We start from the raw sequence: 72,089 nt of genomic DNA on the forward strand, positions 1-72,089 counted from the left end.
GGCAGTTGCTAATGCCACACCCTGGAACGGTTTCAAAGAACTGATTAGAGAAGAGTACTGCAGTCGTGACGACATCCATAAGCTGGAGGTAGAATTTTTCAATCTGAAGATGACTGGGTCTGAAATCGAGGCATACACGAAGAGGTCAAACGAGCTGGCCATCCTGTGCCCCACTATGGTGGACCCTCCCTACAAACGCATTGAGCTGTACCTTAAGAGCTTGGTGCCAGAAATTCAAAGCCACGTAACCTCAGCTAACCTTGGCACTATACAACAAATCGTCAAGTTGGCTCATCGTCTCACTGATCAGGCAGTTGAGCAGAACAAACTGCCCAAATGTATTAGCGCCACTACTTCTGATGCTCCCAACGACAATAAGCGCAAGTGGGATGGAAATCTGGGCAAGGGTTCTACTTCAGCTCAATCTCAGCAGCGAAAGACAGATGAGTACAGGAGCCCCAGTCAGCAGTCATCTGGAAATCAAGGTCAGGGTGGGTACAAGGGAAATCACCCTAAGTGCAATCGATGTAATCTGCACCACAGCGGCCAGTGCAACAAGGGTCGTTGTCAGAGGTGTCACAAGCTGGGCCATGAAGCTAAGGATTGCAGGAGCCCACGTCCTGTGAATCAGAATCGCCAACAACAGCAACAAGCTCCGCAGAACCACCAGCAGCAGCATCAGCAGGGCAATAAAGGATGCTTTCAGTGTGGCGCCGAAGGCCACTTTAAAAGAAACTGTCCCCAGCTGAACCAAAATCAGAATAACAACCAAAGAAACGGGAACCACAATGGAAACAACAACGGAGGCAACAACGGAGGTAACAATAATGGCAACGGCGCCCAAGGTCGAGTGTTCGTGATTGGTTAGGGAGAAGCAAGGAACGACCCCAACGTTGTGGTGGGTAAGTTTCTTCTAGATGATTTCTTTGTTACTGCTTTATTTGATTCGGGTGCCGATACTAGCTACGTGTCCTTAAAAGTTAGCCAAATGCTTAAGCGCACTCCAACACTTTTGAACACCAAGCACACGGTAGAAATAGCAAACGGTAAAAGTCTTGAAGCCACACACATAGTTAAGGGCTGTGACCTCGTCCAAGCTGGTCAGACCTTCTCCATCGATCTTATTCCTATCGTTCTGGGTAGTTTCGACGTTGTCATTGGAATGGATTGGTTATCTCAACATCAAGCGGAGATTGTTTGCAAGGAGAAAATCGTCCGCATTCCTCGTTCTGGTGAAAAACCTCTGGTGATTCGTGGCGACAAGAGTGGTGCTGTTGTAGGCATCATCTCTTTCCTTAAAGCCAAGAAGTGTTTACGAAGGGCCACACCGCTATCCTAGCCCTCGTTACTGATGCATCCGCGGAAGAAAAGAAGATTGAAGATATTCCTATTGTACGTGACTTTCCCGAGGTATTTCCTGAGGAATTACCTGGCCTTCCGCCTCATCGACAAGTCGAGTTTCAAATCGAGCTAGCCCCTGGAGCAGCACCAATAGCTCGTGCGCCTTATCGACTTGCTCCATCAGAACTCGAAGAACTGTCTACGCAACTACAAGAGCTCTTAGAAAAGGGTTTTATACGTCCTAGCTCTTCGCCCTGGGGAGCTCCCGTCTTGTTCGTAAAGAAGAAAGACGGTACCTTCAGGATGTGTATTGACTACCGCGAACTCAACAAGGTGACCGTGAAGAATCGTTATCCTCTTCCACGCATTGATGACTTGTTCGACCAGTTGCAAGGGTCGAGCTTCTATTCTAAGATTGACCTAAGGTCAGGCTACCATCAGCTGAGAGTCCGAGAGGAGGACGTCTCCAAAACAGCATTCAGGACTCGTTACGGCCATTACGAGTTTCTGGTTATGCCATTCGGGCTGACGAATGCACCAGCGGTCTTCATGGACCTCATGAATCGAGTGTGCAAGCCTTACTTGGATAAATTTGTCATAGTCTTCATTGACGACATCCTAATCTATTCTAAGAGTCAGGAGGAACACGAGCAACACCTGAGGCTTATTCTGGAACTACTTCGTAAAGAGCAGCTGTATGCCAAGTTTTCGAAATGTGACTTCTGGCTTCGCGAAGTCCATTTTCTGGGTCATGTGGTAAACAAGGATGGGATTCATGTTGATCCATCCAAGGTTGACTCGATCAAGAACTGGCCTGCACCCCGTACACCAACAGAAATCCGCTAATTCTTGGGTTTGGCAGGATATTACAGAAGGTTTATCAAAGATTTCTCAAAGATTGCGCAACCTCTCACTTCACTGACTCAGAAAGGTGTCACTTATCGTTGGGGTGATGCACAGGAGTCCGCATTCCAGCACTTGAAGGATAGACTTTGTAGCGCACCTATTCTCTCACTGCCCGAAGGCACATATGATTTTGTGGTTTATTGCGACGCTTCCATCCAAGGCCTTGGTTGTGTGTTGATGCAACGTGACAAGGTCATTGCCTACGCATCACGCCAACTTAAAGTTCACGAAAGGAACTACACTACTCACGATCTGGAACTGGGAGCAGTTGTTTTCGCGCTTAAGATATGGAGACATTACCTGTACGGTACCAAGTGCACCATTTACACCGATCATATGAGTCTCAAGCATATCTTCAAGCAAAAGGAGTTGAACATGCGTCAACGCCGATGGGTTGAACTCTTGAATGACTACGAATGCTCGATCAAGTATCATCCGGGCAAGGCCAATGTGGTGGCTGACGCCCTCAGCCGGAAGGATACTATACCTAGGCGTGTACGTGCGTTACAGCTTACCATCCAATCCAACCTTCCAGCTCAGATTCGTGATGCTCAGGTTGAAGCATTGAAAGCAGAGAACATCAGGGCTAAGTCCCTACGAGGATCGAGGCAACGGCTAGAACAAAAGGAAAACGGCGCCTACTATGTTAACGAACGCATCTGGGTTCCGCTGTATGGAGACTTACGCGAGCTTGTGATGGATGAAGCACATAAGTCTCGTTATTCAGTACATCCTGGTTCGGATAAGATGTACCACGATCTAAAGACTACATACTGGTGGCCTGGTATGAAAGCTAGCATAGCGACCTACGTCAGTAAATGCTTGACTTGTGCTAGAGTCAAGGTCGAATACCAGAAACCATCAGGCCTACTCCAACAACCAGAGATACCTAAATGGAAATGGGAGCAAATTTCCATGGATTTCGTTACCGGCCTGCCCAGATCTCAACGCGGAAACGATACCATTTGGGTGATCGTAGATCGACTGACCAAGTCTGCACATTTTCTGCCTATCAAAGAAACGAATAAGTTTTCTACTCTAGCAGACATCTACTTAAAAGAAGTGGTATCAAGGCACGGAGTGCCAACCTCCATCATTTCTGATCGTGACGCTCGTTTTACCTCTGAACTGTGGCAAGCTATGCATAAGTCTTTTGGCTCACGTTTAGATATGAGCACCGCTTATCACCCACAGACGGATGGGCAATCTGAACGCACCATCCCAACCCTTGAAGACATGCTTAGGGCATGTGTAATCGATTTTGGTAACGGCTGGGAAAAGCATCTCCCGTTAGTGGAGTTTTCATACAACAACAGTTACCACAGCAGCATCCAGGCCGCTCCGTTTGAGGCATTGTATGGACGAAAGTGCCGATCAACTCTTTGTTGGGCAGAAGTTGGTGACAGTCAGATCACTGGTCCAGAACCTGTAGTAGATACAACCGAGAAGATTGCTCAGATACGACAGCGAATGGCGGCAGCTCGTGACCGTCAGAAAAGCTATGCCGATAAGCGAAGAAAACCACTCGAGTTCCAGGTTGGGGATCGAGTGCTGCTCAAAGTCTCACCTTGGAAAGGTGTAGTCCGATTTGGCAAACGGGGCAAGCTCAACCCGCGTTATGTCGGACCGTTCGAGATCATTGAGAGAATTGGCAAAGTCGCTTACAGGCTGAACCTACCTGAAGAACTCAGTGGAGTTCACAACGTATTCCATGTGTCGAATCTGAAGAAGTGTCTGTCAGATGAGACCCTCATAGTTCCTCTCAAAGAGCTCACAATCGACGACAAGCTGCGATTCGTTGAGGAACCAGTAGAGATTACGGATCAAGACGTTAAGATTCTCAAGCACACCAGAATACCTCTCGTCCGAGTTCGTTGGAATTCACGTCGTGGCCCAGAGTATACCTGGGAACGAGAAGACCAATTGAAACTCAAGTATCCCCAGCTGTTTAAGAAAAGTGCAAACACTACTGAGACTGAAGCTACTGCAGAATTTCGGGACGAAATTCCAAATCAACAGGGGAATGATGTGACACCCCAGGAAAACCAGGAAACCAACGCAACTTAACTAGCTTCCTCAGTAACCACGTGCTAAATTTCGGGACGAAATTTTCTTAACAAGGGGAGAATGTGACAACCCTCAGATTTACATGTAACCGTACAGTGTATTAATGAAAATTAAAGTGCTTGACGAGGGTGTGGAATTATTTAAATGCTCTCTGATTACTGTGTTATACTTACATGTGCGTATTAGCATACTAGTAGTATGCAGAAAACTTGACTAAATGGTCCTGAATATTTTCCTATGTGTTAGGAATTAAATGTGTTACAAAATATATGTATAAGACGCCTTATGGAACAATTTAACAACTTAACGGAACAGTATCCGACCGAACAATTTACACCTATATGCCTAAACGGGTGTTGTATCGTATCTTATAATATTGTATCGTATAATGTATAATCTAAGTCTTGTATAGGTCCCCTATACGTCTTTTATATGCCTATAGGCCTATACGGGACCTATACTACACCTACAGGTCTATATGAGTGTTGTATCATATCCTATTGTATTGTATCGTATTGTATTGTATAGTGTAGTATAAGTCTCGTATAGGTGATCTTGTATAGGGCGGCTATAAGTCCACCTATTGTCATATACGGGACCTATACTACACATATAGGCCTATACGGGTGTTGTATCGTATCCTATAGTATCGTATCATATTATATAATGTATCATATAAGTATCGTATAGGCCTATGCGTGTGTTGTAACATATCCTATAATTATTATCTTTATTATTTAAAATAGCAAACTTATTTTTTTATAAAAGTTTGCTAAAACGATTAATATTGTATAAAATGTTTGTAAAAAAAACCCTTATATACGCCCCATATTGGCCTATACATGGCATATATGTGGCGTGAGTCATGTATGAGACCTATACGAGGGGTCCTATACGTCACGTATAGGCCTGTACGCGACGTATAGGAGCAGCCAAACCAGAACTGACATGAGTGAGACACTGAATTTGATGTAACCCTATACGCTCCGCATAGACCTATACGAGACATATATAAAACAGAGGGTGTGCAAATAGGCAGATGGGGTATGTGGATGGTTTGAGCCTTTTTTATTTCGCTAGTCATAGTTCTTATGTTTTTTTAGTTGAACTGTATGTATGTTTTGATTTGTTTTAATAAATTTTTTGTCTAATATTTGAATTATTTTTATTTAAAATGTTTAATATATTTTATATTATGGGTTGAGTTATAATACAAAGGATTTAAAAATAAGAAGTGTAAGAAGCCACTAGAGAGTGACAAGTGTTCTAGGAGAAATCAAGTGGGAAGGATAATTTTGTCTACAAGAGAAAAAAAATATGCACATGTAAGTCACATGTTTTTTCCCCCTATTTTTTAGACATCCATAATTTTTATACATAATTTGTTTTATAAAAAAATCATACCATAAAATCGAGCGTTTTTTATTTTTAATATGAGTACCATATTGTTATATTTTTTCAAAAAAAAAATCAAAAACCCAGTTGCGTATTACACGATGTACATGACGTAAAACACAATGAGAAAACCCAGTTGGTATTACACAATGGACATAACATAAAACATAATGGGAATCAAACTAAAAACATAATGGAAAGTAGACTAAAAACACAATCGATAACAACAGATAAAAGACACAATAGACATAACGTAAAACACAATGAATATTAAACTAAAAATACAATGGAAAGTAGACCAAAAACACAATGAATGACAACAGATAAAAGACACAATGGACATAACGTAAAACACAATGAGTATCAAACCCTCAAACTAAAAACAGCCCTCAAACTAAAAACACAATGGAAAGTAGACTAAAAACACAATTGATGACGACAGATAAAAGACACAATTAGTGAGAGCAAATAAAAGACACAATGGACAACAAACTAAAACACAATAGACAATATACTAATACACAATGAACAACACTTAAAACACAATGGATAGCAAAATAAACACAATGACCAAAACCTATAACACAATATATAGAGTACCCAAATATAACACGATCTTTATTGCGTTATAAATTGTGTTATAAGTTTTGATGAAAACGCAGTGGCCTGAACCCAAATTAACATTGTGTTATAAGTTTTGATAATAACACAATGTATAGAAGTTCTAGTAAAAACGTAATCAACAAAACCCAGGTAAAAGACACAATAATCTGAACCTTTAACACAATACAAAAAAAAAACCAGTAAAAATGATTTTTTTTGTTTTATTTATATATAGCAATATCATACTCATATTAAAGATAAAAAATGCTCGTTATTGTGGTGAACTTTTTTTTAAAATATATTGTACGAAAAAGTTATGAACGTTTTAAATTGATGTGAGAAATTGACATGTGTCTTGCAGGTGGAAAGAGAAAGTAAATAAATATAGAATTCTTTTATACCTTTCCATTATCTTCTTTTAATTAAAATTAATCTCAAATCTCCAAATCTTAGATTAATGAATCAAAATCCTTCTTATTTATTTTTACTTTGTATTTGATCATAACCCTTTATATTAAAATGCTTAATTTTTTTATAAGAACAAAAAAGAAGAAAGTAGTTTAGGTGGTGCCATCACATTGAGTGATTGGAGGAGGTTATGGCACTTTAGGGTTTGGAGTCACCCCTAACTTAATTTTACTTTCCTATATACCACCCAGAATAGGTATTTAAACGTATTTCTTCTACTACATATATATGTAAATTTTGAAAAGTATGTATCCATCACATGTAAATTTGAATAGTATCAACACAACACATCACATGAGAACACCATTCTTTAATATATATATTTTGCACAAGGAGACTCCAACGTCTTCTACCATCTATTATTTTAATTATCTTCCGTAGTTGGGATCCCTTCCTCCCATAAGAGGGTGAGAGAAACATGCTAATGCTTAGCGGAAAAGCACACCTCTTATTCTGTCTTATATTCATATACCTAATTAATTTTCTCATCAAAGCCCAACCGCCATACCCATTCATAAAGTGTCAAAACGATACAACCTATGCCCCCAACAGCAACTACAGTAGAAATCTTGATGCCGTTTTGGTGTCTCTCCAGCCCACCAACTCAGACTACGGTTTTTTGAACTCTTCAGCCGGTGAAGGAAGCCATATAGCCAACGCGATTTTCCTTTGCCGTGGCGACGTTGAGCTAAACATGTGTATAGGTTGTTTGAGGGAGTCTAAGTTGGTGTTAAGATTACTTTGTCCTAACCAAACAGAAGCTGTGATATATTATGAATTTTGTTTGTTGAAGTACTCTAGTGCCCCTATACTGGGGAATAATGATATGATGAAAGATCTTTCCTACACGAACAACTTTAATAACGCCGCTAATAAGGAGCAATTCGATGGGATTCTCCTACCCTTTATGAACAAGTTGCAAGGCGAAGCGGCTGCTGGGGGTTCATCGCTCAAGTTTGCAATGGAGGACACAAATGCGCCTAATTCTACAAGACTTTACGGCCTTGCGCAGTGTATTCCAAGTTTATCGCAGTCGCAGTGCAATGATTGTTTGCAATTCGCGATTGATCAATTCCCATCCTGCTGTAACGGGAAACTTGGTGGAGTAGTTCTTATGGCACGTTGTAATGTCAGGTATGAGACTTACGAATTTTACATCAACCCAAGAATTCCCTCGCCACCATCTCCGCCTGTTCCATCACCACCAGGTACATTACATGCCTATGTTATCAGCTTTAAGTCAGTTGTGAAATAAAAGCTTCCACGTAACGGTCCCTAACATGAGTGATGTCTTCGTCTTCCAGCCTTTGGATAATCCGACCTTATCGGGGGCAACATTTTAGTGTAGTCACATCTGAAATGTCGCCCCTGGTAGGGTTTTCCTAAAGATGACAGATATCGCTCATAAAAGGGACGGTTCTCAGTGGCGGATCCTGTAGGTCCCTTTTCGCGGAGGATTACGAACCTAAACCTTGTTATACTAACCCACTAGCAAGTGCGGAATCCAAGCTAGTAGGCAAACCGAGATGAAGCAAGTATAGAAACAAACACACAAGATTCACCGATTAACACCACTGTATTAATACGTATGAAGGTTCCGGTTACAAGCACAATGTTTACAATCAGTTTGCAAACTCTCAAAGTGTGTGTGTGTGTGAGTTTCGGACAGAATGCTCTCTGTTCTTGTCTGTGTGTATCTTAACTTTCACACTACACTGCATGGGTATATATATACCCAGCTCATGATGTCTCATCGAAGGATCCGATAGATGGTCCGAAGGATCATCTATCGAGGACAAGGTAATCGAAGGATCAGCATTGACCTCGAAAGATCACCTTTCGAGGTCTATCATTCGAAGCCTATCTTTCGAGCATCTCGAAGGATCAACAATATCCTTCGAGGCTATCCTTCGATGCAGACAAACATATCAAACATATGTTAACTGTTGGCCAAGTCAATCCGGAGGATGGTTGACTTGGTCAACTTACAGACTACTAAGGACATCGTTCATATAGACCGAATACAGACAAAGTACAGACACAAGTGCACCAACAAACTCCCCCTTGGCTGTAGCTTTGTCTTTATCTCTATAGTTGTAGACTCGTCTCGAACTTCGACGGTCTTTGGTCTTCGAGTTACCAAACTCTGATGTCCTTTCATGTCTTCAATGTCGGAGGATCTTCAAAGTCTTCACGTCTTGAAAGCAGAGAGTGTATCAACAAACTACCCGTATCATGTAAGCAGTGTGTTGAAAAACTCCCCCTTAACATAAGCTCCCCCTTGAGTTATGCTCGTGAATGACTTGATCTTTATGAAGTGAGATCCTTGTGGTGTTGATGATGGTCAGCGGCTACTCGATCATCTTCATCTTTTGAGCGCCTTCTCGTCGTGTCTTCATTCCAAAGCTTGTCATCGACCATGTTCTCCTTGCCTTTAGAATCTGCACATGCAAGAAATCTAAACGCGTAATGAGAACAACTGCTTGGAATATAGAATAAACAAATGACACACGAATGACCATGTCACAATCAAACACCGTCCGACAGTTTGAAAGTTTAATAAATTTGTCAATTTTAGTCTTTAACTTTCAAAACTTGCAAATTTCGACCGTTTATGAAGATTTAGTCAGTTCAGTTTTCGTTCAGGTTTCAGGTAACGAAGACTTGAGCTCCAACATCGTACGATCGAAAATAAAGCAGAAATAAAATCTTTTTGGCTTTTATAAAGTTTATATTAAAACACACCTAAAATCTTTTTGGTATTTTTGAAAGTAAAAGACAACAATTTAAAATCCTTTGAGTGTTATCAAACGACATCACCGCTAATGTCGTGCTGATATGCACCAAACGACGAAACTGTTTAAAAGAAAACAATAAAAGTTAAGCAGAAAATAAATAAATATATACAAACATTCTTTTTGCGAGTTTCGAGGGTAAGAGAATCATATCAGTGTACGGTCATGCCAAAACACTCTTGTTGTTCAGTTAGTTAATATTAAGATAAGCATCCTATAACAATTATCGGTATTGTTGTCCACTTAAACTCAACTTATCAGATGTAATCATGGCGAGGGGATACGTTAAGGTATGATTTATACTTACCGACCGGTGTTCATCCACATCACGACACATTCCCGTATCAAGGTATGCACGAGAGTTCATCTTACCGGTGAGTATACCGATTATCATCTGTTTGACCGTATAAATTGTGAGATACTCACTTATTTTGAATTGAAAACAAGTCCTTTGTGATATAATCACTTATTGAAGAGGAACTTGATTTTCGTATGCATGAGGGCACAGGTGCAAGTCCGTGAACAGGTCAGTACTTCCGTACAGCAGAGAGACGAACTTGACACCCGGATAAATGTGATATTTTATCACTTATTTGATTTGGACATGTGATTGTTTATCACTTATTGAGGTCGAATGCAGTATGTAATATGTACACGTATGTATAGTATCATGGAAGATCTTAGACTTAGTCTATTTATAGAAGCAACCATGATACCCAGATGATAAGCAGCATAAAGACCGAATATCTCAGAACCTCGGCAATCTATCAAACGAAATTTCGGTACTAAGACCATATGCCAATGAATGGTTCCCACCTGGTCTTCAGTCGATTAAGATTTATATCACCCTGCACACTTTAAAATGATTGTGAGCCTACCGATACATCTTATATAGAGCTGCTTATCGTTTTTCATTTAAGGTTTAAAGAGGTTAGGATAGACCACTGATGTACTATCATTTTCTCTTTTGCTCGCCAGGAAACTCATTTTTGTTTTTCTATTGTTTTTGTGTTTTTGAAATTTTTCGATGTTTTTGTATTTTCCGATTTTTGGATTTACTCCCCCTAAAATCAACAAACTAAGATAAATTTAAAAACACACAAAGATATTTACGAAAATGATTTTCCGATGTTGGTTTACTCTTGCTTGACCTTAATGCCATTTACCAATAATAAGAAGTCAAATCTAGATTTGTCAAAAGCTTTGGTAAATAAGTCGGCACGTTGGTCATCGGTGTGGATCTTAACAACATCGATTAGCCTTTTCTCAAAGCAATCACGTATGAAGTGATATTTGATTTCGATGTGTTTGGTCTTTGAATGCTGCACAGGATTTCTAGTGATATCTAAAGCAGCGGAATTATCAACATATATAGGAGTAGTTAGGAATTCAAAACCGTAGTCCCGCAATTGTTGTTGGATCCAAAGAACTTGTGAACAACAACTTGAGGCAGCAATGTATTCAGCTTCGCATGTTGATGTAGCGACACACGTCTGCTTCTTGCACTGCCATGTGACTAGGCGATTTCCTAAAAACTGACATCCAGCCGTTGTGGATTTGCCGTCGATTTTACATCCGCCAAAATCAGAATCACTGAATGCGACTAAGTCAAAGTTATTATCCCTAGGATACCACAGACCGGTGTCGGGGTAAGCCTTCAAATAACGAAAAATCCTTTTGACAGCAGCAAGATGTGAGGCCTTCGGGTTAACTTGATATCTGGCAAGCAGGCACGTTGGGTACATTATATCTGGCCTTGATGTTGTGAGGTACATAAGGGATCTGATCATCGCGCGATAGTATGAAGGGCTAACAGGTTCACCCTTCAAGTCTGGTGTAATTCCGTGATTAGTTGGCAGTGGGGTACCAATGGGCGTTGCATCGGACATCTGGAACCGGCTCAAGATGTCTCCAACATATTTAGTCTGATGGATGAATATCCCAGACTCCGTTTGTTGCACTTGTAGGCCCAAAAAGAAATTCATTTCCCCCATAGCACTCATCTCGAACTTATCCTGCATGATGCGCTCGAAATTCCTACACAAAACATCATTAGTAGAACCAAAAATAATATCATCAACATATACCTGTACCAGAAGAAGATCTCCATCTTGTTCTTTGATGAAGAGAGTACAATCGATAAGACCTCTTCGAAAACCGTTCTCCAGCAGATATGTAGATAAGGTTGCATACCAAGCTCGTGGCGCTTGATGAAGACCATAGAGAGCTTTGTTGAGCAACCAAACCCGATCGGGATGAACAGGATCTTCAAAACCTGGAGGCTGTTCGACATATACCTCTTCTTCAACCACACCATGTAGAAATGCACTTTTGACGTCCATCTGGTAAACCTTGAATCCTTTGAATGAGGCATAAGCCAGAAAGATCCGAATAGCTTCCAGACGTGCAACTGGTGCATAGACTTCGTTGTAGTCGATCCCTTCTATCTGACGAAAACCTTGAACGACCAAACGAGCTTTGTTCCGAATAACCACTCCACGGTCGTCTTTCTTGCATTTGAAGACCCATCGAGTGCCAATCTTCTTGTAGTTCTCAGGCTTTTCAACAAGCTTCCAAACACCCAGCTTGTGAAATTGCTGTAATTCTTCTTGCATGGCCTCAACCCAGGCATTATCTTTCAAAGCGTCTTTCCACGATTTTGGTTCTTCTTGTGACACGTAACACGCGAAGGACCAGTCATTCTGTTGGCCAGATTCTCTTATAGCTGAATACAACCCAGCATTCCGGTTGTTTCTCAGCTGATTACGCGTCTGCACACCGCGATGGACATCTCCTATGATATTCTGCTGGGGATGGGTATCGTGAATCCTCATTTCAGGATTATCTGGCACACGAGCATTGATACCCAAATTATTCAGATTAAGATCAACAACCAACTCTACACCAGGAATGTGGGTAGAGGTGGATGCATTCCCTTCAGCAGTATCTACATTCTGCGTATGAGGTGTATCTCCAGAAGCACCTTGAACAGGAGCAGCTGGAGCTGAAGATCCTTCAGCTGCATCATGATATTCATCATCTTCAGAAGAGTCATTATAGTCAGCAGCATCTTCATAAACCTCATTTTGAACCATATTGTTGACAGACGAAGAAACTTGAGGATCAACAATAATAGGTCTAACCAATGGCGAGACAGTAGCGTTGTCACTTTCCAACAACATCCGAGCCGCTGCTGATTCTTCGTCAAAGGTTGGCAGATTGAAGGAGTCAAATAGCCCATCATAATCGAACATCCACGGATCACCCGGAGCCCTAACAGGACTCGTGTACCTTTGAACCCTAACTTCACTCCATAGCTCTATCTTTTTGGTAGCTAGATTCCAAACGCGAAAATTCGGAGTAGCATATCCAAGGAAGAAACCCTCGATAGCTCTTGCACCAAACTTTCCATCCGGCTCAATCATAGTACAAGGAGCACCAAACGGTTCAACGTAAGAAAGATCCGGTTTCCTTCTCTGAAGGAGTTCGAAACAAGTCTTGCCATGTCTCTTAACTGTAAGAACTCTGTTTAACGTGTAGCATGCAGCCGATACAGCCTCCCCCCAGAATTGAATAGGGAGTTCCGACTCTACTAACATTGTTCTTGCAGTTTCAATAATAGTTCGTGTCACACCCCCAAAATCCCACCTGCGGAGTACTACCGCTTGGAGGCGTGACTGACCAGGATCCAGCCACCAATCATACTGAACAAGCACATAAGTAATTATAAAAGTTTAACCAATACGATTGGTGTTCCAAAACAAATAAGTTTAAGTTGCAAGCGGAAGCATAAGTTTAAAGTTATAACATAAGTTCAAAAGTTTCCAAGTTTAACATAGCACGCAGCAATCCGTGTCCCACAACGATCCTCCTCCATGCAAGCTCCAGTTGAGTACCTATGGTCCTGCAAAGCATGCAGTAACGAGTCAACAACTAGTTGAGTGAGTTCACGGGTGGGCGTTCGTTTTAGTTGTTTCGAAAACAGTTTACTTTAACTGGCATCCTGCCGTGGGGGTTACCCCATAGTTTAAAAACGTGACATGTTCGTTCCCAGTTACTCCGGCACTCCGGCCGTGGGGGCTACCCCATGATAGTTATCAGGCATTTCGGCCGTGGGGGCTACCCCATGCGTACACTAGACTCGTTACCATATCGACTGCTGACTGTAGTCATGTTTATGTGCCCTGAAAACATCAATGTCTATCATCATTGACGTGCCCCAGATCCATTAGTTCACGCCCGTCCTCTGCGGCACGGTGTGAGGCTTGTCAGACCTAAATAGCGCTATCTAACTAATGACCCGCTCGCCATTGGCCAGGCGATTAGTCGATACAAAAAGGAGGGACTTCGTGATAGAGTTTTAGTCTAGTACGTTTATCCGTCCATCCGGACGAGGAATCACATTCCTGAACCACAGACGTCCTACCCAAGGAGGACGAGGAATCCACGTTCCTTAACCCCGTTCCCAACCCAGGGAATCCCATGCTTTGTAGAGGGTGTGAACTCACCTTGGTTTGCTCGGCAGTTAATCACAGAAAGTCAATCAAGTCGCAAGTAGTCAGTTACGTCCTAACACGGATATCACTTATAATCAGATTCGAACCAAGTAGTGCACAAATGTTCAACACGTTTGGCAAGCACGTTTAGCAGTAACAGTTCACAGTGTTCCTAATCAACAGTAGCACATACGGTTCACAAGTTCAGTCCAACTACTTAGGCCCAAACACGTAAAAGCAGTTAACACAGAAGCCCATCAGTCTGGCCCATTAACTAAGGCCCAAAAGTGTGGTCTCGAGTCGCAACCGGACTCGCAAGCATGGTCTCGAGTCATGCTGTGTGTGCTGATCTCAGGTGGTTGCGAGTCGCAACCGGTGTCGCAACCGTAGTCTCGGTTCATCATGCTAAGGTCTCGAGTCGCAACGGGACTCGTAACCTGTGGTCTCGGCTTGTCCTGTTATGGTTGCGAGTCGCAACCGCGTGGTCTCGAGTCATCACGCTGTGGTTGCGAGTCGCAACTAGGTGATTGCGAGTCGTAAGCTGTCGTTTTCAAGTTCACGTGTTGATGCAGATGTGGTCAGCCAAATGGTACAATATAATCAGGCCCTAAATCAGGAAATAACCAATAGGATTCCACTAACATATTTCCTAATCAGGCTATTAGTCAAAGATAGATCAAAATCACAAGGGTTTTTAATCTTCAACTATCATTCAAAGTGTTCTTCATATATTCAAACCCATATTCATCAAGTATTCATCCTTTATTCAAACAAAACTATGAACAACCATCAAGATACAATTTACTAGCATGCATCCTAACATGACAAACATACTCCTTAGCCGATTTCATGACATATGTAAACCGATTTCATGAATCATCAAGTCTAGTAGTTTAAACTTTATTTAACACATGAACACATTCCAACACTAACTTTTTAACACACATAAAACATCATCTCATTCATACATCTATTTAAGCACAATCATAGCATGAACATACTATCACTAAGCATTCAACAATAATCATCAAGAAACACTAACAATAAACATCATCTCATGCATTTTATCATTTAGCATGACTAACATAAATCCATAAACATTAAAAGCACTAACCGGTTAATGGGTTTCGAGGGTGTGTGTGTAAAGCTTCCAACCGGGTGTGTGTGTGAGCCGATCCAAGTCAAAATCCGAGAATGATGAAGTGTTTGTGTTCTAGAGTTTAGGTGAGAGAGAAGTAGGAGAGTGTGTGTGTTGTAATGTTCAACAAAGTGGTAACAAATAACTAAGGGTGGTATATATAGGCTAGTTCAAGTGTGTGCACCCTTAGTGGGTTTCGAGTGGGGGGGGGGGGTTACGGCCCAAAGGCCCAACCGGCCAAAAGGTTCTCGGCCCAAAGGCCCATTCGGTCACTATTCACTCGAGACCTCATGGTCTCGAGTCGGGTTCTTTGTTGTTTCGTGTTGGGTTCTCGGCTCGCATATAACGCATACATAAATATACCAACGCACACATAATAAAGCACATATCACATAAAGGTTCACGTTATCATTAAGTTTAATCATTCAACTAATCACATAACGAAAGGTTCTAAATTTCGAGTTGTCACATCATCCCCAAGTTGAAAGAAATTTCGTCCCGAAATTTGATGGCACTCACTGAGGAAGCTAGTCAAGTTGCATGGTTTTCCCGGTTTTCCTGGGGTGTCACATCCACCCCCCGTTGATCTGGAATTTCGTCCCGAAATTCCGTAGCTTCAGCCTCAGTAGCGTTTGTACTGTTCTCAAACAGTTGGGGATACTTTTGTTTCATCCGATCTTCGCGCTCCCAGGTGAACTCTGGGCCGCGACGTGAGTTCCAACGAACTCGAACGAGAGGTATTCTAGTGCTCTTGAGGACCTTAACATCCCGGTCCGTGATTTCGACAGGTTCTTCGACGAATTTCAACTGTTCGTCGATCGTGAGTTCCCTCAGAGGAACTACGTGCGTCTCATCTGACAGACACTTCTTCAGATTCGACACATGGAAAACGTTGTGAACTGCCCCGAGTTCTGCTGGTAATTTCAGTCTGTAGGCCACCTTGCCTATTTTCTCGATGATTTCAAAAGGTCCAACGTACCGTGGGTTGAGTTTGCCGCGTTTACCAAAGCGAACCACACCCTTCCAGGGTGAAACTTTGAGTAATACCCGCTCCCCAACCTGGAGCTCAAGTGGTTTCCTGCCCTTATCGGCGTAGGCCTTCTGACGGTCACGAGCGGCCGCCATGCGTTGTCGTATTTGAGCGATCCGCTCAGTAGTGTCTACCACATGTTCTGGACCAGTGATCTGACTATCCCCCACCTCTGCCCAACAGAGAGGTGACCGGCATTTACGTCCGTACAATGCCTCAAACGGAGCAGCTTTAATGCTGGTGTGGTAGCTGTTATTGTATGAAAATTCCACAAGTGGCAGATGTCTTTCCCAGCTGTTGCCAAAGTCGATTACACATGCACGGAGCATGTCTTCTAAGGTTTGAATAGTTCGCTCGGACTGCCCGTCCGTCTGTGGGTGATACGCTGTGCTCATATCTAGACGTGAGCCAAAAGACTTGTGCATTGCCTGCCACAGTTCCGAAGTAAAACGTGCATCTCGATCAGAGATGATAGAGGTGGGCACCCCGTGCCTCGAAACAACTTCCTTGAGGTATATCTCCGCCAGAGTGGAGAATTTGTCTGTTTCCTTGATTGCCAAGAAGTGTGCGGATTTCGTGAGTCGATCCACGATCACCCAGATAGTATCGTTTCCGCGCTGTGATCTAGGTAGGCCAGTAACAAAATCCATGGAAATTTGCTCCCATTTCCATTGTGGTATCTCTGGTTGTTGGAGTAGGCCTGAGGGTTTCTGATATTCCGTCTTGACTCGCGCACAAGTCAAACACTTGCTGACATAAGTTGCTATGTGGGCCTTCATGCTAGGCCACCAATACGTAGTCTTAATATCGTGGTACATCTTGTCCGAACCAGGGTGTACCGAGTAGCGGGATTTGTGCGCTTCATCCATCACAAGTTCTCGTAAGTCGCCATAGTGTGGGACCCAGATACGTCCTGTCACATAATAAGCACCGTCTTCCTTCTGTTCTAAGCGTTGCCTTGACCCGCGTAGAGCTTCAGCTCTAACGTTTTCTGGTTTCAGTGCTTCTATCTGAGCAGCTCGTATTTGCGAAGGTAGACTAGAATGGATCGTGAGTTGTAAAGCTCTTACGCGCTTAGGCGTAGTGTCCTTTCGACTGAGGGCGTCTGCCACAACATTGGCCTTGCCCGGGTGATATCTGATAGAGCACTCATAGTCATTCAGCAGTTCGACCCATCGTCGCTGCCGCATATTCAGTTCCTTCTGCTTGAATATGTGTTCTAAACTTCTGTGGTCGGTGTAGATGGCGCACTTGGTTCCGTACAGGTAATGCCGCCATAGTTTAAGTGCGAAGACAACAGCTCCCAGCTCTAAATCATGCGTCGTGTAGTTCTTCTCGTGAACTTTGAGTTGTCGTGAGGCGTAGGCTATGACTTTATCTCGTTGCATCAATACACAACCAAGACCTTGAATTGATGCATCACAGTAAACCACAAAATCATCTGTGCCCTCTGGCAGTGAAAGAATAGGTGCACTACAAAGTCTATCCTTTAGATGCTGAAAAGCTAACTCTTGTGCATTTCCCCAATAATAGACAACGCCCTTCTGTGTTAACAATGTGAGAGGCTGCGCGATCTTAGAAAAATCCTTGATGAATCTCCTGTAGTAACCTGCCAATCCCAAAAATTGGCGAATTTCCTTTGGTGTGCGAGGCGCAGGCCAGTTCTTAATAGATTCCACTTTGGATGGATCAACGTGAATCCCATCCTTGTTCACCACATGCCCTAGGAAATGGACCTCTCGAAGCCAGAAGTCGCATTTCGAGAATTTCGCGTAAAGCTGTTCCTTCCGAAGGAGTTCCAGAATAAGTCGTGCGTTCGTCAGCCCAAACGGCATGACCAGAAACTCATAGTGCCCATAACGAGTTCTAAAGGCCGTCTTAGAGACATCCTCTTCTCGAACTCTCAACTGGTGATATCCCGATCTCAGATCGATCTTTGAATAGTAGCTCGACCCCTGCAACTGGTCGAACAAGTCGTCAATGCGCGGTAGAGGATAACGATTCTTCACAGTCACCTTGTTGAGTTCACGATAGTCGATACACATTCTGAAGGTACCATCCTTCTTCTTCACAAAAAGTACTGGAGCTCCCCAAGGCGATGAGCTAGGACGAATAAAACCCTTATCCAAGAGTTCTTGTAGTTGCGTGGAGAGTTCTTCCAACTCTGATGGCGCTAATCGATAAGGTGCACGGGCTACAGGCGCGGCTCCAGGAGCTAAATCAATCTGAAACTCGACTTGGCGATGGGGCGGAAGACCAGGCAATTCCTCAGGGAATACCTCAGGATAGTCGCGTACAACGGGAAAATCTTCTAATTTCTTCTCCTTCTCTGTGGTATCAGTAACTAGAGTCAAAATCGCAGTGTGGCCCTTTCGTAAGCATTTCTGAGCCTTAAGAAGAGAGATGATGTTCTCAACAGCACTTCTCTTGTCGCCACGAATCATGAGAGGTTCACTACCTAAACCAGGAATACGAACGATCTTCTCGTTGCAAAGAATCTCTGCTCGATGTTGGGATAACCAATCCATCCCAATGACAACGTCGAAACTACCCAAGACAATAGGAATAAGATCGATAGCGAAGGTCTGATTAGCGAGAATAAGCTGGCAACCCTTGACTACGTGTGAGGCTTCCAAACTCTTACCATTAGCTAGCTCTACGGTGTGTTTGTCGCTCAGGGGTGTAGGAATACGCTTAAGCATCTTACTAACTTCTAGTGACACATAGCTAGTATCGGCACCCGAATCAAATAAGACTGTAACGTAAAAGTCGTCGAGAAGGAACTTACCCGTCACCACGTTGGGATCATTCCTTGCTTCACCTTGACCAATCACGAACACTCGTCCCCTAGCACCATTGTTGTTGTTCCCATTGTTACCATTCCCTTGATTGTTGTTGTGGTTCTGGTTCAGTTGGGGACAATCTTTCTTGAAGTGGCCTTCAGCTCCACATTGAAAGCACCCTTTGTTGTTACCCTGTTGCTGTCGCTGGTTCTGCTGAGGTTGCTGATGATTCTGATTGGCGGGGTATGCGCTCCTGCAATCCTTGGCAACATGGCCAGGCTTGTTGCACCGATGACAGTTGCCCCTGGCGCATGGCCCACTGTGGTGTAGGTTGCAACGATTGCACTTGGGGTGATTCCCCTTGTACCCACCGTGACTTTGACCACCGGACGATTGCTGACTGGGGCTCTTGTGATCGTCCGTCTTTCTCTGCTGAGACTGAGTTTGCACCGAAGTTGAACCCCTACTTGAAGTTCCATCCCATTTCCGTTTATCCCCACTAGAAGTACCAGAAGTAGTTGCAGCACCTATACGCTTTGGTAACTTGTTCTGCTCCACCGCTTGGTCAGTGAGACGGTGAGCCAACTGTACAACCTGCTGGATAGTAGTCAAGTTTGCTGAAGTCACATGACTTTGGATCTCTGGCACCAAGCCCTTGAGATAGAGTTCAATTCGTTTATACGGAGGATCCACCATAGTAGGACACAACAAGGCAAGCTCATGCGATCTCTTAGTGTATGCTTCAATCTCTGACCCCGACATCTTAAGATTGTAGAACTCATCTTCCAGTTTGTGAATGTCGTCACGACTGCAGTATTCCTCCCTGATCATTTCCTTGAAAGTTTCCCATGGGGTGGCGTTGGCAGCAACCAACCCTAACATCTGCACTTGAGCATTCCACCACGTGAGGGCCAAACCCTCGAGAGTACCAGTAGCATACTTCACCCTGCGCGCTTCAGGGCATTCACACATTTCGAACACAGACTCCAGTTTCTCAAACCAGTGTAGGAGACCTACTGCTCCTTCAGTGCCGCTAAAAGTAGTGGGTCGACAGTCCATAAAGGTCTTAAAAGTGCACACCGGTGCCTGAGCATACTGACCTAAGGTAGGTGAAAGAAAAGACAGAGTTTAACACAAAGGTTGGTTCACGAGAGTAGGATCCAAATGATCCTAGAACAATTTCGGACTGCAGGATATACCTCCTGCGTGTGCAGCTGCGAGCGCTGCGGCAACTCGTTCGTTGATCAAAGCCGTCAACTGGGCTTGTGTCATGTTAACGCGTCCAGACATGGTTCTTCATAATAAGAGTAACACGTGTGAGAGAGGTTCGCGAAAGTACGATAGTAGGACAGAGTAAGCACACACGTGTTCAAACAACAGTAGCTATACTAATCAAGCATACCATGAGCAATGTACTACGTAACTAACAAGTAGGCAATATACATACATCATATTACCTAGAACGTCGAGCCTTGCATGAGGAGCGAAGTGTCGTTGTGGACCGTTGAGCACTGTTCCGGTTATAGTCTGGTTTTAACAAAAACGTTTCTCCTTTATTAAAACCAAGTTCACTATAACCAATGGCTCTGATACCAATCTGTCACACCCCCAAAATCCCACCTGCGGAGTACTACCGCTTGGAGGCGTGACTGACCAGGATCCAGCCACCAATCATACTGAACAAGCACATAAGTAATTATAAAAGTTTAACCAATACGATTGGTGTTCCAAAACAAATAAGTTTAAGTTGCAAGCGGAAGCATAAGTTTAAAGTTATAACATAAGTTCAAAAGTTTCCAAGTTTAACATAGCACGCAGCAATCCGTGTCCCACAACGATCCTCCTCCATGCAAGCTCCAGTTGAGTACCTATGGTCCTGCAAAGCATGCAGTAACGAGTCAACAACTAGTTGAGTGAGTTCACGGGTGGGCGTTCGTTTTAGTTGTTTCGAAAACAGTTTACTTTAACTGGCATCCTGCCGTGGGGGTTACCCCATAGTTTAAAAACGTGACATGTTCGTTCCCAGTTACTCCGGCACTCCGGCCGTGGGGGCTACCCCATGATAGTTATCAGGCATTTCGGCCGTGGGGGCTACCCCATGCGTACACTAGACTCGTTACCATATCGACTGCTGACTGTAGTCATGTTTATGTGCCCTGAAAACATCAATGTCTATCATCATTGACGTGCCCCAGATCCATTAGTTCACGCCCGTCCTCTGCGGCACGGTGTGAGGCTTGTCAGACCTAAATAGCGCTATCTAACTAATGACCCGCTCGCCATTGGCCAGGCGATTAGTCGATACAAAAAGGAGGGACTTCGTGATAGAGTTTTAGTCTAGTACGTTTATCCGTCCATCCGGACGAGGAATCACATTCCTGAACCACAGACGTCCTACCCAAGGAGGACGAGGAATCCACGTTCCTTAACCCCGTTCCCAACCCAGGGAATCCCATGCTTTGTAGAGGGTGTGAACTCACCTTGGTTTGCTCGGCAGTTAATCACAGAAAGTCAATCAAGTCGCAAGTAGTCAGTTACGTCCTAACACGGATATCACTTATAATCAGATTCGAACCAAGTAGTGCACAAATGTTCAACACGTTTGGCAAGCACGTTTAGCAGTAACAGTTCACAGTGTTCCTAATCAACAGTAGCACATACGGTTCACAAGTTCAGTCCAACTACTTAGGCCTAAACACGTAAAAGCAGTTAACACAGAAGCCCATCAGTCTGGCCCATTAACTAAGGCCCAAAAGTGTGGTCTCGAGTCGCAACCGGACTCGCAAGCATGGTCTCGAGTCATGCTGTGTGTGCTGATCTCAGGTGGTTGCGAGTCGCAACCGGTGTCGCAACCGTAGTCTCGGTTCATCATGCTAAGGTCTCGAGTCGCAACGGGACTCGTAACCTGTGGTCTCGGCTTGTCCTGTTATGGTTGCGAGTCGCAACCGCGTGGTCTCGAGTCATCACGCTGTGGTTGCGAGTCGCAACTAGGTGATTGCGAGTCGTAAGCTGTCGTTTTCAAGTTCACGTGTTGATGCAGATGTGGTCAGCCAAATGGTACAATATAATCAGGCCCTAAATCAGGAAATAACCAATAGGATTCCACTAACATATTTCCTAATCAGGCTATTAGTCAAAGATGGATCAAAATCACAAGGGTTTTTAATCTTCAACTATCATTCAAAGTGTTCTTCATATATTCAAACCCATATTCATCAAGTATTCATCCTTTATTCAAACAAAACTATGAACAACCATCAAGATACAATTTACTAGCATGCATCCTAACATGACAAACATACTCCTTAGCCGATTTCATGACATATGTAAACCGATTTCATGAATCATCAAGTCTAGTAGTTTAAACTTTATTTAACACATGAACACATTCCAACACTAACTTTTTAACACACATAAAACATCATCTCATTCATACATCTATTTAAGCACAATCATAGCATGAACATACTATCACTAAGCATTCAACAATAATCATCAAGAAACACTAACAATAAACATCATCTCATGCATTTTATCATTTAGCATGACTAACATAAATCCATAAACATTAAAAGCACTAACCGGTTAATGGGTTTCGAGGGTGTGTGTGTAAAGCTTCCAACCGGGTGTGTGTGTGAGCCGATCCAAGTCAAAATCCGAGAATGATGAAGTGTTTGTGTTCTAGAGTTTAGGTGAGAGAGAAGTAGGAGAGTGTGTGTGTTGTAATGTTCAACAAAGTGGTAACAAATAACTAAGGGTGGTATATATAGGCTAGTTCAAGTGTGTGCACCCTTAGTGGGTTTCGAGTGGGGGGGGGGGTTACGGCCCAAAGGCCCAACCGGCCAAAAGGTTTTCGGCCCAAAGGCCCATTCGGTCACTATTCACTCGAGACCTCATGGTCTCGAGTCGGGTTCTTTGTTGTTTCATGTTGGGTTCTCGGCTCGCATATAACGCATACATAAATATACCAACGCACACATAATAAAGCACATATCACATAAAGGTTCACGTTATCATTAAGTTTAATCATTCAACTAATCACATAACGAAAGGTTCTAAATTTCGAGTTGTCACAGTTCGATTCTTCCTCTCAGCGACACCATTTTGTTGTGGAGTATATCGAGAACTGTACTCATGAAGAATGCCTTTAGAAGTACAAAACTCATCCATAACTTGATTCTTGAATTCAGTTCCATTGTCGCTTCGGATCCTTTTCACTTTCAACGTATAGAGATTTTCTAACATTGTAAGAAGATCCTTGAGGATGCCAGGAGTTTCACTCTTGTGTGCCATAAAAGATACCCAAGAAAATCTAGAGTAGTCATCAGTAACTACTAAACAATAAGCATCACCAAACGTTGTCTTGTGCTTCATAGGTCCAAAAAGGTCCATATGAAGACGTTCGAGAGGCATGCTGACAGTGTTGATTTTCTTCAAAGGGTGAGACTTCTTCGTTTGCTTCCCCTTTTGGCACGAGACACAGATATCTTGCAAATGAAAACTTCTCACAGGCACACCATTCACAAGATTATTTTTCACCAAATGGTTCATCTTTCTCAAGTGAATGTGTCCCATTCTTCTGTGCCAAGAGATAGACTCCTTTCCTGTGGCTTTTGAGACAAAGCAAGTGACTTGTGCAGATGTAGTAATCGCCTGGCTCATATCGAGAATATAAAGATCATTAACTCTCGGAGCCGATAAGAGAATCCATTCTTGTGGAATTTTGAAACCAGGTTTCAGCACATAGCAGCCAGCATCATCAAAAATCACTGAGAACTTTTTATCGCAGATTTGCGACACACTCAGAAGATTGTGATCAATTTGTTTCACATAATTGATCTTATCAAAGCACACGATGCCATTGGAGATACTTCCTTCTCCAGTGATGTACCCACCTTTATCACCCGCAAAAGCAACATACCCTCCTCTAATATTTCTCACATCGTATAGGAGCCGTAAGTCGCCAGTCATGTGCCTGGATGCTCCACTATCAACAATCCAATGACTATTAATAGTTCCTCCTAGAACATCCTGCACATGTCAATTAAACACATCAGTTGAGAATGGGGACCCAAGCCTTAGTGGTCTTGGGTCGTCCCTTGGCATCACGATACGTAAGCTCTATCTCTTGATGGTTTTCAAGAACAACTGCTCCCCCTGAATTGTCACCCGACTTAGGTAACCAAGTTTGTCTATGCCTACCAGTTTTTGAAGATTCTGGTTTTACAGGTTGTGACACACTTGGTTCCTTTTGCACTGTTTTAACTTCAGATTTTAAAGCTTTTTCAACAGTTTTTATGTTCTTACGTCGTTGTTTAGATTCTTGTTCTTTTACCGTTCGTTTATCTTGTTTAGGTGAAACTGACCGACGTTGAGGGTGAACTGTTTCAGGTGGAGTTTTCTCAACAAATTTCTTCTTTGGAGCATTTGGGCAATTTCTGATAATGTGCCCAATTTCTCCACATTTGAAACAAGTTCTCCTTTCAACAGACTTAGGAGAACTTGATCGACTACCAGATGTTGAGCCTGTAGAACCTGAGGTACTTGCTCTTTCATCACACCCGTTTGTGTGTTGGGTGTAATTGTTATCACTGTTACGTTTCAAAATCTTGACTTGTTGTACAAAATCAGTGTTTGATTTGTTTTCAAAAGTCTCAATTTTATCTGTACCTTTTGATGCTACAAACTTAACATCTTTTCCTTTCTTCATGTAACGAGCTCCTTTTGATTCAATCTTAGCCTTTGGCTTTGGAGCTCGTTGTTGTTGTTTACCCTTAGAAGCAGTAGGTTGTTGAGTGGTTGGAGATTTTTGATTACCAAACTGTTTCCTGATCTCAGCCTTAGGAATTGGATCACATTGTGTTACCACAATTCCCGGAAGTGTTTTTCCCAAAAATTTGTTTGTATTGTCTTCAAAGACTTTATCAATCAAAGATTTATTTACATTTTTAATTGGAAAAACATGATCTGAGTAGATTTTATTATCTCCAACCAAAGTGTACAACACATTACTGCTTTTAACAGTAGACACACCTGTCTTATCAACCTTGACAGGATCAATCACTTGCTTCTCAACAGATGGAACCTCAGGAGTATCAGGATCACAAAGGATGTGATTCTCTCGTGGAATATCTACTCCTTTCATCTTGCTAAGTGATTTATCCTGATCACTTACAGCCACTTCTGATTCATCATCCGATGTCTCATAGTCCTCGATAATTGGAGGACTTTGCTTCATGGATGGTGAAGTTTCTTGTTCTTCAGAGGTTGTGTTTGAGGAATTGTCCGGTTTGAACCCAAGGCCAGTAGTAAACTCCTCAACATCAAGAGGCACACTGGGTTCATATCGAGGCATTTCTTCCTCATCAGGCATCTTGGTATAGTTGTTCATCAAGGGGGGCGGACATTTGTTATACCCTATACCTTTCTGATTTCCCTTTAGTTGTTGAACGTCGATGATGTGATCAAGCACAAATTGGGAGTTAGAATAACTATCCAATTTCTGTTTGATCGCATCATGTTCGCATTGGGCAATGGCTAATTGCTTTTTAGTTTCTTCCACAATGTTAATATATTCATTTATACTCACTTGCTTGTGGTAAACTACTTTGTTAACCTCGGACACATTTTTCTTTAAAGTTTCTATTACAGATTTAAATTCTTTTTCATTCCGGGTTAAAGCCATGTTTGCCTCTTTGCATTTCGACAGTTCAACAACCAAATTCTGGTTATGACTATGAAGCTTTTCTGATTCAAGCTTCATCTCTGCACATGATTTACAAATACTAGGAGCAGGTGGTTCAGAAGTTACCTGACTGGTAGAGGCTGAGCCGTTTGCCATAAAGGCAGTTTGAAAAGAAAAAGCTCCATCTTCAGAAAATAGCTTTTCCATTTCCGTTGATGTAGCAGCAGCCTTCCTAATCAGAATTGATTTCTGACATTTAAGCTCATCAGCTTCATTCAGTAGCTCCTGAATATCATCATCTCCTTCTTCATTCACATCAGGCTCTGAGTGATTATCCCCAGAAACAGAGCCTTCTTCATCCGAACTGCCAGAATAACCAGAACTGTCATCGCTTCCAGAAAATTCTTCTTTTTGAACCTGCTCGATGACCTTAGCATACAATGCAGTTCCACTTCCCTGATCTCCTTCACCAAACTGCACTGACCAGTCACATCCTTCATCAGCTTGAACAGCTAAAGCCCGATTGTGATTGGTAGTTCCAGGCTGTCCCTGATTGTTATTCACTGCCACCATCCTCCTTTCACGGTTTTCTTGTTGGGCATTCACATTCGTCTGGTTTCTGAAAGGGTTGTGATTGCCGTGTTTTGTTGGTCGAGTGCACTCACGTTTAAAGTGCCCTTTCTCGCCACAATTAAAGCACGTGACGGCATTAATATCAAACCCATACTTCGTGTTTTTCTTTCCTTCCAACGAAGTTCTTCCAGTTCGTGCCATGAAATCTTTCGCCCTTCTAACCGCACTAGCAAAAGCCCATTTAATATCCATCAACTCCATTTCTTCCTTGTCGATCTGATCATAATCTTCATTGGTCATGTTGATGTTTCCAAGCTGACCTGCTACCAAACCACAGTATGCACTGACCATGGTGTTGATAATCTCCATATGTTCCTTAGCGACTTCAATGCTAAGGTGTGAAAGATTTGAGTTGTCGACTCGGATTGTGTGATGACTTTGGGGTTGAGGTTGAGGATTGCTTGTATAGTGAGCCTGCTGTTGTTGTTGTTGAGGTTGTGGTTGTGGCTGTGTTGGAACAGGAATGTAGGACCTCGGATCGAATTGAGGTTGTGGTGGGGCAGCTGTTGACTGAGAAAACGGAAAGGAACTTGAACTTGTATTGGACACAAATGCAGTCTGCAGCTTAGGTTGCTGTTGCTGAGCTGCAGCAGATCTTGCCAATACATCGAATCCTGGAAGATACATTTCGGTATTCTGAGGAGCTGGAGCACGCCTCGCTTTCCTAATTTCTTCATCATTTTTATGTTCCAGCTTTTGAATGAACTCATAGATGTTGACTTGATCTAGAGTTCCAGTATGTTTCAACAGTTCAATGAAAGAACTCCACTTTGGAGGTAAGGCGTCAGCAAATCTACTCACCATTTCTTGTTGAGTAGCGACAACTCCATAAGCACACATCTCACTAATCAAATGATAGAAACGTGTGATCATATCATTCAGAGTCTCGTTTTCCAAAAACTGAAAGGATTCAAACTCTTTCTTCAACAAATCATGCCGAGATTTTCGAGCAGCTGCATTGCCTTCTCCTCTAGCAACTAAGGCATCCCACAAAGCTTTCGTGGTCTTGCAATATGAGAACTGATGGTAGATGTCTTTGTTTAGTGCTTGAGTAAGTGTGGCAAAGGCCTTTTTCTCCAATTCATAAGCCTTCTTGTCATTTTCAAGCATATTTGCATAACCCTCTGAAGTTGACGCAGCAGTTTCAAGATTAGTATTGAACGCATTGATGAAACACGTCCAAAGATCAGTGCTTTGTCCTTGGACATATGTGTGAAAGCGGTTTTTCCATGATGGAAAATCGTTCATATGGTTCAACTTGGGTGGACGATTGTTGCTGCCAGTTTCACTCTCACTAATCAGAAGGTTCTGAAGACTTTGACTTTGATTGGATACCAAAGCCCATTGACTTGGACTGATTGATGGCTGTGGAACCATACTCTTTGCCCAATCTGCAGCAGTCACTAACTCTTGATTGTTTCGTGAGTCCAAACTCCAATCCCATGGACTTGTACAGCTCATTTTGATCAAATATTAACTACCAAACCTACACACCACAAACTGTTAAAAACACAAACAACTAAGAATCGAAAGATACTGACTTGTTCGAAAGATCAATGCTTGTTCGAATGATCAACAAGGTTCGAAAGATCCCTGTTGAGTTTCGAACAAAGACTTCGAAGGATTGATTTCGAAAGATTGATCACACGAAGGATCCTTATCTTTCGAAAGATGATTTCGAAAGATTCTCCTTATGTTTCGAACACAGGTCTCGAAAGATTCACAATGAAAGATCCTTATCTTTCGAACACTAATCTCGAAAGATTCACCAACACGAACGATCCTTATCTTTCGAGAAGATTCCAGAAACGAAAGATAATGCCTAGACTCCGAAAGACTAAACGAAAGATGCTTATCTTTCGAGCTGCCTTTGATCGAAAGATGTCGAAGGATATCTTTCGATGTCGAAGGATATCTTTCGAATGCTCTGACACACTGACGAAAAGTACGACAGGTTGGTGAAAAGTTGATGTGGTTGGTGAGCCAACTTTCGGCAGAAAGGATGTTCTGCCACCAACTTTTCCACCAACTATTTGACTTTCAAAAAGTTTACCCAAAATGGCAACCTTATCAACAAGATCTGGTCACCGGAAACACACCGGAGATATGGCCGGAAAAATCAAAGTCACTTAAAAACAAGTTTTTAAGTTACCCAACCCAACCTTGAACACTCCCGAAGGTTTAGAAACCGTTTTTCAGTTTAGAAAAGCAAGAAAAACCACCAAAAACGGGTGCTAAACCTAGTGTCCAAACACACCAAAGAACTCGAACAACCCGGTTTTAAACAAGGTAAAGAGCCAAGCTCTGATACCACTTGTAGGTCCCTTTTCGCGGAGGATTACGAACCTAAACCTTGTTATACTAACCCACTAGCAAGTGCGGAATCCAAGCTAGTAGGCAAACCGAGATGAAGCAAGTATAGAAACAAACACACAAGATTCACCGATTAACACCACTGTATTAATACGTATGAAGGTTCCGGTTACAAGCACAATGTTTACAATCAGTTTGCAAACTCTCAAAGTGTGTGTGTGTGTGAGTTTCGGACAGAATGCTCTCTGTTCTTGTCTGTGTGTATCTTAACTTTCACACTACACTGCATGGGTATATATATACCCAGCTCATGATGTCTCATCGAAGGATCCGATAGATGGTCCGAAGGATCATCTATCGAGGACAAGGTAATCGAAGGATCAGCATTGACCTCGAAAGATCACCTTTCGAGGTCTATCATTCGAAGCCTATCTTTCGAGCATCTCGAAGGATCAACAATATCCTTCGAGGCTATCCTTCGATGCAGACAAACATATCAAACATATGTTAACTGTTGGCCAAGTCAATCCGGAGGATGGTTGACTTGGTCAACTTACAGACTACCAAGGACATCGTTCATATAGACCGAATACAGACAAAGTACAGACACAAGTGCACCAACAGATCCAGCCCTGTTTTGTGGGTTCACATGAACCCACTCAGGATGGAAAAAAAATAGAAAAAATTAGTAAGAATCTTGTATGATATGGAAAATTTAGTGAGAGTCTACCAAAACGAACCCACTGAAAAAAGTTTCTGAATCCGCCACTGACGGTTCTGCCGTTTGTAAGGGCAGCAACCCTTTATTTTTGAAAACGTGACACACTCACAACCCTTTATTTTCAAAATCAATGGCTAACTTCTAATCCTATTCTTCCTATAACTTTTTTCTTTTAAATGCTACAAAGGTTTGTACGTGTATTTATGATGAATATATACCCGCATATTGGCCATGCTCTTAGATTTTGTAGCTGACCTTCTAATCATTTGTATATATACCTGAAGTTCGTAATAGTTAATATATGAAACTATTTTTAAGATAACACACATTTATATATTGTGTATATGTTTTCATTTGAAGCAATAAATTGTTTAGATCCGTAAAACTGATCTAGGTCCTCAGATAAAAAAAGCAAATGAATGATCAATCGATCTTCAAATTTTGACATCAATTTGAGCTCAAAGTGAATGTTGTTTCGACTTAATTAAGTTGACTTCCATATACATGCTAGTCGTTCCCTAGATTTGTTGACTATTTAAATTGCACAAGGCCACAATATTCAATGGATGTACATGTTTGCGCACCAAAATACCTATTTGCACACTAAACCCTAGCTTTAAATACACCGTGTATAGATTTATACGCGGTGTATAGCCATCTTTTTCAATTTACAAGAAAATTTCTGATATGATGTGGAAATTTGTCCATTTATATACGCCGCGTATAGGCCTATACGCATCATATATAAAATAAAGGGTGGTTTTTTTATTTTTTTTAAAAAACATTGTTATACAGTATTTATCGTTTTAGCAAACTTTTATAATAAGTAATTTTTAAAAATAGATAAATAAAAAACATTGTTAAGTATTCTATCGTATATTATAATATAGGTCTCGTATAGGCCTATGGATGTAATATTGTGACATATAGTGTAGTATAAATCTCGTATTGGCCTATACATGTAATGTAATATTGTATCCTATCGGATCATATTGTATCGTATAGTGTAGTAAAAAAAACATTGTTAAGTATTCTTTCATATAGTATAATATAGGTCTCGTATAGGCCTATACGTGTAATATAACATTGTATCTTATCGTATCGTATAGTGTGGTATAAGTCATGTATATATGTGTAGTATCGTCTCGTATAGGCCTATATGTGTAGTATCGTATCATATGGTGTAGTATAAGGCTTGTATAGGTCCCGTATAGGTTTATAGGTCTCATATAGGCCTATGGATGTAGCATAGGTTCCACGTAGGCCTGTAGGTGTAGTATAAGTCTCGTATAGGGCTATATGTGTAGTTTAGGACCTGTATAGGTCTATACTATACTATACTATACTATACTATACTATACTATACTATACTACACTATACGTGACTTTGGTTATACTATGCTATACGATACTACACCTATACAACTATACGGGGCCTATACTACACTATACGATACGATATCACACTTATAGGAACCTATACGAGACTTATATTATACACTATACGATATGATACTATACTATACGATAAGATTCAATACGATATGATAAGATACTATAGGATAGCATACAACACCCGTATAGGCCCATAGGCATATACAAGACCTATAGGAGACCTATACGATACTTATACTATATTATTCGATACGATAAGATATGATACTATACTACACATATAGGCCTATACGAGACTTATACAACACTATACGATACGATACTACATCCATGGGCGTATACGAGGTCTATACGAGACTGATACTATACAACACGATACTTAAAAATGTTTTTTTTAAGTACTTATTATAGAACTTTTCTAAAACGATAAATAATGCCTACGATACTACATCTATAGTTCTATACGAAGCTTATACTATACGATACTACACCTATACGGGACTACTACACTACACTATATGATAAGATATCACACTTATAGACTTATACGAGGTCAATGCGTGACCTATACTACACCTATACGATACGATTTATCGTATAAAAATAATTAATGTTGTATAAAAAAGTTTGTAAGAAATACTTACTTTTTTATTTATTTAAAATAGAAAACTTATGTTTTTATAAAACTTTGCTAAAACGATTAATATTGTATAATGTTTCTAAAAAACCACCCTTTATATGCGCTGCGTATAGGCCTATACGCGGCGTATATAAAGGGTCAAAAAGACAATTTTACACCTGGTTTGGGCTATGTATAGCCCCCAATCCAGGGGTAAAATGGTCTTTTTTACCAAACATGCCCCATAGATACGCCACATAGAGGGCTATACGCGGCGTATAGTAAAAAAAAACAATTTTACCCCTGGATTAGGGGTTATACGCAACCAAATCAGGGGTAAAATTGTCTTTTTGACCCTTTATATACGTCGCGTATAGGCCTATACGCATCATATATAAAGGGTGGTTTTTTTTTACCCCAAACCTAAGGTAAAATTGTCTTTTTGACCCTTTATATACGCCGCGTATAGACCTATACGTACCGTATATAAAGGGTGGTTTTTTTATACATTAATTATCGTTTTAGCAAAGTTCTATAATAAGTACTTTAAAAAAAAACATTTTTAAGTAACGTATCGTATAGTATAAGTCTTGTATTAGGCTCGTGTAGGTCTATGGATGTAGTATCGTATCGTATAGTGTATAATATAAGTCTTGTGTACGCCTATAGGACTATACGGGACCTATACTATATCTATAGGCCTATACGGGTGTTGTATGGTATCCTATAGTATGTGTATCATATCGTATTGTATCAGATCATATAGTGTATAGTATATGTCTCGTATAGGTTCCCTACATGTTTTGTATGTGCCTATAGATCTATACATGACCTAAACAACACCTATAGGCCTATATGGGACCTATACTACACCTATGGGCTTATACGGTGTTGTACGGTATATCCTATAGTATCGTATCATCGTATCGTATAGTGTATAGTATAAGTCACGTATAGGTTCCCTATAGGTCTCGTATATGCCCATAGGCCTACACGGGACCTAAACTACACTTATAGGCTTATACGAACTCAATACATGACCTATACTACACCTATACAATGTGATATTTATCGTATAAAAATGATTAATGTTGTATAAAGAAGTTTGTAAGGAATACTTACTTTTTTATTTATTTAAAATAGAAAATTTATTTTTTATTAAAACTTTGCTAAAAAGATTAATATTGTATAAATGTTTCTAAAAAACACTTATATACGCCGCATATAGGCTTATACGCAGCGTATAGGAGTAGCAGACCAGAACTGAAATCAGTCACACACTGATTTTTATGCAAACCTATAAACTGCGTATGGACTTATACGCAACGTATATAAACCTTAAAGTATGTAAATAAACACCTTGGGTGTGCCAACATTTTTAGCCTATTCAATATGTTGTTTATCGCAATCTTTTATGAGTTTTCTTAATCTTCTTCTTTAATTATTTTACTTTTCCTAATAAAATTGCTTTTTCTTTTCATGGCTATTTTTACAGGAAAAAAGACTAACCAAAGTCGGACTGCAATCTTTGTCATTATTCCAACTGTTATAGCAATACTCATTGCTTCCATCTGCATTTTCATTATATTGAGGAGGAAGAAAACTCTGGCCAAAAAAGGTGAGATTATGTTCTTAAGAAGTGCCTTAATAAGTTAATATCATAGGGTTGGGCTATATAGAAAACCCTATCTATATAAAAAACCCTAGAAAACCCAACCTCCCGACATTTTTTTTTGGAAAAAAATAACACATGTAATATACATGTTTTTAAGACTTTTGGGCCAAAAAAAATCAAAAAAGCGCCGAAGGGATAATTTAAAAAAAAAAATTCAGCAATTTCTGACTTTTTTGCCTAACACATGTTAGGCACTGAAATTTGTTTATTTTTTTTTTTTAAATCCCTTCGGCGCTTTTTTGTTTTTTTTGGCCCAAAACACTCTAAAAGATGTATATTACATGTGTTATTTTTTTCAAAAAAAAAAATGTCGGGAGGTTGGGTAAAAATGGGTGTAGATTTGGGTTTCCAGAGTTTTCTACCTAAATGAGGGTTTTCTGTCTAGCATTGTCCTAATATCATATATCCTATCTTCACAAACTTTGGTGGTAAAATTAAAAAGCATGATTCCTATATAAAACTGACTATAAAATCCATTTGCTTTCCTGGGCTACAATTCGATTCTCTCTCAATCCAGGCATCAAAAGATTTGATCATGTTTAGTTGTGCCAAGACATCAAATTCTTTTATTAGTTTTTCTTATCTCTTAGGTTTTCTTTAAAACTAATGCACATGTATGATTGAAATAAAAAACTGACCAGTACCCTCAAGCTATATATATATTTTTAAGGACAATGCTGATATGTGCTCTTAAATTACACCAAAAAATCCTAATGTACTCTTTTATTGAGATTGAACCCAACACATCTCACTAAAAGGCAAGAGTATCAATCAAATGAGGTAGTCACACATTGACAAAGTGGGGGGGGGGGGGGGGGGGGGTAAAAACGGTTATAACATCATAGGTCTAGATCAACTAACAAACAGACAAACGGTTATAACAACAGTGTAGCTTACATGGAAAGCAAGTGGTACCAAGGGTTCTATGACCGTACACACAATCGGTTAACACAAACCCTAAAGGAAAGATCTTCCGAAACAAGCAATAGTGTACATGACTTGCCACTAACCTTTTTTTTTTCCACTTACGTCATCACCAGCACACCTCACATCACACCTCACATGTTTCAAGGTTTTATCCATCGGATATACCATATCCACATTCCTTTGACAAACCAACCAACCAAAACCCAAAACCGTTGAACATCTTGATTACAACCATCTGTCTTCAGACCGGTTGCAAAATTCGTTAGGCGCTCGCTGGTCGGTCGACTGGGGAATTGAGAGTATTCGGCCTATGTGGACACTACTAGAAAACTAAGTATTTGCGACCGCATTTCCGGTCGCAAAACAGTCACAATTGCCTTGTTTCGACTGTTTTGCGACCGAGAATGCAGTCGAAAAAATACACGTCGCAATTGCCCTATTGCGACCTAGTTGCGACTGCAGCTACATTGCGACATGTTTTGTGACCATAAGAGCGGTCGCAAATTTTTCGACCGTCTTGACATTTCAACATCTTTTGTCTTGTTGCGATCGTTTTGCAACCGCCTGATCTTTTGTTTTTTTGCGATGGTTTTGCGACCGCTTGTCATTTACAAACTAGCAACCGCCATTTTGCGGTCGCAAAATTTTATGTTATTTTTTTTCCATTTTCAGCTAGTTTCTCTTTTAAACCTGCTAATAATGTTCATATTTTCAAAAGTTAAGCATTTATCAAATTTTCAAAATTATATAATAACATTCCACTTAGAGTTACAAATTCAAACATCAAATACTCGAGTTATCCTAACATAATTCAATCATTTCTCGGGCTTTACTCTCAGTATCATTTATATAACCAAAACATAACTCCATCAAAGTGACCCTCATGTTTAAATGGATCAAAGAAGAGGTTGTAGTGCACATGAGAACTCCCCCCGAAGCACGCATATCATCTAAATACATCCACAAGCATCAACACGCGTCTAATACCCCATATTGTTCTCTTTCCTTCGCACTGAAATTTAACATACACAAAATAGGGTTAATAATTGTTGGTAGTAGCCAGAATATAGTTAGGACTTAGGGTAGGCTCCTAACACGAAATAAATGGGTTAGGGCTGAGGCTAAGCAAAATGGCTTTTTGATAAATGGGTCATGCTTTGGTTGACCTAACCAGACCCGTCTCCAGTGGTATGGATCGATTAGGTGGATCTAATTTTGTTAAAAGCAATTAGGGTGCAAAATATAATTACAAAATCATATTACTTCAGGAATAATAAAAAAATTTAAATAAAAAAACATATGATGCAAGATGTTATATATAAACATCAGACGACAGACGACTAATGACCCATTTGACAAATTCGGCAAGTTTGATCTCCTTCCTTTTTAGCTATTTTTTATTTTGCCCGTTCGATATAAAATGTAACCGGAATTGATCTATTCTTGCAAACAATTGAGTCTGTGTGCGAGAGAGGGATAGAGGTACCTTAAACGAGCTGAGACTAGGGTTTGGATCTGGATCTACGTTTTTGCTGAAAAAGAAACAGAGAATACGAAAATATATCTATTCTACTTTACTCTTCTGTCTTCTCTCTCCCACACACACACGCACAAAGAACCAAACAGCGAGTGTTGCATTTGATAACCAAACAGCATGAAACCAACCCCACGGAATAATGCATGATATGTGGAATGTTAGTATTGTTGAATGTTGATACAAAACTAAAGCGGCATGCTCTTTTTAAGTGGTAGCTTTATCCCCAAAGTGGTAGATTTGTTTAAAAGATTTGACAAATAGTCCTTTTGTTTATTTAAAAAAAAAAGAAGTAAAAAAATTGTTTATATAATTGTGTAGAAAGATGACGATTTTGTGAGCATTTACCTGTAGTTACAATGAGCACCAGCCTCAGTGAGCACCAGCCCCGTTCGAGTCGCCATGTTCAAGATTTTATCTTTAATACGCGATAGATACATAGTTAACATGATTAAAACTAGAAAAATTAAAACATAACTGACCGGGATAAGCTTGAGGTCACATGAAACCACCACTCCAGCAACTTAGGTAATCCTCAAAACAAAACAAAAGCTCAATGTTAAAATTTCAAGATTCTTAACCACATTATGTATTGAGAAAACAAAAACAAACAGTTCATCGCCTGCAAATACCATAAGAATGTAACAAGCCACCCATAGTTCATCACATACGAAGATGCCTACAGGCTATAATAGGGCCCAACTTGAAATTTCCACTGTGAGGATTGGCTCACTAGCTAAGCATCACAATCACCTGAAACACAATCATTTTATGAAATATGGTTAGAAAGCTGCAAGTACACACTATTAGTTATTTTTTGCCATATTTAATGCTAGCAGTGTTCCCAAAATAGATAAAATAATGCTGGCAACCCACCAAACAAACATATAATTACTAATACGTTTTTAGAATTTACAAGAAACATATCGCAAAGGTCAAACAAGGTTAAAACTTAGAAGTCACCTACGAAAACAGATGATGATACTTGGAGACCAGCCTGTAGAATCTACGTTTATAACTTTTACTTTTACAGAAGAGAAAAGGCTTGTGAGATTTCTAAGCCTTGGCAAGCCAGTAATCTCCACTCTTTCACAAACCACATGAGATCCAATTATACAACACTAAATCATTGTTAACCAAATTTCTAAATCGTTATCAAAACAGCATAAACAACATTTCTGCTCTAAGTCGTTATTAACCAAATTTCTACAAAACTGAGCTCAAGGCTATGTCTTCAAGCAAGTCTTGCCAAGAAATTAAACTGAGCTCAATCTCAACTCGTATCTAGCTCTCTAGGCATCAGATTGCAATTAACCCCAACAAAATAACAAGTTAGCTAGCTAAGTAACTATTAACAATGCTAGTATGCTACTATCCGTCATGTTTTCAAATGTTAACGCTAAACAACAAAACCATACCCTAATCTTTTCAGCCATTGCCAGAAACTCCTGCAAAGGCACCATAATCCATTGTTGACTACTAATTAGATCATATTGTAATAGGTTTTCAATGTATCTAAACATGCTATTCATAATCAGCTTATTGATTTCTACAAATCAAGTGAACAATCAACTTATTAGTTCTAGAAAAGTAACACAGAGTTTACAAAATATTCCAGCCTATAAAAGGAAGATAAATGAATTGACAGTGAAATTCAACTATTCAAACGGTGAGAATGAAACCCTAGATGAAATCAACTGAACATATCATTAGAAAAAATAACCTAATAATATGTGAACATATCGTTCTAGATTTAATTTCCAGTCAAATCACAATATCACAAATGAAAATGTATCAATCAAACAATAACCAAAAAAAACTTATTCAGTTCACTATGATCTAACCTCAACAACGCCAAATCCGTTGTTCGATTTTAGTCAAATCACAAATTCTGAAACGAAACTGATTCAATCACATAGTTAACAAAAGAAACCTAATCAATCAAACTCAAATCAATGAATAACAATCGAAGACTACTGTGAGACAGAAGTTAGAAACTGACGTAACCGTAGCCTAAAGATTTATGCGAGGAATGATCTCTGCATACACGAGGAATCTAAATCTAACACATGCGGCCGAAATATATAGGTCAAAACAAACTTACAAATCAAAGTTCAACTATTAAACTTAAAACCGAACTCAAAACCATAATTAAATAGTACAAAATCAAGTACGAGCTCGTATGTTATAGAATTCGGTCATTTAAACTCAAAAACAGAGAAAACGTGGATCAAAGAGGAAGAAATTGGCACACATGAATCGTCTTGAAGAGAGAGAAAGAGGAGAGAGACAGAGATGCGTCTCGCTGGTGTGTGTTCTAAGAAAAGTTGAAGGAGATGCCATTAAATCCAGCGGTGGTGGAGCGGCTGTTAGAGATGCTGATAAAGGAGTTGGGGTGGGGTTGTTTTTATTTGTCCCCAAGACAAAAAATTCCCATATTGCCCCTGAGACCCCCTCTTACTTGTGATGAAATCCAAAATTAACATATTAAATACAAAATTAATTTTCATATTTGCCACCGCTTTATACGGTCGGAACTTTTGATATATTTCTCGCATTTGGGATCGTCTAAAGCGGTCGCAACTTTTTTATATTTCTCGTATCTGCGACCGCTTTAATAGGTCGCAACTTTTGTTTCTTTTTTATTTTCTCTATTTGCGACTGCTTTAGAAGGTCGCAACTTTTGTCTTTTTATATATTTCTCCTATTTGCAATCGCTTTAAACGGTTGGAACTTTTGCGTTTTTTATTTTCTTGCAAAATTTGCGATCGTTTTGCGACCGAATCTGAGTTGGTCTTTAATTTTGCGATTGTTTTGATTTTGATCGCAAACCGGTCGCTAATTTTGCGACCACTTTATGTAGGTCACAAATTTTGGTCGCAATTGCCTAGTTTTCTAGTAGTGTCCGAGTACTCGGGGAGTACTCAAACTTGTTAAATTATAAAGAAATTAGCTTTCAAGAAATTATATATTTGTCAAATATCATAACTTTACCAATATTTACAACAAAATACGTGAATATCAATATAAATAAAAAATTACCATGTTCAAATAGTAAAGTATTTCAAAAATTAATATCAATTTCTTTAAAAATGATATTCATTCTTTAATACCATAGACATAAGAATTATGTTTTATGTTTTTAAATTCAAACTCGTCCCAAGTTATCCAACTGTATCCAATTAGTGTTTTTAAAGTCAAACTCGGTTGACTACGTTTGATTGATTCTGAGTAATTAGGCGGAGTAGAAGAAAGTCGTTTCGTCAGCCTACCTTGTAGCAATTACTCAGGGAGTACTCGGCCTTCGAGGCCTTGTTTTACAACCTAGGTTATAATAATAACAAACATAAACAAATCGGAAACAGTGAACAAACACAACAATTGCATGGGCCTGAACTTGGCGGTGGTTCCATTGAACATTGTCAATCAAACTGATTCGCTCATACAATAAGTGATAAATTAAGTAATTTCAAAGAGTTTCCTCAGATTATCTTTTGTAGACAAATCCTCACCCTAATGTTGAACTTCATGAAACCTAGTATAATAGATGTCAAAAATCCCACTTAAATCAAAATCTTACTTACAAACCAATTATGCTCCTTGGTCACAGAACCGCCCACCTTGCATGGCCATAAATTCGATTATCCAGCGACTCCAAGGAAGTTTCTCAACCACACTTGAAATTCGACACCCGATAAAAAACCTCAATGCAATCAAACAATAGACCCCGTTGATCCCGACGATTCAAACTGAAATGCATCCTTCGATCAAACCCGGTGATCTTCAATAGTTTACTCCACTCCAATCCACTAAAAAAAGACCACCACAAACTCTAGATCACCACTTGATCTCCTTGCAACTTGAAAGAGTTTAACTTGGTACTACCTCAATGTGAAATAGAATTTAACAAGAGTCTCTCCCTTTTCAATTTTCTGCAAATTTACCACAACATGTGGTATACTTTGTACACTTACGAAGGAAAGCAAAACCAAAAATGGTCAAACGTATACATACTACTCACTAAACGGCCAAACTAAAGAGTGAATAGTCAAACGCCAACTATAAAGTAACAATAGATAAGCATATACATTCCAAGATGTTTGAGGAGTGATATGAAGTCATCCTATCTTCGCAATGAGCTATTTCAGTTGCCTCCAATGGCAAACAAAGCCAGAAAAATATGGCAGGTAAAAGATCATTTTGAAGATAAACAATAATGCGTATGTCATTGATTTCTCTCACACTATCCCGTATCCAGAACAGTCAATGTGGCAAATATCTACAAAATTACTCATCAGACAATGCCATTTATCCTAATAACTCAAGTCTAGTTATTCTTAAGTAAAAGGGTATGATAAGGAATGGATCCAAGAGCTAGCAGATTCATACGTGGAAAAGCTAAGTATAGGCGAGTGGGCTAGAAAAGTCCCTAACTTAAAAATAGCATAACTTTCGCTAGATTTAATGTTATGAAACCCATAAGTAATGAACAAAACGTATGAAGGGGCCAAGTCATGTGACAGTCCGATCCTAACTCCATCTCGTATATCTCCAATTTTGAATTTAACTGTTTTTTTTTTCCTTTTGGTAGTGAAAAAGCATGAATCGTCGATTTGGGTAATTTATTTGTTTATTTAGTTGGAAAATACAATTTTAGATTTGTCACTTTTAGTTTCTTAAAACTTGGCTCCATGTGCAAATTTATATTTACCATATAAAAGAGTTTATTTAGCTCTCAAGTTATTTTTTTCTATATATTGTGCCTCCTTGGCCCATTAGATGCTCTTAAAACGTATTTTTTTTTACATTTGTGTTCTTCTTTGATGATTCATAACAAATACATTAATGGGATTATGGATGAAGAAGTACTCTGGCGAAATGTACACATAAATCATTCAAAAAGTTCTTACAAGTTATGAGAAGCTTTTGATCATTTTTGCAGGAAATAGGAAACTACTATTGTTTTTGTATTTTGTCATCTTACAAATTGGTAACAAGCTTATTAAAATGAAACTCACTTATTTAAGATGTTGAGAACAAATTGGTTAGAATTACACTTTTACTGTAATTACTGATCATTGTATCTTCAATATGACAAAGGAAAAAAAATTACATCTCCAACTTATTGTTCATTGTCTTTCTTATCTCACTAGATGATAGAATGGATATAAGCACTATCGAATCACTTCAATACCACTTTGGAACAATAAAAGAAGCTACCAATGACTTTTCTGAGAGAAATAAGCTTGGAGAAGGTGGATTTGGGTCAGTGTATAAGGTAATAAAGAAAATACAATTGTTTTAAACTACTTTGATTTATAAAATGCGAATCTTAAAATTACATAAAATTTGAAACAACAGGGTCTTCTTCAAAGTGGACAAGATATAGCAGTGAAGAGGTTGTCAAAGGATTCAGGACAAGGTGAAACTGAATTCAAGAATGAGGTCATGCTTGTTGCAAAGTTGCAACATCGTAATTTGGTTAGGCTCCTTGGTTTTAGCTTAGAAGGAACCGAAAGGCTTCTTGTATACGAGTTCATGCCAAATGCAAGCCTTGATCATTTTATATTTGGTAATGTCTTTTAACATGAGAGTAAACTTCATGCCACCAAAATCCAAATATAACATGACCATACATGTTATGTATACTTGCTTAATATGATTATCTATATATATAATAATAATGTTCTTGGTGTAGAAATTATCTTAGATATCTTTGATATTTTAAACTTCTTGTTTACTATCTTCTGTATATAACAGAACTATTGTTACTAATATGTTTACTAATATGTTTATCATGATTCTTCTAGATCCAACTAAGTGTGCACTCATTGATTGGAATAGACGTAATAAAATTATAAAAGGAGTTGCCCGTGGTCTTGTTTACCTTCATGAAGACTCACGCTTGAAGATAATCCATCGTGATATGAAAGCGAGTAATGTTTTGTTAGATGAAGAAATGAACCCAAAAATTGCAGATTTTGGTATGGCAAGGTTGTTTAACCTCCAAGAAACTCATGGATGCACAAATCGAATTGTTGGGACTTAGTAAGTACTTCACCTTTAAAAGAATACATAAAAAAATTTTGTGCGTTGTAATTTTTTTCTAAAGACTCACATGTTCCTAACTCTCCTTTTCTTAATACCACACAATAGTGGTTATATGCCTCCAGAGTATGTCATGCATGGACAATTTTCAGTGAAGTCAGATGTTTTCAGCTTTGGAGTGTTAGTGCTTGAAATAATAACGGGTCAAAAGAATCAACACTTTATGATTAAGGATAAAACAGAACTCCTTCTTAGCTATGTAAGTTCCGACTAACTAACAATATAGGTCAAAATTGCGTAATGGTATTAATAATTTGACTACTCATTTTATAGGCATGGAAAAGTTGGCGATATGGCACTACCTCAGATATGATAGATCCTGCATTGTTGGTCGACTCCAGTTCATTACAAGAAATAATTAGAACCATCCATATTGGTTTGCTATGTGTTCAAAGTAATGCTGTTGAAAGGCCAACCATGGCTTCAGTTGTTCTTATGCTTAATAGCTCATCTTTTACTCTCCAAATACCATCTGAGCCAGCATTTTTCATGAATAGTTTTGCAGCAACAACAAGTGGCTCAGAAAACTACAATCAAATATCTTCTCACTCTTCAAGAAAAGATGATTCAATATCTAATATTGTTGCACGATAGTCTTGTTACCTATTTAGTCTTGTAACGAGCCATCATTCTCAAGTGTTACTTTCATGATGAATTAGAATATTTTATATGTAATACACGTACACATATTCTTGTCATATGTATTAAACGATATATGATGATATTTATGAAATTAAAGAGTCATATAAGTCAAGTCGATGAAATCATTGTGGCTTTAGGGCAAATTACCGCTCCTCTGAAACTCTTATTTAAAGTGAAATCCATTAGCACCCATTAATAGAAAGAATGGAATAACATTATCTTGTCGTCATTGACAGTTTGTGACTCATTGAATTGTTTTATGTTCCAACCTAATTGTCCTTTCCAAGACCATTGTTTACACAGATCATGCAGCCCTTTAGTATCTTTTTAGCAAATTGAATGCTAAGCCTAGATTAATACATTGGATTCTCTTGCCTCAAGAGTTTGACATTGAAATCCGTGATAAGAAATAGGTTGAGAATCTTACAGCCAATCACTTATCTTGTCTTGAGAACTCTTAGGGAAAAGTAGTTCGTGGGCCTAGCACGTGTCCCCCAAGAGCATCTTATGCGGATTGAGACTAGTGATGATTCCCCATGATTTGCTGATTTCGCGAACTACTTGGCTAGTGGCATCTTGATCAAAGGGATGACACATCACCAAAAGAAAACGTTTTTTTTTTTTTTTTTTTTTTTGGGATGTTATGTATTACTTTTGGGATGACCTATTCTTGTTTTTTTTGCGGATGTGTGTTAACTGCTACATACATAATCAATCGCTTACCATCCGAGGTGATTGATAATAAAACTCCTTTCGAATTATTACATGGTCAAGAATCTGAATATGACCACATGAGGGTTTTTGGGTGTCTTGCTTATTATCGAACTATTGAAACAAAAGGAGATAAGTTTGTTGAAAGGGGAAGATGATGAGTGTTTTTAGGATACCCAAGAGGGATAAAAGGGTACAAAGTCTATGATTTAAAAATCACAAGTTAGTTGAATCTAGAGATGTGAAGTTCATATAAAGTGTCTTCCCTTACAAAGGAGTTTTAGAGTCGCTTCAAGAAGAAGAAATTTTCGAGTACACCAAAAATCACAATGTACAAAGGAGTTTTAGAGTCGATCAAGAAGAAGAAATTTTTTAGTACACCAGAAATTACAATGATGAAATCTATAATGTGGAGACTCTTTGTCATTTTGTCACTTATGAAAATTTTTCTGACTCACATAAATATTTTCTCGTTGCCATCGGATCAAACAATGAGCGGAAATACTTTAGTAAAGTTGCCAAAGATTATAGGTGGATTGAAGCTATGAAAAAAGAAATTGAGCTCTCGAAAGAAAATGAAACATGGACACTTGAAGAGCTTCCTACAGGCAAGCATGCTATTGACTCGAAGTGGGTCTACAAAATAATGTTCAAACCCGATGGAAAAGTTGAAAGATACAAGGTGATTGATTTTTTGCAAGTTTATCGCAGGGGCAGTGCAATATGATTGTTTGCAATTAGCGATTGATCAATTCCCATCCGGTTGTGACGGGAAAATTGGTGGAGTAGTTCTTATGGCACGTTGTAATGTCATGTATGAGACTTATAAAATTTACAACCACCCAAGAATTCTCCCGTCACCTCCATTATCACCACCAGCTGGTACGTATCTAAACGTTTATATGTTGATTATTTTCTAACTTATTGCATACTGCCTTAGGTATGTAATAAAAAAGAAAAGAAAAGAAAAGGTAAAACCTTCTTATGATAAATCATCCACGTTTTATTTCCTTAGTGTGTATATACAAGTATTTGTATGTATATGCTTGTATACTTGCATGTGCATGTACTTGCAATTATGTTCCTGTTATGTAACACATTTATTGCAACTATAAGATGAAGATCACATCAAATATCAACACAACACAACACAACATCAAAACACAAATAAATTAAAAAGAAACACTTGGATAACAAAGCACGAAAGTAAACCTACATAGGGGAGTATATCAGACAAAGTCTTGCATATTCGACGGATGTTCAAAAGACTTCAGATCTAAATGAGTTCATGCTAAGCAGGAAGTGTTAGAATCAACTAAATTAATGCGACTGATTTTTTTGAGAAGCCAAAGTTTAATGTTTATGTGCTGATGGATTTCAAGCTATCGATGATATCATTCGGATTAGTGTTGAAGTATTTACTAGAGCGAGCCTCAGTATTATCATATGAGACAAAAGTTCTTATAGTCACCATGTGATGGTAAGCTGTCTCCCCTCTTATTGTCACCTTGTAAGAATTAGGGGTGAGCAAAATTAGGTCCGACCCGAAAATACCTGATAACCGACCCTATTAATACCCGAAACCGACCCTAGTATACGTATGTAGGTATTTTTTCGGTTCTGGGAATATGAGATATTCGGTTCTCGGGTCGGTTCCGGGTCGGAACAAGCAAGAACCGAGGAGTTACTTATGGACCGCGAAAATTCTGAACAAGATTGAAACTGGGCCGAAGCCCATCTGCTATACATAAACCTAAGTTGCTTGAATGTTGAAGTTTTATCCTTTTAATTGCATTTAACATTGGAATGAAAAGTAACAATTAACAAACAACTAATTCAAAGCCATTCGTGGATTGAAAAAGAAACCTGGAAATTGGAGGTGTGCATTATCCCAAACCTGCTGCGAAAAGATAACACAACGACGAATTGAAGCTGTGAACGTGAATGCTCTGTTTCTGAACAAGATTGAAACTGGGCTGAAGCCCAGCTTCAATGATTGTTAATTGTTTCTTTTCCAAATTGTTAGGATCTGAGGCTGACATGATTGTGCTTGTTTGTTTAGTTTTGACAAATACAACAAGATTTAGTGGAGCGGAAATGAAAACAAACTTTATAAACACAATCAATATAGAGAAAATAGTTTTGTAAACAATTGCTTCTCATTGAGTCGAATGATTAAAGTACAAAGCAAAATGATTACAACATGTTTACATACTAAACTCCCCCTCAGCCTGATACTCCAGAGTTGGTTGCACAAGATGAAAGGATTGAATTGAGGAGGAGAACTCACTCAAAACGAATCAAATGTAACAGTACAGAGTACCGTTCCATTTATAGGCAAACCAAACTACTGATGTAACTCAGCTGACGTCACCATGATAGTGACATCTAACAACCTAACAAACTATAAACACTGTTCTATACAAACTACTGATATACAACATCTGATAATCAGCATAATACAAACTAGAGATAACTACTGCTTCACGTTCCACTGTTATAGCCTAAGCACTGATTACATGAACATCAGTGCTTTCTTCAAAAGGTGATCAGTCTTTGAATGAGCAGTGCTTGAGTCTTCAGCAGTACTTAGAACACAGCAGTAGATAGAGCAACAGAGTTTATCTTCAGCAGTCTTTTGAGTATCATCAGTGTTTGATTCATCAGTTGTTGTAGTTGAGCAGCAGTTAAGATCCATCATCTGTTAGAATACCACTGTCAAGGGGAGAGCAAAGTGTAAACTGCTGCTTATTGATAGTCCACTGATGTGATCCGGTTTTGGCTCTACATTATCTGTTCCTCTGGTAGGGTTCAATCCCAACACAAATTCATAGTTTTAACCTTATGTATAGCACCTGGACTTTGAATTAGTTGTTTGTTAATTGTTTCTTTTCCAATGATTTAACATTGGAATGAAAAGTAACAATTAACAAACAACTAACACAACGAGAATTGAAGCTGTGAACGTGAATGCTCTGTTTCTGAACCAAAACGAATTGAAGCTGTGAACGACGGAAGAAGGAGAATGCTAGGGTCGGTGTTTAACCTCTGGACCGACATACCCGATTGAACTAATACCCGGAACCGACCCGGTCTTATAGGGTAGTCATTCGGTTCCCTAGATTATGCCATTCCGGTTCTCGGGTTGGGTCGGGTTCTGATAGGGTCGGGTCGGGTATGGACTTTTGCTCGGATCGAATACAACCATACCAGCAAGTCCCAAAAATAGCAAAACTATTGGTAGCGTTTTGAAAGGATATGATGTAGACAGACCTTCAATCTATCCCTAAGGATAAAGAGTCTGCTTCCAAAGAGACCCTCAGTTCCAATCAAACAGTAGACCAATAGACAAAACTGCATATATGCAAAGTCTACCCATATGTATGGACATCCAAGTCCTCGGATCATAATCTATGCAAAGTCCACCTATATGTATGGACATCTAAGTCCTCGGATCGAATAACACCATCTTAACACCGAACTTGAAACGAAAATATAAAGTTGAAGCAACAATGCCTAGAGTTATATATATCAGCTACCCTATAAATATAGAACTGATTTTAGGTAAAAACCCGCACTTACACATAATGTTGGTCGGAACCAAAAATAAATATAGAACCAACGAATTACGAAGCTACATAACCACTTGTGTTTCAGAGTAAAAATCACATACCAAACTGTTCAACATCTCCAAGACAAGGTGCTAAATATCTAGGTTCTGCAATTACAGATTATGATTTCAACATTAAAGTTGTGAACATAAAGACCAAATAACAGTGCACACAAGCTAAAAAACCGTCATAACCGACTCTGCACCATACGGGTCTCTTAATCTCTCATATTGGTTGACCTTTCGGCACAATCTGGTCCTTGAGCCACATGTAGACAGGAACTAGTACATAGTAGACTCCAGCCGAGGCTCCAACAAGGAACCGTAAAAGGAATACAAACGGGTTTACAGGCTTTTCTACGTCCTCTACTTTTGGACCAAGCTGCAACAAAAATTACATAAATCATAGAGTTAAATGCCATTTTAGTCCCTGTGGTTTGGGCCATTTTGCCAATTTAGTCCAAAGGTTTCATTTTTAACCTGTGGGTCCAAAAAGGTTTCACAGTTGCCATTTTAGTCCACTTGGTTAACTTCATCCATTTTTTCTGTTAACGAGAAGGCCAATTTGGTCATTTTGTATGTAATTTTGTTAACTAAAAGGGCAATTCAGCCATATAAAATGACCAAATTGGCCTTCTCGTTAACAGAAAAAACGGATGAAGTTAACCCAGTGGACTAAAATGGCAACTGTGAAACATTTTTGGACCCACAGGTTAAAAATGAAACCTTTGGACTAAACTGGCAAAATGGCCCAAACCACAGGGACTAAAATGGCATTTAACTCTAAATCATAAATACAAAATTAATGAACTCTGAACGGCAATGATTTTATTTAAAATGGATGGCAAAATGAGTCGGTTGGACAAGGTATGTAACGGGTCGAAACATTACCTGCAATGGAGAATCCCCGGAGGTGGGTTTGACACCTGTAACAGAGCATCCCATAATGAGACCATGGCGACGGACCCCACGATACCATTGTGGGCCAATCCTCTTAATCTGCACATCTTTAAACCCCGCCTTTTCAAACCATTCAATATATTCTTCTTCCTTTGGAAACAACATCCACATGTCTGCAAAGAAACGAGACAACCAAAATGTCGGATAAACAGGACCGATTAAACAAGCCTTCCCTCCTTTCTTTATAACCCTGTATGCTTCTTTGATGCCTCGTTGTGGGTCGGGCCAGTACTCAATGCTGTAAAAAATGGTCATAAAGCCCGTAAGTTAGTTGTTTAAAACCAAGGACGGTCACAAAGCCCGTAAGCATATAAAAATCATGCCTCTATATACAAATTCAATAACTGAACTACATTAACGTTTATTTCAGAACAAATTCTGATCAAGAGGTGGTGAAAAAGATTCAGGTCAAACGGGTCATTTTACACAGGCCGGGCAGAGTTTGGTTGACCCGAAACAACTATTTGTCCAATAGAGTTTATATATAATTGATGTGTCAAATACAATTGCATAGTTATAATATTTCAACAATAATTTAATCTTTTGAACAATATAATACAGAAGATTTTATGCATTAAAATAAAGGAAAAATTACAAGTTTTGTCCTTTATCTTATTACCACTTATCAGGCGGTGTCCTTTTTAACGAATTTTGACAAGTTTTGCCCTTTACAAGTTATTTTGTTGCACGTTTTGTCCTTTAGGCTTAACCCAGTTAGATTTTCTTGTTAAATCTTGTCACCCAAGTGTATTTTAGTCTTTTTACCCATTTATTTAATATTATTTAAAAGAATAAAACAAAATATTTTAGGTTGACTCTTGAAATAAATGGGTAAAAAGACTAAAATACCCTTCGGTGACAAGATTTAACAAGAAAAACTAACTGGGTTAAGCCTAAAGGACAAAACGTGCAACAAAATTCCTTGTAAAGGGCAAAACTTGTCAAAATTCGTTAAAAAGGACACCGCCTGATAAGTGGTATTAAGATAAAGGACAAAACTTGTAATTTTTCCTAAAATAAATCATCATGAAACCGACCCATTTGTCCCATTTCCTTTTAAGTTATTTGTTTTAGCTACTTTAAATTAGAGAAAAAAACAAATCTTAATTTGGTAAGCAAATGGGACAAGATTGCCACCTATACTTTAATTTGTTTTTTTTTTCCAAATGATTTAAAATAGCTTTCTTTTTTTGAATATGGGGAATTTGGCTAGACATGTTATGAGGTTGTAATGCATGCACACTAAAATACAAATTATCGGGGACTTACTTATGTCACGCCCCATAGTCTACGGAATTCAAGTAACAAACTCTTTTTGAAAACTCGTGTCAAAACCATATACGATCTACCTCTTGGGGCATACAATACATACATGTATGCAAAGTAAATGTATAATTAGAAACAAAACATTCATGCCTACAATTTATCTTTCGGGACATAAATGATTCTTTCGAAATATCACGTATTTCCTAGCATTACGTTCTTCTCAAAATCTTGGAGTAAATAACTTCCAAACCTAAGCAGTTAATGTAGTAAAAAACGGATATCGGTAATCGCGGTGGGATATCAGTAATTTTGATATCATGCTGAATCTAAATTATAGCAATTTAACACTAACATTTCAGTATACTCTCCTACCATTAACAAATTAATCTTTTGCAACTTGCAAAACACTAGCAATTGTAGCAAGTAGGAACTGACTAAGACTTATCACACTATCATTTAACGCTAACAAGTTACAATTAAGACTTAAAACACTAATAGTTGAAAGACGAATGCTATAACTAAGAAGAAAGGTACTGATATCGGGAAAATCGGTGATATATTGGTCAAATATCGCAGATAATATTGGTACCGATATTTTGCACCGGTATCTCACCAGGGGACCGATAACCGATATATCACCGATGTATGGGTGATATATAGCGATATTAACTACATAGTTCCAAACATGGTTATAGTTCCAAACATGGTATTTCATCAGTGGCCCTTTTAAGGCCTCAACTTGTCAAGTGCTAAGCAGTCAATAGCGGTGCTATAGCGGTGATATACCGGTGCTATAGCGGTTAGCGGACCTCAGGGTGTGTAGCGGTCCAAATAGCGGTGGCCTATAGCGGTTCTGCTATTAGCGGTGCTATAGCGGTTATAGCAGTAACGGTGTTTCATTGTGTTAATTCTTAAATTAAATACTTCAAAGTTACTATTAGTTTTTGATTTGCAACAGGTTTTTGATAATGGAATGATATTACTATTAATATTTTTCAAAGATATATTTATATATATATATATATAAATACATAAATTATGCATGGTATAAAAATTACCGCTATACCACCGCTATAACCTATATATCATATAGCGGACCTTGACCGCTATTCGATTTTGGACCACTTTAACTGCATAGGTCAAGTGTCTAAGAATGTGTTTGGATCAATGTTCGTAACAATTATCGCCACATCAAGTCACAATAATCAAAGTTGCACGTGTTGGTAAAAGTGATCATGTTTCGGTATTTCTTATTATTTAGGGTCAATATAATCAAATTAAGAGAACCAAAATGATTATTTCAAAACACACATCCAAACGTCGATACACTATTAACACCTCCTAAATCAAACCAACAACTTCACACAGAAAATGCATGTAACATTTAATCTATAAAGGCATAAACTTTAAGAACCAATACCTTCCAGCCGACACATATCGATCCGCATAATCCGTTTCAAACGGAAGATCCTCGGCATCCCCCTCAATAATCCTACACTCCTTCAAAGCCACCTTCTCCTTAGCTTTAGCAAGCTGATGAGGAGACTGGTCCAAAATAGTCACATTCTTAGCATCAACATGTTCCACAATCCCCAAAGTAGTAAACCCTGTACCCCCACCAACATCCACCACAACCAAATCCCGGTTATCGAGTTCCGCCGGTTCGAGTGCATCATCCCTCATATCCTCAGTCCAATGCCCAGGGTTTATCACATGATCATACACAATTGACAAAAACCTATAAAACCAAAAAGCCTCTTTCTTATGCTGTATAAATCTTGGCTGTGAAGCAGGCCTTGATACGGACACACTACATCTGGGTACCATTAGGGTTTTAGCTCCAAGATTACGACTTTTACCAATCAAATTGGATTTGGGGAAACTAAAGCTCCTACATTTCAAATCAGGGTTCTTAAACCCTAACCCTTTTGGGGCAAATGCAAGATTTTGAGGTCCGGATAGCATCAAAGAAGCCATGATTGTTGAATTGAGAAAAACCCTAATGGGGATTGGATCAAGACTCTGTTTTGAGATGTGGGGTGTTGTTACATGCACATGGGGTTTTGAGATTTGGGGTAAGAATGATGGTAGAGAGGGTTATTGGTTCAGTGGGATTGCGGAATTAAGCAATTGGTAGTGAAAAGTTGAATAATTTGTGAAGGAAAGTGAGTAGTGATATTGGGGAAGTGATTGATCTTGGTGGGTGGTACTAATTTGGGACCAAAATATAGGTGTGCGTCATTGTTGAATCATGGAGTAGGTGGGATGTAATAAGACCATGCGTAATGGGCGTGTTTTTTAAAATTTTTTGCTTTATAACGCCCTATAACGCCCCGCCTACCATTACGGTAGGCGTTATAGGGCGTGATTTTTGAAAAAAATTCGTCCCGGCGTGACTATTAAAACGCCATTTTGCATTGTTGGAGCTTTGACTTATCTTTGACCCACCAATGAGAAATAACTTTGTTTTGTTTTTTTTTTTTTTTTTTTAAGGATTGAATGGGGCATTATGGGGCATTATACCCACTACACCACTTTTGCTATAATGCCCCCTTGCTGACTAGGACGCCACATGGCGCAAAACGCCCCATGGTGGGGGCATTATAGTGTTTAACCACTACACATGGTCTAAGGGCGGATCAATCGAGCAATTTTTGCTTGGTATGTAAAAATGTTGGCAACATGGTATGGTCCAGTTATTCAGGCGAGTTTTTCGTAAGGTTTCTTTTCTGGGGAGGTCACAGGTTCGACTCCTGCTATGTATATATTGGGATTTCAGTATGAAGTTGGGCATAAGCAGGGTTTAAGAGCTTGTCTCGCCTTATGAGGTAGTGGGTCCTTTGGCCCCTACAATTGCCGTTCAAAAAAAATGTAAAAATGGTTTAAGTATGAATTATTTTTATGGTTTTTAGTTTAAGTGCTAGTTGGTTTCGGTATTTTTTTAGTATTTTTGCACTATGGATACCAAATTGTGATTTTATTATACTAGTGTGATACCGATCTCATCTCTAGAATCAATTATGAAAAAAAAAAAAAACTAAGTTTATTTGTCTTTGGTTCTTTTTTTCTAATTAGAACTCTCTTAGCTTTTGTATTTCTCCTTTTTTTTATGATTTTTGGTTGGAATTTATATTTATAATTTTCTTTTCTTTTTTTACGTTTTCACAATATGGACATGAATAGGTGTTTAGGGTTTTAAATTTGTTTAATTTTCAGGGTTTTAACTGTCTTTAGGGTTTTAAGTTTGTTTAATAGTATAAATAAAATAAATGAAAATTAAAATAAAATATAAATAGAAATTTATTGGTTAAAGGAGAAAATATCACGTGACATCAGTTAAAATCCTTTATTATAAGTTTAACCAAGTATTAAAATCATACTTGTAAAACTGGGTTGATGTGTCAATGTGAGGTTAACCGAGGTTAATGCCTTTTAATGAGGAGATTTCAGAATTAGGTTGATATGTCGATGTAATGATCCGCCTAAATTTTGATGATGTTATTGCATACAATTTTAAGAACTAGAATAGAGAAACTAAAAATCTACCATTTATTCTTTAATCTTCTTTTAAAGAAAAATCCTATATGCCACTTTTCATACGTTACTAGGATAAATATACGTGACCTCATTTGGAACGAACAACAACGATAAAAACTCCTTTTTGTCTCAAAGCTAATGCGTGTTTTCCTTGTTCATTTGATGCGTGTTCTTCTTAACTTGTTTGCCCTGAGGGTGGGCGGGGAGGACCACCAGTCAGGGCCCGATATTTCGAAGGACACGTTATTTGAAAAAAAAAATCTGATATTTATATGTAAAAAAGTAAATTAATAGGGTATACCTATAGGCCCACTTACAAAACTATTTTTCTAGTTTAGATTAGTTATTAGCCCATTGTCATTAGGTTTAGACCACCTAATACCCAATTGCGTTAAGGCCTAAGGGCACGTATTTTCGAGTTCGAACAGGGTACACGAATTCTCGGGGTCGGCCCTGATTATAGTTAGGTTGACTTAGTAGAGACTAAGTTTTACACAAAGAACTTATAGAGATAAGTCTGTGACAAGTTGCATTTGCTTCAAGTAGATTTAGCGTAATGGGAAACGAGGTCAACAAGATTGCGGATACAAAAGCTAGTGTTGTGGTGATGATAGTTCTAACCGATAAGAAGAAGGTGGAAAAACTGCAGAAGAGGTCATGGATGCAGAGTCACCCGTGTTGGTTTCTAAGGCCCAAGTACGCTAGGTATATTGTTGGTGGATCCAAGGGACGACTTTTATAGTGCCCTCAATGTGCAAGGTGTTAGCTTGCAATGTTAGGTCCTCAACTTAAGAGCTAAGTTCGTGAGTAAGATAAACGAAGTTACGTGGTGATGTGGAAGATGAGATATTTGTTGTCAATGAGAGCTTGTAGAGTTAGAAGCCAACTTGATTGTCGCAACCCCCGTCCCCTAACAAGCCCGGGAACGGGCGGCCGCGGCCAGTTTTAGTGGTATCTTGTGTTTATTATTTTGGCAGCGGAATTTACATCAGGACCGTAGTTAGGAAATATTTTATCAAAGTAAAATACCACGCTTTTATAATTTTATACACATGGGAAAATCCCAAGTTTCAGTACACACATTTTTATAGGGATAAACCCTATTTTATTTAAATAAAAGATCTCTTTATTTTAGGTAACTTTATAGCCACTTTTCCAAGCCTTCAGTGCTGTCCAGCTGGCTTCTATTTGGCTTTCACATTTTGTTACCTGAAACGCGTTTAAAAACATTTTGTCAGTGGGAAATACTGGTGAATGAATCCCAGTTTAATCAAGTTAAGTAAAATCCATTGTACAGTATTAAGGGCGGTCGCGTGTCACACCCCAACCGATGGCGGAAACATCGGGGCGTGGCACTGAGCGAAACAGATTGTCCAGAAGTTTCCATAACAACTACAATGACCAATTACTTAAAACAACACGTCCCATACCATGTCATAAAAGATAACGAAATTATTATAGACAAAATCTAGTCAAATAGTTCTGTTTCAATAACTCAGGTTTCAATAGTACAGACAACTATTTGTTGGTTTCTAGGACTCTTTCCTAGCCTTGATTTCCAAGCAAATAGACACCTTAAGCACCTGTCACATACGTTAAAATAAAAGGCAATACACATGTTGTAAAGGCGAGCATACAAGTTTGACAATAGCATATAGAGTTCGAAATAGTTTACACATAACCAACACGTACACTGAGTAAAACGAAGCATGTTAGTTATCGACATGAACCTATCGATACCAATGACTGCGGGTTGACTGCCCAAGGCAGTTCGTAATACATGATCACCACTGTAATCCATGCAAATAATTGTCCTTAACAACCCCCGCGTGAGCGGGTGCTGAGCCCAAACTATGGTACTATCGTCGTTAAGGCAGGTAGACAGCATTCCGTGTGTAAACACAACAAACAAGCATTCATTTAGCCACGTATAACATGCAGTAACGGTTAGCGTTTAAAGTATTGCGTAGTGTGTTCGATGTGATTTAGAATAAGTAATGTATGTAACACCCAAAAGTGCGTAAAGCAAAAAGGGATCGAGTATACTCACAGCGATTGATGGATTGAAGGGAGCGCTAGAGAGTAGGGTTAGCCTGATTATGACAATAACATAACGATAAGTGGCGTGAAAAACGATACAAGGTGTATGTGGGTCGGACAGCAGTTCGATCGGACGGTAGTCCAATCGGCAGCTGTTCGTTCGGTTGGTAGTTCGCTCGGATGGTCATCCGGTAAGGTGACCCTTCGAGTAGATTGTTTATTCCTTTGAAGAAGTTGTGTATGATGGCTTGACTTTTGAAGTTTTTGTTGTAGCATTTGAAAACATTGAATTATCTCTACCTTTCAGGTCAGTCGATCGAACGGTCGTTCGATCGGACAGCAACCCGTTTGGCTAGGCACTTCAGTGAGAACAAGTTCGCAGCAGGTTGTCACTCGATCGGACGGTTGTTCGATCGGGTGGCACCCTTTGTACATTGAACATGTTGAAAATTGTTTTAAGTGTGGAAGTTTAAATGTTTCATAATACGGATGGCAATTCGATCGGATGGTAATCTGATCGGACAACAATTCGTTCAACATTCAGACTTCAAAGATTGGCAAAAGTGGTTTAAGTGTGGGACCCAAGGTGCAAGTCGTTCGGATTGCCCAGTCGTGCGGTTTGGCTGTTCGATCGGACAGTCGATCGGACGGCACCCCGTCCTGGTCGTCTTACACTTGGTTGTTTTGATTGTTTGTCGTTTTATCGAGACGTTTTGATAATGTGTTAAGCAACAGAAACCTCGTCAATACTTGGTACTCCTGATCGGACAGGAATCACCCAAACCCGATCAGTTAACTGTTCGAGATGATGTTCCATGTTTAACCCGAAATCGGTAACCTCGTGGATAGAATCCAGATCTTGAACCAACACAACCACAAGAATGAGTGGTAAGTCGACACAAGCTCCAATCCTATCGGTTTTGAGTGCATTGAGTGTAAAAGAGTTGAAAGAAAGTTGGAAAACCATCTTTCAATCCTTTTCATTGTGAATATGTTTAGATCTATGAAAGATCTTTGTTTGTTTATGTGGAAATCGGTTAGATCCAAGTTATTCTCGGTGGATTGAGGCCAAAACATGAAGTTCTTCAAGAACACATGATGACGTCATCTTAGAATACCTTCAATCTTGATGATTTCATGGTTAAAAGTTAAGATTCTAAAGATAGAAAGGTGTAGGAGTGCGTGTAGATTAAGGAAGTACAAGATTTAGGACGAGATCTTACTGGAATTGAGAGGAATCGAGGAAAAGGTGGGGAGCACGAGCTGGTCGGGCGTCAGTTGCCAAAAGTGGTAACAATGAGAGTGACAGGAGGTATTTATAGAGTTCCCAAAGTGGAAAGGGCTGGTCGATCGGTTGGCCAGTCCAATCGGACAGCTGGTCGTTCGACCGAACAGCTGTTCGATCGGCCGGTCTCCTGGTCGATCGGCCTTCTTATTCGGGAGTTCGGTGCGACGAGTTTTGCCGTTTCGATTTCGATTGCGAGTGATGCGAATGCGATAGAGTTTCCTATTCAAATTACTTTTAATCCCAACGACTCATATCTTGCACTATCTCTTCTCTACCAATTATCATACCGTTTTGATTGCGATTGAGTTCGATTCTGATTAAGTTTCTATTGCGATTCGATTGATTACCACACATAACATAAATAAACATGCACAAGTAACACATAAGGCACACACACATGTATAACAATATCCAAAATGCGTAGTTTAAGTTGCGAGTTCGATTGCGATTCGATGTTGATTAGATTAGTTCGATTAGCATTTAGTTGACTTTATCGCATTGTTACTTCCTATTGTTCACTATCGTAAAGCGATTCATAGCGATAAATATACATCAATTACTGCGATTCTTAATTATTACTCCACATAATACAACTAACGGAAGGCATAAATTAGACTATTTACGAGTCAAAGAAGTCAAAACAGGAATTGAGCAAGGAGTGACAGATCGCAATTAGCAGTCTTTTCTTCCTTTGACTTCAATCTTGACTTTGACTTTGACTTTCGAAACATGGGGTGTTACATCGCGCAATTACATTTGTTTCCATCTACTTAATTACCACCCACGGTACTGTCAACTCGACTTGTTGTCACACCCTGACTTTTGCGGAAGCGTGATTATGGTGTGACTTTCTTAATACCATTGCATTCAATCATAACAACAACTATATGATAAAACCATAGATCTGTCATCCATTAAATGAGTTTAAAAGATAACAAGATTGTTTAAAAAGTAGACATCAATTTCAAGTTTTACAAAGCGTACAAATTGTTTATGAGTTCACTAAGGACTCGTCAAAAGTTGTTGAAAACACCAAGGTTTGGAAGACGTGTCTCGTCCAGGAATAAGACACACTGTCCAAACTCAAAGACCATGGATGACATCTTTATTCCTAACGCAGCATAAAAACTTCCAACGCCTGCCAAGTCCACTTACAAATTTCCTGAAATACATGTAGCTTGAAAACATCAACAAAAGTTGAGCGAGTTCATGTGTTCGTTTGTGTGTATGTATAAACCTTTGAAACCTTTGTAAATACGTTTGTATGTAATTGAAATCCCGGTATGAAAGCAATAAGGAAAACAGATCACCAATGGTTTGCAAGGCCGTTGATATGTGTGAAGTGATGCAGGAAAACTCAAACCTAGTAGATTTTGTCAGTAAGACATAGTCACCACATGGTCTACTCAACAGACTCAGGGGTGGGTCTCGCCACACCCAAATAGATGTATCACTCATGTCCCTCGGTCCTACAACGAGGATTAATGGCCTTAAGTGTCATACCCACCACTCACATGATCAAGCAGTACCCTTCCTTAGCTAACCATACCACATAAAATGTTCGTAAACACAGTTTGTAACATGTATTTCACCCCTGAAGTTATAAAACTGAAAACAGTTAAAAGAAAAGGGGGACATGAACTCACAGTTTTGCGTCTTCGGTACTCGTAACTCAAAGCTTCCTCTAGAACGCACGACTACCTACATGCGTACTACGGTCCGTTAGACGAGCGGGTCGTGCCTTGACTTAGTGTTAACGTTTCTAAGTTACGTCTCTTTTATGTCTTCATTATTATTTCAAGTTATAATCACTTGTTATAATAATAATCATTTTGACTTTAAATGATATTTTAATTTTGGAATAATCGTTAACCAATATTTTGTAACAATACTTCTCAAGTATTCATATTCGTATTTCCTTCCCAAGGATGGGGTATCTCATACATGTTTATCCGTATTCTTGTATTTGTATATCTTGCCATGTATTGGCGTCGTATTCCGGTGCGTACGTATTTTCTTAATAAATATCCAATATATATTTCCAAAACAATATATATATTTTCAAGGCTTACTTAGAAAATATATATAAACTTATTTTATCCCAAATGTCTTTCAAGTTTATCCAAGAAAACGTATATTTTTCCCAAAAATCATACATCTTCTAAAAACTCTAGGAAAATATATTTTTACTTCTCAAAAATAATATATTTTCTCCTTATCGAAAATACGATATACTTTGTAATAATAATAAAATTCATATTTTCATTTTTTTGTATCCAAAATAATATTTACCAAAAATATACTCATAAATGTATTTTCCGGAATATTTGTAAGTTACATTCTATCGTTCGGTTCCATAATATTATGTGTGTAACTTATATATTTTTATTCCATGAGATTTTTGGTAATATTTTGGATTGTAATTTCTTGGTATTTCATTAAGTTATATTACTTTAAATACCAAAATAATATAACTAATACACAAAGTATACAAACAATCACACACAATGTGTCTTTAATATAAATATATATTCTAAATACATATTTATCCATTTTTATTTATAAAAACCAACCTCCAATACTTGTATTCGTGTGACAAAATCTATGGCAAAGTTTATATTGAAAACCATAGTTAAAACACACTTGTAAATATTTGTTTATAAAATATTTTTCTAAGTGTTTATATTTTTAGAAAATTTTGCCATAGTTTCCCCAAAAAATGGAGGTGTCCATGCTATCAAATCATATCATTTTCTTTTCAAAATCATCACAAACAATCAACAATCAACCTACACTTACCGAGTGCCAAAACAATGCTATCTACATAATAATCATGAACTTGAACTTTCATAAAAACTTGTAGTAACTTGGTAGTATGTTTAGTAAGTTTAGTTACCCTTTAAAGTGTGTTTACTTCTTTAAAAGTCTCATTCTTGGTAGATTTAGGTATTTATAACTTGTAAACATGTTTTACAAAAAATATTTCTTAATGACATCTTCTTGTTTCCCAAGTGTTTCTACACTTGTTTTATCACCGAAAATAGTGTATGTTTAAGTAAGAACCAAGATATTCTTAAAATCATATTTTGAACTTGGTTCTTTTGGAAAACCATTCACAAATCTTAGATCCATAAGATTATTAACTCACTTTGATTATTATTTTTCAAGAAATCACTTTATGCTTCAAGTTCATGCTTACAAATGAGGATGTTCATCTTGTTTTATCACATAATCATCCTCTTACTTGCTAGATCATGTGTTTAATCACAATCTAGCAAGCTCCTTATGATGATCAACATCATAATCTCAAGAAAATAACAAGCAAGTATCATACATACACTAAACAACATAGTTTCATCAAGATTTCATCATATGTTAAGCTTATGTTCATGTTTCAAGATTATATTCGTTAGTGTTCTACAAGATTATATATGTACATCATCTTTTAGCCAACAAAATGTGAAGTAACAAGAGATTATAAGGGCCTTACTACTAGCAAAAGGCTAGGGAAGAACACTTGAAGTTGAAGGTGATAAATGTGTTGGATAAAAGGAAATGAGAAAGGTCTTTCAAGATCCACAAGCTCCACACTTCTTAAAACACCTTCTAGCACCTTGTGAACACTTTGGAATGGATTGAACTTGAATGAATGATGGTGGTGGTGTGGGGGTTGTTTGCGGCCGAGAATGGAGGCAAGGGAGGGAGAGAGAGTGGTGTGAAGTTGTGTGAAGGATGTAATGAGCTTTAGTCCTACATATAACTATCTTAAGCTTTTACCCATTAGATCATGTGTCTACTAAGTACAATACATAATCTTTATCAAATCTTAGGAAGATTATGGAAATCTTGTAAGATCTTGGAGGTGAGGGGGCCACATGGTGACCGTAAATGTAAAGGGGGGGGGGGGTATTAGTTGGTTTCCAATGGTAAGTTAGGTTATTAGTTGAAATCCAAAGTGTATTGATTAGTGTTTAAGTGTATGATATGTTATATAGTGTGTTAAGGTGTTCGGGGATCATAACTAGCTCGGAAACATTAAAACAATGCTTCTAGCATAATTTTGGTGATTCGGGTAGTGTCCGGTTGTTCGGTTAGATACCGGTTCGTTAAAGTGTCAAACTATTCCGTTTAGTGTTCTTTATGTACCCTTTTGTGACACTTTTAATTCCCGACACTTAGGAAAGCATTCAGGACCATTTAGTCATGTTTCTGCATAATATTAATGTATTTAAATGCTGATTTGCTGAATTTTCTGCAGAATTCTGCACTTTAGGTAAGTTTTAGGCACTTTTCGGCACTTTAACTATCACCTAGAAAAGCAGTTTTGTGGTCATTACTTCCCTACACACTACACTAGTGTGATACTTGGTTTCTGGCTCATACTGGGTCTCAAAACAACGTCTGTCTATGTACGGAACCCCGTCAGCATATTCCTGATTTATCCGATAACTGTGCCAACTGTGCTTTGTGCATCATTTGTGTTAATAAAGTTTGCATCCAATATTGATGTGATAGTATGCAATATGTAATGCACATGTAAGTATAATGCAGTAATCAGAAAGCAATTCCAATCATAAATTGTAAATCAGCACATTTATTAAGTACTAATCATCATTTAATAATTGTATGGATGCATGCAAATTTGACAGTTGTCACATTCTCCCCCTGTTAAGAAAATTTCGTCCTCGAAATTTTTACTACCTTAACTCCTCATGGTTACATCATGCGTGTATGTATATGAATAGTACTGAGGTAGATAACCACAAAACCAAATCAAATCTTATTCACATCAGGTGAATCCTAGGATCTATTTCAACAAGAACCCAGTGGTTAAAAGGTGTGTGTTCTAGCATTTGATGTCAAAGGACACGAGATGTATATATGTATAATCTAGTGTAACTCAGTTAACAGGGGTGTAACAAGGGAGTTTTGACCAATGGATTCTCAAACAATCGGTCACAATATTCCAACGAGTTTTCACAAACCATAGCATCCGTTATATTAACTCAAAATCAACAACTTGAATATGAAAATGATCTTTCAACTTTCGAATAAATATATGGTATGGATTAGTGTGTTGACATTCTTGATTTGCGAAAATACACCGCATGAAATACAAGCGAATCTGGTGTATCATTGTCTTAATTCGTAGTTGAATTAGGGATGTTTACATGACAAGTCAAACAAAAGCATGTGTAGTTTCGCGTGAGACGGTTGACCATGATTAGCACAAGCTACAAGTTCGTATCGACACCACAAGGTGTCGTAGTGACATAATTTAATAATAGTGGTGACTGAACAAGTTCACCGTGTTTGAAATCAATTGAAAGTGTGCTAAAACAACCTGAAGATTTTATTTACACAATGTCATGGAGTTCTCAATCGATTATGAAACATCAAAGAACTACTGTTTCTGGTCGAATATGGAAAGCAATAAACACTGCAAAGTGTTCAATTTATAACGAATGAATCGTTAGGAGGTACACCGTGATATGAAATGAATCTGGGTACCATTGTCTTAACACACAATTGTGTTGAGACCGCTTTAATTGTGATAAACAAAACGGATTTAGAATAAATGAATAGACAATTAAATCCGTGTATGAGGTGCGTAACCAAATTAGCGCAAGCTTCAATTCTGTGAAAGTATCACCGCAAGGTATCGAAACCAATAAATGATTTAGTGGAGTCATAGACCAATCAAGTCTACTATGACTCGAAACGAAAGAACCTTTGCAAAAACATTTGAATATGATGCTCTCAATACATCATATGGCATCTTAAATTGAATATGCGATATGGATAAGTTCAAGCAATTGAACTTGGTTTCAGCGTAACCCGACAATAAACGTATGTACCAACAAGGGGAAATCTCAGCGTGGTTACAAAAATAAACCATGAGTGTAACTTGAAAGAAAAGAAGTTTCAAGAAAGTGTGTTGACTTGGTAGCAAAAGAGCCAACAATTACAATAATGTAGGTTATTAGAATCATAAACCAATAGTTAGCTTTAGCGAAATAATATTTGAACTTCAATGAAGCGTTTATTCGAAATGAAACCGCATGCGTAGCAAATGGTGCATGTGTAACATATAAGTTTTCAAGTAAAAGAAACAATGAGTATTTGCTAACATGAATAAATGACCAAGTATCGAAGCAAATGTGTGTTCGCTCTTAGCGAAGAAAATTGACGCGATGCAACTACCATTAAGGGGAGTAGAGATGCAAACATCTACCCGCTAGAAGCAAAAGTGAAGATTTTAACAAAAGAAATTTTGAGTACTTTCTGTTTGGTTAACTGAAATAGCATATTTGTCAGGATAATGGGGTTTGCTTGAGTTAACGGCCGTGGTTCCTAAGTAACAACCTTTACGAGTTTGGACCTGGGTTCCCAAAGGTCCTAAGTACATGTTTTCTAGATTCTCAAGGTTTCGTACTCTGTGTAAAACTGTTTTGTGCATCGTGTAGGAAACACCATTTTTGTGTACGTTTAAAACAAGTTATTGTCCCACAATTTCCCCAGTATACTTTCTTCCTAAATTCACAGCTAATGACACTCGATCATCGATCAGTCGTGAAATAGTAGTTGGATCCTCATAGTTAGTTAAATAAATAATTCGTTAATCCTCAGCAAGGGTTACTGACTCTTGTTGGTTAGCTCGTTCGGCTCCTGGTAGTTGATGTTCGTACGAAAGCTATCGTCCTTTCTCTTGACAAGCAGAACTGGGGTTACCCAAAACGGAAAACTTGGTCTGTTAACTCCCTTCTCTATCAACTACTGAAGTTACACTGACAATCCTTGCATCTCCGAAGGTGTAAGTCGCTAAGGTGCATTGACTACAGGCGCGGCGCCTGGAATCAATCGATGCGAAATTCGACTTGTCATTAAGGAGATAATTCTGGCAAGTCTTCGGGGAAGACTTCAGCATATTCCCTTATCACAGGGATATCTTCGAGTTTTGGTTCTTCGGCTCCCTTGTCCACGACATGAGCCAAGAAAACAGCACATCCTTTACGCAACAACTTTCATGCCTTCAAGCAATTGGTAATTTGTAGAGGCGTATCCTGCTTCATGAGTCATGACCGTTTCTTCGTTTGCCATCGGGATGCGGATATCAATCTCTGCTCAATCGTTCGACAACCAATCCATTCCAATTACCTCGTCGAAGCTTCCCAACTCAACTGGCAGTAGATCAAGCGGAAATTCACGCTCTCTGGGTTCTATCTTGCCGATTCCAATTACTTCGTTGACTTCCACTAGCTTCCCATTAGCTAGTTCTATCGAGTACGGGTTATCTAACTTACTTGCTACTAAACCAAGTATACTCTCAAACTCTAGAGATGCAAAACTAAAATTTGCAACAGTATCTAGCAACACAGATGCATAATGTTGACTAATGTGGGACGTACCGATATCCATGCTTGGATTCCTGGTGTGCTCCCCTAGCTCTGCTACTGAGCTTTTATCCTTGTGCCTGATTGTTCTTAGGGCAATACTTTCTGAAATGCTTTTTGCTTCCACAGTTAAAACAACCTCGAGCATGTTTTTGTTTGTCACTCGTCCTGCCTTGATAATTGTCGTTGTCGTTGTTTCCTTCGTGATTCTCGCTACCATCATGGCCTCCATTTGTACGTTCAGTATCTTGCCTACAAGTTTCCTTGGGATGCCCCCTCTTGCCACAGTTATCACATTTTCCATATTTACATCGCCCGACATGATAACGTAGACAATTGTCGCACTTAGGTAGGATACCCATGTAGTCTTTTCCCTTTTTGGCCTTCTTCTTGTTACTTGCCCGAGTACCCTTTTTGAAGTTTGCGAATTTTCTCTTGTTATCTCCAGATGGCTCTACAGGTGTCTCCTTTTCCTCTTCTGAAGTGGAAAATTTTCCTAGTCTAATTGCTTCTTCAGTGAGCGCCACACTTAAGTCGATAGCTTCGGTGATCGTTAGAGGTTTAGATGTTGTCACCAGGCTTAGAATCTGAGGTGCCAATCCCCCGATGAAGTGTTCGATCTTCCTAGATTCTGGTTTCACCAAACGCGAAGCAACTTGTGATAAATCGTCAAATCTCTGCACATACTCAGTTATCTTTGGGCCTTCCATTTTCAAGTTCCACAGTTCAGTCTCCAACTTCTGGACTTCTGCCCTCGAGCAATATCTTTTACGCATCCGTTCTTTCAGTTCGTCCCACGTCAAAGCATACGCAGCGGTCTCACCCATCGTCTGAACCTGAAGGTTCCACCATGACAGAGCCCCATCTAGAAATAGTCCAGCTATGTACGTGACCTGATGTTCGGGGGCGCATTTACTAAATCGCAAAACATAATCCGTCTTCTCAACCCAACGCACAAAAGCTATGGCACCCCCCGTGCCATCGAAGTCTCGAGGTTTGTAGCTCAAGAACTGCTTGCAGGTGCAGCCATTAGGTGGGTTATTTCCTGAGGTACCTCCACTGCGTACGGAGCGAAGGGTCTCGTGCTGTGCGATGGCTTGTGAGATGCGTCCTTGTAATTCCGCCTCTGTCATTGGTAGGGGGTTGTTGGTATCGGTGTTCCTTTGAATCGACATCTTCCTAGAAGAAGATCGGCTAGGTCAGGTCTTATTAAGGACACGAGCACACAAGCCTCTTCTTAACGAATAAGACTTAGAAGGTGTATTTACATATGTATATAAGTAATCATATCACGTCACCATTATAGTACAACTTGTAGGTAGGAACATGTTTAATGAGTACATAATAAGCAAGCATGTAGCATCATAATTATAGCACACATATGCAGATCAACAAGGTTCTTGGTGAGGACATGGCGACTGAGCTTTCATTAGTTATTAGTCATGAAGTATTGTCGCATGTTTAATGGGGCTTTCATTATTCTCCGACTACAATTACATTGTCTTACAAACTGTATTACATCGAAAGAGACACAGGGTCACCCTACCCTTGTCCAATAAGTATATCAGTGTATCAAAGTCGCGTAGTCAAAAGTGGTCTTCAAAAGTCTCCACGATCTCGGCTTATTAGTAGTGTTTTTACTCATAAGTAATGCAATCCGCATAAAACCAAAAACCAACTATACTGATGATTGAGGTGGAGGAGTGAAGAAAAGCAAACTGTTAACATGCGCGAACTCTTCCTTAAGCTTGTATTTATGTCAAAGTAATTAACTGATCTGCTTCTCGACCGCAAAGAAACGAGCATCAAACCTGGGAAAGGTGTAGTAGCAGCAGGTGAGAGTGCAAAAGGAGAAAGTGATGAATGTGGAGGATCAAAGTATGCTGGCATAGACAGGGTAGAGGACGTGGTGTCAGTTCAAGCTCCAAAACTCTGCAACTCATATCCTTAAACTGTAGCTAATGTGACAGAAATAACTCATCCCGTGTGTAGCCTCCATAATGTGAGGGATGGTAGGTGGTCTGCAATCGTCATAGTGTGTGGTAGGATCCATCGGGATGGCTCGTCCAGCGATGAAGTAATAAACAGTGCAGCCTGAAGGATCTGTGGAAAACCTGTTGATACAAAAGGATCGTCGCGCGGGTGCTGACCAGAAGTACCTTCCCGGGATGCGGGTATGTCCTGAAAGTAAGCGATAGGCATGTCGGTGCAATGGACGTCGGTCTACATAGGGAAAAAGGTGCAACATCAGTGGTGCAGGCGGGGGAATAAATATCTTAACAAAAGGAGGATCAGCGGGTGCAGGCACTGAATCAGGTATAAGGGGTGCAATGTCTGGTAAACCAAAAGAAACTGGGTCATGATCAAGAAAGGGCGTAGGATTAGCAGGTGCAACATCAAGCTGACCCAAAAGGAACTGGAGCTGTCTCAGGAGCAGGTTCTGGGTCATGTGAGGGTATGTGATCTCGAGCAGGTGTTATTGCAGCAGTCATAGCGGCTTCGTCGTCCGAGTCAGTAGCAAAAAGCGGTGACCTGACCGTCTGTAAAGCTGAAAGTGTCGTAGACTCAAAGGAGTCTGAAATCGAGTGTATACTAGAATCAGAGGATAGCCTGATAACAGGAGTCTCAGAAGTGAAATTTGTAATAACGTTCTCGTCTAACTTCCATCATCATGGGCGTCATCAGGAGGACCATCAATAAACATGTCAACGTTATCATCAACTATTCGTCGAGTAGCCAACCTTCGAAAGGAATGTCCACAGGAGGCGCATTGTCGAGGATCGGAGCCATGGTGTGTTCACCATCGGGATGACCAGTGATGAAGTGGTCATGGACTGAAACAAGAGTGACAGAAGGATTCTTGTCAGAGAAGCCATCAACAAGGGTAAATCATCACCAAAAATCTGGCAGCGTGGATGGTTGGAAGTCGTCCTCGTCCTCGGTCATCATATAAGGATCACTCTCAGTGTCCAACGCAAATACCTCCGGCATAGGTGCAGTCTCATTATCTGTGGCGGTGGCCATAGGGTTATCAACATCTGACATCTTGCTCTCTGAGGAAGGTGACGTGTGTGTCGGTACATAATAGTCATAGCAAGTATATCCATAGTAATCACTAACAATTAGTGTATGCAAACAAAGGTAATTTATCATGTAATCATGTATTCACATTATTCTTCATGAAGCTTTCTATCCTCCCTAGTCTCTCAGACTAAACTTCCCAGTCTCCAAGACTGAATCTCCTAGTCTCTCAGACTAAACTCCCCAGTTTCCCAAACTGAATTATCCAGTCTCTCAGACTGAATCATAAACATAAATTTTGAAATGCGTTTTGTGTCTTTTGTTTGTAAAAATGTTTGTTCCCCGGATCTGGACGTTTCGTGTATGCAATGAAAAACAAGTTGTGAAAACATTTTCGTGAGAGCCCTAATGATCGTAGTCTAGACTCGAGAAAGAATCCTAATTCGCTACGATCGAAGCTCTGATACCAAGCTGTCACACCCTGACTTTTGCGGAAGCGTGATTATGGTGTTACTTTCTTAATACCATTGCATTCAATCATAACAACAACTATATGATAAAACCATAGATTTGTCATCCATTAAATGAGTTTAAAACATAACAACATTGTTTAAAACGTAGACATCAATTTCAAGTTTTACAAACCATACAAATTGTTTATGAGTTCACTAAGGACTCGTCAAAAGTTGTTGAAAACACCATGGTTTGTAAGACGTGTCTCGTCCAGGAATAAGACACACTGTCCAAACTCAAAGACCATGGATGACATCTTTATTCCTAACGCAGCATAAAAACTTCCAACGCCCGCCAGATCCACTTACAAATTCCCTGAAATACATGTAGTTTGAAAACATCAACAAAAGTTGAGCGAGTTCATGTGTTCGTTTGTGTGTATGTATAAACCTTTGAAACCTTTGTAAATATGATTGTATGTAATTGAAATCCCGGTATGAAAGCAATAAGGAAAAACAGATCACCAATGATTTGCAAGGCCGTTGATATGTGTGAAGTGATGCAGGAAAACTCAAACCTAGCAGATTTCGTCACTAAGACATAGTCACCACATGGTCCACTCAACAGACTCAGGGGTGGGGCTCGCCACACCCAAATAGATCTATCACTCATGTCCCTCAGTCCTACAACGAGGATTAATGGCCTTAAGTGTCATACCCACCACTCACATGATCAAGCAGTACCCTTCCTTAGCTAACCATACCACATAAAATGTTCGTAAACGATTTGTAACATGTATTTCACCCCCGAAGTTATAAAACCGAAAACAGTTAAAAGAAAAGGGGGACATGAACTCACAGTTTTGCATCTTCGGTACTCGTAACTCAAAGCTTCCTCTAGAACGCACGACTACATACATGCGTATCACGGTCCGTTAGACGAGCGGGTCGTGCCTTGATTTAGTGTTAACGTTTCTGAGTTACGTCTCTTTTATGTCTTCGTTATTATTTCAAGTTATAATCACTTGTCACAATAATAATCATTTTAACTTTAAATTATATTTTAATTTTGGAATAATCGTTAACCAATATTTTGTAACAATACTTCTCAAGTATTCATATTCGTATTTCCTTCCCAAGGATGGGGTATCTCATACATGTTTATCCGTATTCTTGTATTTTTATATCTTGCCATGTATTGGCGTCGGATTCCGGTGCGTACGTATTTTCTTAATAAATATCCAATATATATTTCCAAAACAATATATATATTTTCAAGTCTTACTTAGAAAATATATATAAACTTATTTTATCCCAAATGTCTTTCAAGTTTATCCAAGAAAACGTAAATTTTTCCCAAAAAATCATACATCTTCTAAAAACTCTAGGAAAATATATTTTTACTTCTCAAAAATAATATATTTTCTCCTTGTCGAAAATACGGTATACTTTGTAATAATAATAAAATTCATATTTTCATTTCTTTTGTATCCAAAATAATATTTACCAAAAATATACTCATAAATGTATTTTCCGGAATATTTGTAAGTTACATTCTATCGTTCGGTTCCATAATATTATGTGTGTAACTTATATATTTTTATTCCATGAGATTTTTGGTAATATTTTGGATTGTAATTTCTTGGTATTTCATTAAGTTATATTACTTTAAATCCCAAAATAATATAACTAATACACAGTATACAAACAATCACACACAATGTGTCTTTAATATAAATATATATTCTAAATACATGTTTATCCATTTTTATTTATAAAAACCAACCTCTAATACTTGTATTCTTGTGACAAAATCTATGGCAAAGTTTATATTGAAAACCATAATTAAAACACACTTGTAAATATTTGTTTAGAAAATATTTTTCTAAGTGTTTATATTTTTTGAAGATTTTTCCATAGTTTCCCCTAAAAATGGAGGTGTCCATGCTATCAAAGCATATCATTTTCTTTTCAAAATCATCACAAACAATCAACAATCAACCTACACTTACCGAGTGCCAAAACAATGCTATCTACATAATAATCATGAACTTGAACTTTCATAGAAACTTGTAGTAACTTGGTAGTATGTTTAGTAAGTTTAGTTACCCTTTAAAGTGTGTTTACTTCTTTAAAAGTCTCATTCTTGGTAGATTTAGGTGTTTACAACTTGTAAACATGTTTTACAAAAATATTTCTTTATGACATCTTCTTGTTTCCCAAGTGTTTCTACACTTGTTTTATCACCGAAAATAGTGTATGTTTAAGTAAGAACCAAGATCTTCTAAAAATCATATTTTGAACTTGGTTCTTTTGGAAAACCATTCATAAATCCTAGATCCATAAGATTATTAACTCACTTTGATTATTATTTTTCAAGAAATCACTTTATGCTCCAAGTTCATGCTTACACATGAGGATGTTCATCTTGTTTTACCACATAATCATCCTCTTACTTGCTAGATCATGTGTTTAGTCACAATCTAGCAAGCTCCTTATGATGATCAACATCATAATTTCAAGAAAATAACAATCAAGTATCATACATACACTAAACAACATAGTTTCATCAAGATTTCATCATATGTTAAGCTTATGTTCATGTTTCAAGATTATGTTCTTTAGTGTTCTAAAAGATTATATATGTACATCATCTTTTAACCAACAAAATGTGAAGTAACAAGAGATTATAAGGGCCTTACTACTAGCACAAGGCTAGGGAAGAACACTTGAAGTTGAAGGTGATAAATGTGTTGGATAAAAGCAAATGAGAAAGGTCCTTCAAGATCCACAAGCTCCAAACTTCTTAAGACAGCTTCTAGCACCTTTTGAACACTTTGGAGTGGATTGAACTTGAATGAATGATGGTGGTGGTGTGGGGGTTGTTTGCGGCCGAGAATGGAGGCAAGGGAGGGAGAGAGAGTGGTGTGAAGTTGTGTGAAGGATGTAATGAGCTTTAGTCCTACATATAACTATCTTAAGCTTTTACCCATTAGATCATGTGTCTACTAAGTACAATACATAATCATTAGCAAATCTTAGGAAGATTATGGAAATCTTGTAAGATCTTGGAGGGGGGGGCCACATGGTGACCGTAAATGTAAAGGGAGGGGGGTATTAGTTGGTTTCCAATGGTAAGCTAGGTTATTAGTTGAAATCCAAAGTGTATTGATTAGTGTTTAAGTGTATGATATGTTATATAGTGTGTTAAGGTGTTCGGGGATCATAACTAGCTCGGAAACATTAAAACAATGCTTCTAGCATAATTTTGGTGATTCGGGTAGTGTCCGGTTGTTCAGTTAGATACCGGTTCATTAAAGTGTCAAACTATTCCGTTTAGTGATCGTTATGTACCCTTTTGTGACACTTTCAATTCCCGACACTTTGGAAAGCATTAAGGACCATTTAGTCATGTTTCTGCATAATATTAATGTATTTAAATGCTGATCTGCAGCATTAAGGACCATTTTAGGCACTTTCCGGCACTTAAACTATCACCTAGAAAAGCAGTTTTGTGGTCCTTACTTCCCTACACACTACACTAGTGTTATACTTGGTTTCTGGCTCATACTGGGTCTCAAACAAAGTCTGTCTATGTACTGAACCCCGTCAGCATTTTCCTGATTTATCCGATAACTGTGCCAACTGTGCTTTGTGCATCATTTGTGTTAATAAAGTTTGCATGCAATATTGATGTGACAGTATGCAATATGTGATGCACATGTAAGTATAATGCAGTAATCAGAAAGCAATTTCAATCATAAATTGTAAATTAACACAGTGATTAAGCACTAATCATCATTTAATAATTGTACGGATGCATGCAAATTTGACAGTTGTCACACTTGTGGTCATGTTACTCCTCGCAAGGTAGTAACAAATTTTGTATACAAAACCCCAACATACCGACGATAATTTTAGAATACAAATACTCAATCACTATTTAATATAATTTAATTTAGGTGAGATTTTGTAAAAACAATTTGTAAAAAGGAGATTATTCACATAGTTGTCTTAGGTTTTCTTTAAGGGTTTTCTGGAGATGATCTATAAATTACACAAATGCACACGTGTTAGTATAATAACCCAATATTTACATTAGTAATACCCTCCCCGAGACGGCATTCCAACGACTCCGTCGGGCAGAACCACGACAGCTATTACGGAACCCTGGATCAATCGGGCAGTGTATCTAATACGTAACCGGAGTTATGATACTTACAACAGAGCAGAACTTCGTTATTTAGGGGGGTATTATGCCCGAAAAGCACTTTGACTATATAGAAATTCGTGAGAGAGAAAGAGATTGAACGATCGGAAGTGAAAGTTAATGGCCTCTATTTATAGGGCTGCATTTGGACTTCGTCGCGCCCCACGTAAGTTGTAGCCAAGGGCTACGTGGCCCGCGTATTAGGCTGGGTAGGCCCTAGCCTGGCCCAGTCACGGGTGTAGGCTCGACGTGTAGCTGCCACGTGGCAGCTCAGGGGTGCGCCTCGTTGATGTGCGCTCGCGCCCCGCGTAGACAAAAGGGTCGTCTTACGCGGCCCGCTAGAGACCCATTATTTTTGTTTTTATTTAATTTTAATAAAAATAAAGGTATTCGGGGCCTGTTTTCGTATACGGGGTGTATTTTAGGACGTATTGGGACACTTTAAATATTTTTAGGGTGTCGAAAATTTTAGGAGGGTTGTTATATCCTCCCCACCTTGTTTTAGAGCTCGTCCTCGAGATCTACTGGAATAAGTGCGGGTATTTCCTTTGCATTTCCGATTCAAGTTTCCATGTGTATTCTGGTCCTCTTTTGGAGTCCCATTTCACTTTGACCAGAACTAATCTCTTGTGTTTGAGGTTCTTAACTTTTACGTCTTCCATTTGTAGAGGCTTTTCTACAAACTTTAATTGCTCATTTACCTCTATGTCCTTAAGAGGTACTATTAGTGATTCATCAGCTAAGCATTTCTTGAGATTAAATACATGAAATACATCATGTATTCCTGCCATTTCCTCTGGCAGTTGTAGCTGATAGGCTACAGGTCCTATTCTTCTAATAATTTCAAAAGGTCCAACATACCTGGGGCTTAGCTTTCCCCTTTTGATGAATCTGACTACTCCTTTCCAATGAGAGACTTTTAATAATACATTGTCACCTACTTGAAATTCCAACGGCTTTCGTCTGTTATTCGCATAACTCTTTTGTCGATCACGTGCTGCTTTCAGTCGTTCCTTGACTTGAATGATCTTGTCAGTTGTTTCTTGTACTATCTCAGGTCCAGATAGTTGCTTTCCCGATTTCTGCCCAACAGATTGGGGTTCGGCACTTCCGTCCATAGAGTGCTTCGAATGGTGCAGCATTAATACTTGTGTGATAACTGTAATTATAAGAAAATTAGATTAATGGTAGATGATCGTCCCAATTACCTCCGAAATCAATTACACAAGCTCTAAGCATATCCTCTATTGTCTGAATTGTCCTTTTGCTTTGTCCGTCCGTTTGAGGATGATAAGCTGTGCTTAGATTTAACTTGGTTCCCATGGC

General features: G+C 39.0%; 2 protein-coding genes across 2 annotated transcripts; one reads left to right on the plus strand and one right to left on the minus strand.

Annotated features, from left to right (window-relative positions):
* Window positions 1–7,119: 7,119 nt before the first annotated feature.
* Window positions 7,120–42,386, plus strand: LOC110865382 (putative receptor-like protein kinase At4g00960). The gene is made up of 7 exons (XM_022114629.2): window positions 7,120–7,988; window positions 32,884–33,006; window positions 40,678–40,802; window positions 40,886–41,096; window positions 41,335–41,572; window positions 41,681–41,831; window positions 41,906–42,386. The coding sequence occupies exons 1-7, from the start codon at window positions 7,199–7,201 to the stop codon at window positions 42,224–42,226; spliced, it is 1,959 nt and encodes a 652-aa protein (XP_021970321.1). The 5' UTR covers window positions 7,120–7,198; the 3' UTR covers window positions 42,227–42,386.
* A 4,208-nt stretch (window positions 42,387–46,594) lies between these two features.
* On the minus strand, window positions 46,595–51,091 carry LOC110865372 (2-methyl-6-phytyl-1,4-hydroquinone methyltransferase, chloroplastic). The gene is made up of 3 exons (XM_022114618.2): window positions 50,242–51,091; window positions 47,487–47,793; window positions 46,595–46,977 (listed from the first exon to the last, which is right to left on the minus strand). Exons 1-3 carry the CDS (start codon window positions 50,796–50,798, stop codon window positions 46,822–46,824), a joined length of 1,020 nt encoding a protein of 339 aa, XP_021970310.1. The 5' UTR covers window positions 50,799–51,091; the 3' UTR covers window positions 46,595–46,821.
* Between the last annotated feature and the right edge of the window lie 20,998 nt (window positions 51,092–72,089).

The sequence above is a fragment of the Helianthus annuus genome, chromosome 1, assembly GCF_002127325.2.
Source record: "Helianthus annuus cultivar XRQ/B chromosome 1, HanXRQr2.0-SUNRISE, whole genome shotgun sequence".
In the NCBI taxonomy this organism is placed as follows: domain Eukaryota; kingdom Viridiplantae; phylum Streptophyta; class Magnoliopsida; order Asterales; family Asteraceae; genus Helianthus; species Helianthus annuus.

Bases quoted from the DNA above. Each gene is read 5' to 3' on its own strand.
- LOC110865382 (XM_022114629.2), top strand. From the start codon at position 7,199: ATGCTAATGCTTAGCGGAAAAGCACACCTCTTATTCTGTCTTATATTC. The intron at 40,803-40,885 runs GTAATAAAGAAA...TTGAAACAACAG, and splicing joins GATTTGGGTCAGTGTATAAG to GGTCTTCTTCAAAGTGGACA. The intron at 41,097-41,334 runs GTAATGTCTTTT...TGATTCTTCTAG, and splicing joins CCTTGATCATTTTATATTTG to ATCCAACTAAGTGTGCACTC.
- LOC110865372 (XM_022114618.2), bottom strand. From the start codon at position 50,798: ATGGCTTCTTTGATGCTATCCGGACCTCAAAATCTTGCATTTGCCCCA. The intron at 47,794-50,241 runs GTATTGGTTCTT...CATTTTTTACAG, and splicing joins CGATATGTGTCGGCTGGAAG to CATTGAGTACTGGCCCGACC. The intron at 46,978-47,486 runs GTAATGTTTCGA...TTTTTGTTGCAG, and splicing joins CCGGGGATTCTCCATTGCAG to CTTGGTCCAAAAGTAGAGGA.